The sequence below is a fragment of the Petaurus breviceps genome, unplaced genomic scaffold (assembly GCF_028583685.1).
Source record: "Petaurus breviceps papuanus isolate PSGF00001 unplaced genomic scaffold, PetGlider_PUasm1.0 90897, whole genome shotgun sequence".
Classification (NCBI taxonomy): Eukaryota; Metazoa; Chordata; class Mammalia; order Diprotodontia; family Petauridae; genus Petaurus; species Petaurus breviceps.
In genome coordinates, this window is record NW_027187374.1 from 13,735,137 (window position 1) to 13,807,225 (window position 72,089).

A 72,089-nucleotide genomic window follows, 5' to 3' on the forward strand; every position below is an offset into this window, starting at 1 on the left:
TTTTACCTTTTCTGAATCTCTCAGTCTCTTGTTGGATCATGAACTCTTCCCCTATCCATAGATCTGACTGGTAATTTATTCCATAAGCCTCTAATTTGCTTATGACACAACATGATTTATGTTTAAATCATGTACCTATTTTGAGCTTATCTTGATTTCCAGTCTGAGATGTTGGTTTATACCTAATGTCTACCGGACTATTTTGCAGTTTTCCTGACAGTTTTGGTCAAAGAGTGAGTTCTTACCTCAATAGCTAGTATCTTTGGGTTTATCTAACACTGTGCTCATTTTCTTCTGAATATTGTGTGGCTAATATATTTCACTGATCAGCCTCTCTATTTCTTTTCCATGTCAAATTCTTTCAACAATTATAGTTTTATGCTATAGTTTGAGATCATGAGTTGCTATGCTCCCTTCTTTCCCATTTTTTCCATTGATTCCCTTGATATCCCCTGACCTTTTAAAATTCCTCCAGATGAATTTTATTGCTTTTTTTTCTAGCTTTGTAAATTCATCCTTGGGTAGTTTGAAAATGCACTGAAAATTGAATTAATTTTGTTAGTATTGTCACTTTTATTATATTGGCTTAGCCTACTGTAATGTAATATCAAGCAAAGGTAACTTCCCAGGTTCAAAATACCAGCATAGGTGCTCTCTATTTTATTCAGTGACAAACCAAGAACAGAGAAGATCAAAACATGACATCATTCAAAATACAGCATTTACTAAGTGTGATTAAATAATCTCCAAGTACTACCCCACCCCAGGACCTTCCAATCATTCAATCAATTACAAAGTTCCAGTTCTAAATAATACTCCACCCCTAGGCTATACCTTCATTTAGTCCACCACAAAACCCCTCTTCTCAAATGGAGATTAGTTTCCAAACATAGGTAAAGTACCTTCATTTGTCAATCACAGAGCACAATAAGGTCAAAAGTTCCCCACCCCTGGATCACAATTGAATCTACCCCAGAGTTACATCAAGTTTAAACACAGCACTTAATACCCAAATGGAGGTCTTTTCTTCATCTTGACTCGAGGCAAGTTCTCAGCAATCTTAGTTCCTGGGGAGACAAGGCTTAGCAAGGCCATAAGATACATTGCCAGTCCCTTCATGAATTCATCCTCTGTCTGTAGAACAGTCCTAGAACCCCTGAACACATTAGCAAAGCCCTCTCCCAGGATTTCTGTAAACATACAACAAGAAAATCCTTCTTCAGGGCTTCTGAACCAACAGAAAGGCTCCCAGACCCCTGCAACAACAGCACTGTCCCTCACCAGTGGACAGTATTCACTCTGTCTGCAGGACAGTCTCCAGACCCCTGCAACAACAGTACTGTCCCTCACCAGTGGACAGTATTCACTCTCTGTCTGCAGGACAGTCGCAGGCCTTCTTAGCGAACAGCCAGGTTCCAGGACTTCTTCAACAAAAGGACTGTCTTTCACCAGTGGACAAATCTGGCAAAACAACATCAAAACAGACAGACAAAGTACCAGCAAAACAGCCATGTCTCCTCAGTCCTTGGCAGCTCAGGGGGCAGGTCTCAAAAGTCCAGGGCAATTCAAAGCGGCCACCAGCAATTCTCTTAGTCTCTCTCTCTCTCTCTCCACGAGGTGCTGCTTCCAAAAAGATCTTCCGCCTCTCTCTAGTGTCTCTCCAAATCTACATCACCAGCTCCTCCCAGTTCAGGACTTTCTTTTCACATCAACAAGCCCATCCCACAGGTGGGATTAACAAACTCTGGGTTTTAACACAATCAATTTGAAAACCAAGCCAATACAGGGGAATCTTTAATTGCCATTACTATCACACCTACACAGAAGAAATTAATATTTTTCTGATTATTTAGATCTGTCTTTATTTGTGTGAAAAGTGGAACACTATACCCTGCAAAGGAGATATCCCATCTAAGAAAGGGAGTGTCTTTATCGTTAAGAGAAGTTGGTGTGTACTTTGCAAAAGGAGAAAAAGATTCTCAAGGCCAGGAGCCATGAGATACCCCTCAGCCAAGCATTTTTCCTACCTGTGTATGTTAAAAATTTTAAGTTTGAACCCACCCTCCTAAAGTAAAATGTGTGGCCTTTGGGGGATGCTTTTTAACTTTTGTCCTTGATTTACTTTCCCAGTAAATATCCCTAATTGATAGCTAATGCTAATTGATATAAAATGATTTATCATTATTGGACAATAGATTGGGTGGGGGCTCATGAATGATATGTTAGAAATCCCAGCCCCAGGAGTTACTCCCTTATAACCTTGAAAGAAGTAGTTATTTCTCTCTGGCAACGCAATCTAATAACTCAATGTGAGTCGGAAGAGTGAATCCAAAGGGGCTGCTATGTTAGTATAGTAGTACATATATACAATTTGTAATTAAGCAAATATATACATACTAGAAGGGGAAGTGGGACAAAAAAATATGCTTGGAGATAACTATTCTAACTATTCAATGTCTATGTTTAAACATTGAGTCTATACACAAGAATAATCTAGATAAAATATACTTTAGCTCAAATTATCTGGACATATAAGACAAAAAATTTCTTCACTGCTAGTATCTAGGATTTTGAGGTTCAAGTATACATATTTTTTGGCTTTGGTTAACCAGTTATAGTATTTAAATAACACAGTACAAGAAAAGCCATTTCAAATATGGACAATATAATACAATAAAATAATCATGGAGTAAGAAGGATTGAGTATCAGTGTCATCATTAAATGCATATTTATTACTAACAGAATGCCAGGAGATGTTAAAGCATAGCTTTGAGGTGATGCTTTCTACATTCTAATCTGTAGTCTAAAGACAAAATCTGGCCAAATAAACCTTTTCAAACACTGGTAATGTAAGCCAAGGGGAGTTGGCAAGTTTATACCAATACTGAGCCAATGCTTATCTGCAAATCTCCCTGTACCTAGTGACAAGTGGTATAACCTCATTTTTGTAGTCTTCTTGTCTTGTCTTCTGCCTTAATGCATTACAGAATGACTGTACCAATTTCCATTCTCACCTGGCAAATGATCAGGCTGTAGCTGCCAAATAGTGAATATTTTATTTACCAAAAGATACTTCATTCAATTACCAATCATGTATTTTGGAATTATGAAATAAGAATCAATAGGCTTTTTGTTGTGAATATATTACTTTTCATTTATAATGTTTTATCTTTTTGTGAGAGTTGAAGAGGTAAACTGAGAAGGGAAGGTTAAATAGGATTTTAAATCTGATTAGCCTATAGTTTACTTCTGTTTCATTACATGCTACAATATACATATTGTAGCATTACATGCCACAATAAATCATTATTGTGTATTATAAGAGAAATAAAGGCAAAGAAAAGATTTAGAAGTGGTTAGAAATCAACATGACAAAAATGTGTTATATCTAGCATCCTTATATAAATTATATACAAAAAACTTAATCAAAAGAGATTGTCAAAAACTTAGAATCTCTACTATGCACTTAAATAAAAGCATTTAGCATTGAAATGCAAACAATGAATGCTAAAATATGATTTTAAATGACTAAAAGTTCAAAAGTATGGTAATTTCTATATAATTTATATCATTATTGAGAAAAAATTCTTTTTTATGCTAATGACTTTCTCAAAAGGTTGCTATGAAAAAGAATGCATGTATTACACTGGAAACATGAAAGCTGTTTTCATATTGAATGATTTTTCATTTACTCTTTTTTTTATTCCCTTCAATGCTGTACAGGTGTTTCATCCTTTAATGAGGGTGAATAGTCCATTATATCTTGCATTTGAAGAAGTAATCCCAATGAATTTATTTTTTAAATTTTAAAAGTTCATTTATATGGAGGAAGAACATAGTACTACTTTTTATGAAGGTTTTGATGAAGAATGTCACCCTTATTTTCCTGAAAACCCACATATGGGCTCCAACTTCTCTTTAAGCATTACAAAATGAAAATTTTCTAAAAAGTCCAAGTATGATAGCAGCATTCACCTTCTATTCTATTTGGCAGAAATGACTTTCAAGGCTGCTAGTCATTGTGTGCGTGTGTGTGTGTGTGTGTGTGTGTGTGTACTAAATGCTCAGATTTAGTAAACATAGCCCATAAGCTTGATCCAACAAGCATTCCTTCTTTTCCCATCATCAACAAGGAATAATCGAACCTTGAAAGTATTAAGGAAGTATGCTGTGAGTTTTGGTGAAATATCTTTTGCCCAGAAAAAAGTAACCTTAGAAATGAAAGAAATAGAGCTCCAGGCTTGTATGGAGACCTTCAGACTGACAAGGACAGGAAGAACCTTACTGATTTCTACCTTAGAGATTTCCTGCTCCATCAGGATATTCTGATGAGATTAGCTACAGAGAAAACATTCTCACTGGAACAAACTAATTTTTGGCAACTTCTGAGACCCCATGGTCTCATCCTTCCCCTATAGCACCTGGCATACTGTTTCTTTTGCTCAACTTCCCAAATAATGAAAGTGGTCGAGCAGTTTCACCTGATAGGCTCCTTTTTTTCATTTGTAATGTCAGCCCTAAGACTGTGTAAAACTTGATATATGAGGACCCAAGAAGTGCTCATTAATTTTGCCCTGCTCCTTATTTTGATCCCCACCCAGGCTCTTCTGACTTTTAGTCTCATATTCATGGGATAAATGCTTACATTAAAAAATGTCTCTATTCCACTCTCCCCTTCTGTTTCTTCTTCCCAATTCATGAAAGATAGGGCGTGTGGACAAAAGAAGAAGGCCTTCCTCTAGCCAATTTCTACATCAGTGCTTTTATAGATCCACCCATCCTGTTATTTATCTTTTATCATTTGTTTTGTTATTTTTTTGGGTAGGGGAAGGCAAGCAGTCCTTCTGCTGTTTCTCAGTCCTAGAAATATCAGTCAATGAAAGAGGCAGTGTAATGTTCTGGGAATCATTCTGCATTCTGAGTAATGAGGCGTGCTCTTACTTTCTGCTGTTATCTTCACCATTTACCTTCCCTAAAATTAGTAGGTTTTATCTCTGAAAATATGTTCTCTCTTCTACCCTGGACACTAGATATATCCTTCCTCTCCTGCAGTGAAATACAGTCTTGAGAAGGATGATCCGTGCTCAGAGAAGGTGGTTTTCTATGGTGTTCATTTTCCCCAAGTAGAATGTGTTATGAGGACCCTTTAAATTTCCTCCTGTCCCCATCCACCACAACTGTGGGAAATTCCTTGAGTGACACCCCTTGGTTTCTTCACCTGGGGTGAAACTAACTACTCAGCTTTTATCCCTACCCAAGTCTCTCTCCTGCTTTACTTTCATTTTACTCCCCTATACCTCTCATTGTTGTCAAGACACTGAAGAAATCATTATCTCTTCCAATCTAGATCAAGTGGTCACATCTCTCTGGCTCTACTCTCTTGTCTTCCGTTTCCCCTTTTCAGTGATTTCTCTCTGTTACTGCTCCCTACTACTAAGAATTGATTCACTTATGGGGAATATGGATTTTAGTCCATAAAATATTAATTTAATTCTTCTTCCTTTCTTCTCCTAATCCGTTAAATTTGCCTTAATATTTAACTTTTTAAAATATTTGGTGATTTCCCCTTTGTTCTAGCACTTTCCTGATTTTTGTTTAGATTATTTGCAAAGCGGAATGCTTTATTTGCATCTATTTTCTTTCTGAGAAATATGATTCAAATGCCTTGTAACTATACCTTCCAGACTAAAGAGCCTCCAGAGAACATGTCCTAAAAAAGATTTAAATCTAGAACTTTTGCCCTGGGGTAAACTGCCTTGACTGATGTGTCTAACCAAGTCCAGCCATGCTTCACATTCTGCCTTTTATTCTTCTTTGTGCCATGTATCTCACTTGCCACTACATGTATGCCAACCCCTTCTTTGCTCTACACCTCTAGCTTTCTAGCTCCAGAACTAGAAACAAATCAATACCAGCATTACTTTGAAAAGAGGCAAGGCAATCTTAGTTTCTTCAATTACAAAGTGAGAGACTGGGACTAAATGACCTCTTATCTCTCTCCAGCACTAAAACTGAAATGCACATATTTCTATTTAATAAAATAGTATCATCTATGGCTCATTTTCTCATTTATATGTGAGGGTAATAATTGCTGATAACATTCCAATGAATGGCACAGCTTTAGAAGGATTTTAGAGTCCTTAGAAAAAAACCTTGTCACACTGGTTGCAATTATAAAGATGTATCATGGGTAAAAATAGAAAATTCCATGTTAAGAATATGTCCTTTATAGCATCTTTTGTTTTTTTGGCTTTTTTTTTTTAATTTTTGGAGGGCAGTTGTGGTCAAATGACTTGCCCAAAGTCACATGGCTAGTTTTTGTGTTAAGTGTCTGAGAGTGGATTTGAACTCAGGTCCTCCTGACTCCAGGGCTGGTGCTCTATTCATTGTGCCACCTAGCCACCCCCTCTTTATAGCATCTTTCATAAAAGATTATAACATTAGGTTAAAAAAAGTAAAAGCAAAAAGAATACCAAGACATAATAAGTATTATTTATATATACATGATATATAAGAATAAATAAGTTTAAATAAATATTCAGTATAGGCAATATATTTAATTTTATCATTAAAATATACAGAGTAAATGATCCTTTTAAAAGCATGTCCCCTAAGTAGGGTAAGAAGTAGAGAGATAAATACATAAGGTAATAATCATTATGCAGTTGATTTTGTGGCCCACAGAAATGGCTCATGTTTTTATTAATGAATGTCTGATACTTATCTACATAGTTAAAGCTTGTTAAAAATTATTCTAATTAGCATTATTAAAGTGAAGAGTGCTGTTAAAAAAAAAAGACAAAGCAACCAAACAATAAATCAAATCAGAAATAGTAGCTACCTTGCTAGGTGCTTGGGATAAAAAAAAAATGCAATGAATGAAACAATCTTTGGTCTCAAGGTGCTCACATTCTATTAGGGAAAGCAGGTACATATATAAATATAAATAGAATAAATATAAAGATAAATGAAGAGAAATATAATATAGATAAGTAAAAGGTCATTAGGAAGGAAGGAAACTAGAGGTTGAGAGGATCAACAAAGACAATGTAGAAGATGGTATTTGACTTATACCTTGAAGCAAGAAATGGGTTTTTATTCACAGAGGTAAGAAAAGAGTCCATTCCAGGTGTGGATATGACCAGTGCAAAGTCATAGTATTGTATGAAGATATTTCTTGTTTTGAAACTGTCAGACTTTTCTTCTCAGATGAACATTTCTTATCAGATATTGCTTTCTGCAAGTGAGTTTTCAAGAGATGATCAGTAAACATATAAAATTGTCTTCTTTTCACATTTTTCCAATAAAGTCAGCAAATTTGTCTACATAACCAGATGTCTGAAGAACTGACTCTGGGTGAATATGGTATAATTAATATCTAGGATTTGTTTCTTTTGAGCTACTGTCAAAGCTGAATGATGTTATTCTCTACAGCACCTCAAACAAGTCCCAAGTCATATTAACCACTATTACCCCTGTCAGATATGTGATTATGAGTTGTTTAAATACACACGTGGTTCATGTGAGGAATAGGCAAATGTAATCTGAGGTCTAGCAGTCTGGCTCATCCCTTTTCTTTTATTATAACCTCTTTTTTTTTTTTTTCAATTATCAAGCATTTTTCTTTCCTTCCTTCCAATCCTCCTCTCTTATCCAAGAAATACAAAACTTTTGTAACAAGTAAGCATAGGCAAGGAAAAAAATTCTACATCATCCACATTAAAAAAATTTTGTCTTTTTTTTCCTGCATATTAGTCCGTGTCATGAAGTAGTCTTTTGAAATTATGATTGACAACTGCATTCTCTATTTCTGAAGTCTTTCAAAAATTAAAAAAACAGTATTGATGTTATAACTGTTTTCTTAGTTTTACAGACAGCTTGACTCAGTTTCCTCAAAGTCTTGAGGTTGGTTTTAATACTTTTTATATTTGTTTCAAAAGCTTTTAAGAAAAAACTAGCTCAGCATCAGGTAGGGCTTTAAGATATTGCTTCTATCACATATACCCTAAACTAGAAAAATAGTTTTTATTTTGTATAGTATTTTTTGTGTTTATAGTATTTGTTTTGTGTACTATTTTGTATATTTGCCCAAGTTGTCTCCTCTGTTAAAATGCAGTAGGTCTTTTAACCTACTCTTTAATATTTCATTGTTAATGATAAGGTAGACCCATTTGGGTCTGTACCTTTTGTTTGTGGTCTCTGAACCAATTTCTATTTTTATTGCATTACTGGCTGTAAAGGATATGTTTACTATTTCTGCCTATTTACACTTGTTTTTGGTTTTTGCAATATCTCTGTGTCCTAGTACATGATTAGTTTTTGTACAAGTTCCATATGATGCAGAGAAATATGCTGTCTTGTTTAGAAGTCTTAAGTCTTTTAACTCTAGTTTCTCCAGCAATTTGTTCAGTTCCATATTTTTCCCTTTATTTATCTTTCTGTTAGATTTATCTAAAACTGAGAGAGCGATATTGAAGTCTTCTGTCACTATTGTGTTACTTCCTATGTATTCTTGTGTTTCAGATAACATTTCCATTATGAATTTTAATGCTAAGGCATTTGGAGCATATAAGTTTATTACTTATACTGACTTGTTGTTTATGGTTCCTTTCAGCATGCTATAGTTTCCTTGTTTATTTCTTTTATTTATTCATATTTGTTTTTGTTTTGTCAGATAGTATGATTACAACTCAGGATTTTTCAGATTCACTTGATACATAGTAATTTTTCCTATCCTCTCAGTTTTATTTTGTGTATGTCTGTTTTTTAAATGTGCTTCTTGTAAGCAACAGATTGTAGGGGTTTGCTTTTTTAAAATCTAAAATTAAGGGGTGAGGAAGAGGAATTCATTGGGAAAAGGGGAAAGCAAGAGGTACAATAGGATAAATTATTTCACATAAAAGAGGCAAAAGAGAGCTTTTACATTGAAGGGGAAGATGGGGGAAGTAGAGGGGAACATTTGAACCTTACTCTCATTGGAATTGGCTCAAAGAAGAAATAACATACACATGCAGTCAGGTATAGAAATCTATCTTACCCTACAGGAAAGTAGGAAGGGAAAGGAGTAAGAGAAGGGAAGGCAGAAGGGTGGTAAAAATCAGAGGCAAAACACTTTTGAGAAAGGAAAGAGAGAATAGGATAAATAAGGGGAAAACTTATTAAAAACTAAATAAGGATGGAGGGAAATATATAGCAATCATAACTGCAAAAAAAATTACAGCAAGTTTCTCTGATAAAGACTACAGTTCTCAAATATACAAAGAGTGGAGTCAGATTTACAGAAATAAGAACCATTCTTTAATTGATAAATGGTCAAAGGATATGAACAGGCAGTTTTCAGACAAAGTAATCAAAGCTATATATAATCATATGAAAATATGCTCTAAATCACTATTGATTAGAGAAATAAAAATGAAAATAATTCTGAGCTACCACCCCATACCTATGAGATTGGCTCATATGAAAGAAAAGGAAAATGACAAATGTTGGAGGAGATGGGAGAAAATTGAGATACTGATGCACTGTTGGTGAAGTGGTGTATGGATTCAACCATTCTGTAGAGCAATTTGGAACTATGCACAAAGACTTTTAAGAACTCATGAAAAGTGAAATGGGCAGAATCAGGAGAACATTGTATACAGCAACAACGTTATTGTATCCACTGTGAATGACTTGGATATTCTCAGCAATACAATGATCCAAGACAATTCTGCTTGGATGACAAATGTTATCCATCCCCTGAAAAAGAACTGATGTAGTATGAATTCCGATCAAAGAATACTTTTTCTTTATTTTTCTTTTTTTAGTCTATGTTTTATTTTATAACATGACTAACATGGAAATCTGTTTTGAATGATTGTACATTCATAACCTATATCAAATTACTTACCTTCTCAATGGGGGGGAGATGGCAGGAAGGAAGGGAGAGAATTGGGAACTCAAAAACATTTTTTAAATGAATGTTAAAATTATTTTTACATGTAATTGGGGGGGGAAATAAAATATTAAAAAACAGCAACAACCAGAATCTAATCCTTACTCTGCATCATGCGTAAGTATTAGGGATGAAAAGAAAGACAAGAATATAGTCCTTCTCCTCAAGAAGTTCCCATCCTAATCAAGGAGACAAAATTAAAGCAATCCCTCATGACTGCTCCAAAGGATCTTTCCAGCCTCACTGAGTGATACTTTCCCTGTTGCACTCTTTGATCCAGCCAAATGAACCTTCCTTCCACCTGTTCCTCAAACACAATGTTTTGCACTGTGTCAATCCCTAATCCTGGAATGCATTCCCTTCCTCACCTGAACCTTATAGAATCACTCCCTTCTTTTCAGATGCAGCTCAAGCTTAATCTTTTACATAAAACAATCCCAAATTCTAGTGCCCTCCTTCCCAAACTACCTTGCATTTAATTATTGTTAAACATTTATTGTGTGTATACTTATTTATGTACTTGTTTTCCCAGCTAGAATATAAGCACTGTACAAATACATATTTTTAAAAACCAATTATATTTGTATCCCCAGAAATTGGCACAGAGCCTGTCATATAGTAGGCACTAAATTGATTGATGTGACAGTTATTATAACAACTTTGAAAAGAACTATGATGTTATTGCTGAGCTACCGAGTGAACTTGTTCATGCATATTTAATAGAAGGGCAAGTTTTGAAATTAAAAAGTCATTTGGATATTGACTAATAGACAATTGTGAACAAATATTTAAAGTCTTAGTCATTTAAAGCCTTGCACATGCAGGGTTAATACATGGAGATCTGAACAAGGCTTTTGTCCTATACACATATGCCATACTGAAAGATTTGGGGTCTATACTATCCCAAGAAAGTAACAATTTCCAAAGGCCAATTGAATTTTGCAATAGAAGTCTGACTAACACTGAGGCTCAATACCACATTCACAATCTGGCATTCTTAGATTTTAAGTGGATGGTCACTAAAAAGTTCAGACAGTACAAAACCAAATTTCAAGTATTCATTGACAATAATCCATTTACTTATACTTTGACTACTGCCATGTTTTATGTTTAATGCTAGATATGGGGAGAATTATTAGCCAACTATGACTTCAACATCCCATACAGGCCTGGGAAACTAATGTGGTTACAAATACCCTATTCTGAAATCCATGTTACAGTGAAGCTGTTCATTGGTCCTCTATTGCCTCCTTTCATTACCCCTGTTTTCTGTGGATGACTGGTATCGAAAGCAGATAGCTAATAAAGGGCTGAGAGAAATTATACAAACCAAGAAGAAAAGAAATGACTAGAAAGGACTAAAATTTTAGTCTTTAGAAATCACCATGAGAATGAGACAATGGCAAAAACATTGAAACAATGGCAGAAATTAGAGCTATTCAATGGAGTGCTGTACCAGACTATAACTAATCCCTGAATGACACCAGAAAGCAGTGGATGCCACAAAAACATAATACTTTATGACCATGAAAGCTCTAAATGATGTCTTTGGACATATGGATCAAGAGAAGATCCTGAAACTAGTAAGAAACTAAAGAGGAGAAGGGAAGAGAAACTAAAATGGTTTTAGAAATAGAAGGAAATAGTACAGATCAGCTCTATTCTACCATTAAACAAGCAAACTTATTACTAAAACTCTCAACCATTAGACAGGTAGTGAATATAATTCAAATCTTTTTAGGGAGGAAGTCAAAGGGTAAGTGGTAAGAAATCTCCTGCAGAAAGGAAAGAAAAAGGAAAAGGAAAAATGAGGAGGTGGAGCCAAGATGGTGGAGTGACAGGAAGCAGTAGATTGAACTCCCCCACTAAAACTCCTCAAAAGAAAACTACAAAATGTACCAGAACAAATATTGATGGGAAAATCCAAGAAACAGTAAGTAGATCATGTTTCTAGCCTAGGTTGGCACAGGGAGACAGACAGAAAAGACAAGTGACACTGGGGATGGGGGTGTGGACAAGGACACACCACTAAGAGCACTTTAGCATACAGGAAGAGGCTATGCACCAGGAGAAGAGGAGGTCCAAGACCCATATTGGGGCACTTTGATGAGGACAGGTGACACCTGGAAGGTTTGTCATTCATTATTGAGTTATAGGTCACAGATCCAGGGCGGACCTGTGACAGAGGGTGGCATTTGCAGTTATGGAGCAGTGGACAGGTCTAGGATGTATACTCAGAAAGGAGATAGTTCAGAAACAATCAGAGTGGTGTAGCTCAAATCTCAGGAGCAGAGCAAGGTTTCAGTTCCAGCTTCTAGCTAGCTGCCTGTCTTTCCACTAGTTTGAAGTCTACAGAAGAATAACCAGGGCAAAGAGCAGAAATTCAAGGCCAAAGAGACTTGCATTTCTGTCAATCTGAACTAGTAAAGTTTCCTAGCTGGCTGGTGGTGGCTAAATTCAGCAAAATTTTAATGTTGCTCAAACCAAATCCTACTTCAGGAGCTTGCAGAACTTGTGTCAGAGAGATAGCAATTAGGCCTTACTCTGGATCCGACCACTTTAGGAGAATTGAAAAGTCTCCAGCCTGAGCTAGAAATGGGGGATAGGAGAGAATAAGGAGTAGAGGATGATGTAGATGTCTGTGTGACTGGGGGAATGGTGGTAGTAGGGAAGTTTGGAAGAGAAGGAGGGTTTGGGGCAAAAAGTAATGAGTTCAGTTTTAAATATATTGGCTTTAATATTGTACAAACAGGTCAAAATGCACAACAGGCAATCAGAGAAGCAATATTAAGGTCAGCCGAGAGGTTAGGGCTGGATAAGTAGATTTGAAAATCATAAATGTAGAGATGATAATTGTAAAGATAATCAGCTCCATGGGAGCTGATAAGATCACCAAGTTAAATTGTATAAAAGGAAAAGAGAAGCAGGCCAAAGAGAGAGACTTGGGGATATCCACCTTTATAAGATATATATATATATATATATATATATATATATATGTATATATATATATATATATATATGTATATACATGTATGTATGTATCTTGATGAAGCTTCAGCAAAAATGACTGAGAAGAAGCAGTCAAATAATTAGGAGAACTAGGAAAGAGTACTGTCATAAAAACCCAGAGATAAGAAAGTATCAAAAATAGGGTGAATGACACTGTCAAAGCCTACAGAAAGATCAGGAATGATAAGAATTAGGAAAAGGCCATTAGAGATGAGAACTAAGAGATCTTTTAGTAGCTTTGGAGAGAGGAGTGTGAATTGAATGATGGAGTTGGAAGCCAAAGCTAAGAGATAATAAGAGAAAAGGAAGTGAAGGCCCCAAGTATAGATGGTCTTCTCAAGGAGTTTAGCTCCCAAAAGGAGGATAATTATGGGGTGACGGCTAATGGGGATGGACACATCAAGTACGGATTTTTTTAAGGATAAGGGAGACCTAGGCATATTTATAGGCAGTAGAGAAGCAGCCAGTAGACAGAGACAAATTCAACATAAGTGAGAAAGTGAGGATAATAGAAGATATTTGTTGGAGAAGATGGAATGGAATGGGATCACTTGTGTGTGTAAAGCGGTTTGTCTTGGCAAGGATAAAAGCCACTTCATTATGTGAAACAAGGATGAAGGAGAAGACATCTGGGTGATATAAGGGGGGCGGGGAAGAAGAGAGATCTCTCAGTGAAAGGCCTCATTTTATTTCAGTAAAATATGTATCAAGGTTTTCAGCTGAGAGAGTGGAAGGGGAGCCAAGGGACTGACAGACTTTGGTAGTAAGGTTAGGAGAAAAAAATCCCAACACACTAAGGAAAAGGGAAAAACATCACCATGAATGAAAGGAACTCTCCACTCGGGCTGATAGCTGATTTTTTAAAAAAGAGTCCTTCAATTGCCTTAGTAGGCAGATATATTCTGAGGGAGTAAAGTGAAACTGACAGACTGGCACTAAAAAAAATGTACTAAAAGGAAAAAAATTCCTCAGTTTGAGGGGAAACAACCTAAACCTTTACTCAAACTGACAGTTGATTTAATGTGTGTGTGTGTGTGTGTGTGTGTGTGTGTGTATACATATGTATATAAAAGAAGATTGTGGAAGAAAAGGACCTTGATCTCTCTTTTTCCCTCAAGGAAAAAGTCGCAACTAGGTCTCTCACATGAAAGGAGAACATTTACAGATCTAAATGAGGATTAAAGAAAAGGCCTATCCTTTTCTTCCTTTATCCAAAAGAAAGGGCCTCAACAAAGGCTGATCACATGAGAGGAGAACTCCAGTGTCCATGATGAAGTAAAAGGCCTAAAGAAAAGACCACCAGGGTAAAGGAAAAGTCACCAATTTAATTTGATCCCTAGAGTAAGGGAGAAAGACCTAACATTCTATTCCTGAGGCCTATTAACAAATGTGAATAAACAAAAAAAGGACTTTTTTGATCTCAGGGATGACCAAGACACAAACACAAAAGAGGATAATAATTTTTTAAAAAACCCGATAATCAGAACATCACGGAAAAAAAAAAAAAAACAGTTTGCCCACAAAAGCACTTGGAATTTTTCAGAGTCATGTAAGAATTAAAAAAACTATAAGAAACGAGAGCTATGGAGCAAAGAATTGGAAAAATGATCAGAACTTAACAGAAGATGTACATAAACTTAATGGAGAAACAAACTTCCTAAAAATGAGACTGAACCAAATGAAAATTAATGACTCCAGGAGACAGTAAGAATTGTTAAAACAAAGTTGAAAGAATGAGAAAATAGAGGAAAGTATAAGATATCTCCTACGAAAAACAACTGACTTGGAAAACAGATCAGGAAGAGATAGCTGAAGAATCACAGGATTATCTGGATGTTCTATTTAAAATAATATTGAAGAAGATTGCCAGGTCCTCTTCTGGGCTCTTCCCATCCTTCCCCGCCCCACCCTTTTTTCTTTTACCTTCTTTCCTCTCTGTAATCTCTCCCTTGGTGACTTCATCAACTCCTGTGGGTTCAATTGCTATATCTATGAAGATGACTCCCAGATCTATACATTCAGTTCATTTTTCTCTCCTGAATTAATATCATCAGCTACCTACTGGACACAACAAACACATCACATAGATATCTTAAACTCAATAGACAGCTGGGTGGTACAGTAGATAGCTCACTGGGCCTGGAGTCAGGAAAATGTAAGTTCAGATCTGGCCTCAGACTCTTACTGTGTGACTCTGACTCAACTAAAATGGGGATAATAATAGTACCTTCATTGCAGGGTTGTTGTAAGGATCAAATGAAATAATATTTATAAAAAATGCTTAGCACAGTGTCCTGGCACATAGTAGATGCCATATAAATGATTATTCCCTTCTCTCTCTTCCCCCCCCCCCATATGTACAATAGAGAACACATTATCCCTCCCCTCAAACCTATCCCTCCTCTTCTAAACTTTCCTATTTCTGTAAAGGACCATCACAATTTCAGATTTCATGGTATCATCTTTGACTTCTTACTTCACATACAAAATCACTTGCCAAACCTCACCGTTTCTATGGTATTATACCATTTTTACCTCCACAGTATCTCTCACATCTTTCTCCTTCTCATTACTCATACAGTACTACCTGACCTTAGATCCTAATCACCTATACTATTGCAATGGCCCCCCTTAATTGGTTCTCCCACCTTATTCCTTCTTATTCCAATATATTCCCCCCCACAGCTGCCGATAGTGATTTTCTTTTTTTTTAAAATCAGTTATTCGTTGTTTATTCAGTATTTCAGATTAGTATGACACTTGAGGAATTGGTTGCATTATTGTACATATACAGATTTTTTATATAACATGGAAATTTACAACTATATGTATGTGTATATTGTATGTACATGTATACATATACACACATACATACATACACAAAATCAGATCTTCTGGAAAGATGATACATGGTGTCATGCTGTAGAGCCCCAGCGGAGGAGAGCACAAAGGTAATCAATGCATCAGTACAGAATTCCTATTATATGGTGTTTTGTATCTAGGAGTGTTGTCTTCTGGATCTACTGGAAGCTGTAGCACCTACATACAAAGCAGGCAGTTTATATACCTGTGAGGTGCTGGCTCTGCTTGACACCAACTTCTGAGACTATACAAGTCATATCCAGCATCATATGCAAACAACAACAGGGTTTAACAAATAGTAGTCACACTGTACTAGAGTGTGTTCACAGGTTTTACATTTCTGGTGTTCAATCACTAATCGGAGGAAGGATTTGACCTATTTGAAAAGCACATCATACATAACCCCTTAACCACTGTCATGTTCTCTTAATGGCAGCACATTAAAAGGTTCTAAAATTGCAGCTCTTTCTGGATTCCTCAAAGAGTATCTGCTCTCTTCTTTAAACAGCTCTCCTCCTTCAGATTCAGGTTTACCTTCACCACATCTGAAATGCCATTCTGCCCCAAGATACATGGGACACTAAGGAAGATATCCGCATCCTCAGTGCCATATAGACCCTTAATCATGGTGGAAATTGGATGCACTCTCCTAAGATTCTTCATAATGCTTTCTACCAGATCTGCTGCAGACAATCCAATGGCCCAGGAAGTGTAGCCCTTCATCTTGATCACCTCATAAACACTTTCAACCACCTGTTTATGGATATCTTTCTAATTCTCTGAATCAGCATCAGTACCCAAAGGAGGATGAAGTTCTTCAGAAACACACCAGCAACATTCACACCACTCCACACAGGAACACTGGAGTCTTCATATTCCCTAAGCATCCATCAAGGACAACCTGAAGAATGAACACCACGTCTCTCCCCCATTAGGTAATGGAAATGGGAAGAATCCAGACTGCAACCACTTCCAACAACACAGTTTTTAGGAAAGCCACTTAACTTCCAGGCTGTATATGTCAAAATATTCCCTAGATTGGAAACAATAAGCAGCTTGCAATTAGGGCTGTATTTAACAGTATTGGGAATGATGAATTTAAAGATATTCACATTATGCTGGACCAAATTAAGATGATTTTTCTCCCTCCTGCTGATGTGCCCCAGCAGCAACAATGACCAGTTTTGCATTTTCAGTCACAGTTTTTGTTAGAAACATTCTTTGGTGTTTTGAGGAAAAGGCTGCCATGTTGTAGACCCATCATCTCTCCCTATAGTTTGTCTTCTAGTACATTAACTAGGGCAAGCTCATCAGTCACATCCTTTGTTAAGATACTGATGGCACGTGCCATGCCAACTACACCAACCCCAACAACAGTGATTTTGTTCAGTGATTTGTTCTGGGGAACTTGGTCTTCCTTTAGGACATTCACAATCAGATGATCCTTGACAGTAGATGCCATTTGGGGGGATATCTGAGCTCTAGGTTGCTGGTCAGGCTGTGAAAGTTCTGAGTTACATGTGGGACTGATGCTCCCTGACTCATGACCAATTAGTGATTTTCTTAAAGCAGAGGTTGGACTCTCTCGAGACAACAGTTTGAAAGTTCCCCTATTGGCTCTAGGATAACATATAAATTCCTCTGTCTTTTAAAATCGTTTTAACAAGGATACTCCAACCTATCTTTCAAGGTTTATTATATATTATTCCCTAAACTGAACTCCACTATGTAAAAAAAATTCCCTTTCTTGCTGTTCCACAAACATGATTATATCTCCTGTTGATGTGCTTTCACTTAAGTTTTTGTATGAAGCCTTTTCTGATCCCTTTCTCCCTATGCAACCCATAGTTATTTTGTATTTATTCTAAATAAAGACAATATGGATGGAGAATCTCCTAAATTGAAAAAAAACCATCAGAATTGCTGGTCCTGCTGTTTATTGATGATGTAAAAAAATAAAGACAAAATTATTTACAATACATCAGCTATAAGAAAGATCACAGATAAAACCTCCTTGAATCACCACCACAACTGCTGACTTTTCAATTTTGGAAATGCAATCCCATCATACAACTTCTAGGATAACAAATTATTTTCTCAAGAAACCTCTTTATGTTTCTTCACTAGACAAGAGTTAAGTTCCATTTTCTCAGGAAATAAGTTCTCTTAGACTTTTGCTTCTGTCTTCTCAGCAATCATAATATTATGTCCCTCCAGAAGAAAAATTAAAGTTTCAGTCTAATCTTCAGACTTTTTTTTTGGTCTTTTTTTTGTAGGGGGGAAGGCAGGGAAATTGGGGTTAAGTGACTTGCCCAAGGTCACACCTACTAAGTGTTAAGTGTCTGAGACCAGGAATTCAGGTCCTTCTAACTCCAGGGCTCTATTCACTGCACCACCTAGTTGCCCCTAATCTACAAACTTCTTATGGAATGTGTTTAAGGTGATATGGTAACAGTATGTATGGTCTTTGTGTAAAAGGCTATAGAAATCTGTGTTTCATTGGGTTTCCCATGAAATGTATGCTTCTTGAGAGCAGGAACTTCTCTTTTTCTCCTGGGTCATAGTAGATGCTTAGTAGGAACTTGTTGAATGATTAAAATGGTGTGCCTTATGACCCAAAGGTTTGGAAAAACAAATTTTATGAACCAATACAAGTGATAAATTGAAGTCTTATTGTATAAAACACTATTTTCAAGATTCACAATGAAGGAAAGTTCTAAATAGCTAAGGCTTACTCTAATAAATTCTTTTTTTTTTCAGTGTTACCTCTTTTTTTTCTTTATTAATTTGTTTGTTTCCTTTTAGTTTACAGGATTCAATTCCACAATTCCTTGAATTTCACATTTTGTCCCCCTCCCTCCCCTCCCCCCCCCCATGGCGGCTTATAGTCAAGTATAGGATCTGTAAATACTTTCACATTATACATTGGTCAGGTTATAAGGATGGATTGTACCAGCTGGAATGAAAAATGGTAAAGAGGACATAAAACCAAATAAGAGAACGAAAAAGATCAGGTATTTTGCTTCCACCTGGATATAAACTCAGTTCTTTCTAGTTCTTTCTCTGGATGCACATTTTTCTCTCCATCATGCATCTTTTGGGATTGACTTATATCACTGCATTGCTGAGAAGAGTCCAGTCTATCAAAGTTGGTCATCACACATATGTTGTGTCTGTAATTGTGTACAAATCTCTCCTGGTTCTACTCTTCTCACTCAGCATCAGTTCTTTTAAGACTCTCCAGGTAAATATGAAGACTGCCTGCTCCTCATTTCTTATAGCACAATATTATTCCATAACATGCATATACCACAACTTGTTCAGCCATTCCCCATTTATGGGCACCCCCTTAATTTCCAATTTTTGCCACCACAAAAAGAGCTGCTATAAACATTTTTGTACATATGGGTCTTTCTCCCATTTCTATGATCTCTTTGGGATATAACCCTAGGAGTGGTATTGCTGGATCAAAGGGTATGAAAGTATTTATAGCCCTTTGGGCATAATTCCAGATTGCTCTCCAGAAAGGCTGGATCAGTTCACAACTCCACCAACAATGCATTAGTGTTCCAGTTTGCCCACATCCTCTCCAGCATTTGTCATTTTCCTGTTTTGTCATCTTAGCCAATCTGACTGGTGAGATGTGGTTCCTCAGAGTTGTTTTGATTTGCATTTCTCTAATCAATAGTGAATTAGAGCATTTCTTCATGTGCTTATAGATAGCTTTAATTTCTTCCTCTGAAAACTGCCTGTTCATATCCTTTGACCATTTATCAATTGGGGAATGACTTGTATTCTTATAAATTTGACTCAATTCTCTGTATATTTTAGAAATGAGTCCTTTGTCAGAGACATAGGTTGTAAAAATTCTTTCCCAATTTCCCACCTCCCTCTTAATCTTGGTTACATTGGCTTTGTTTGTACAGAAACTTTTCAATTTCATGTAGTCAAAATTATTCATTTTACATTTTATAATGTTCTCTAATTCTTGTTTAGTCATAAAGTCTTTCCCTCTCCACAAATCTGATAGGTAAACTATTCCTTGTTTTAGGAGACTGCTTACAGTATCAACCTTTATACCTAAATCATGAACCCATTTAGACTTGATTTTGGTATATGGTGTTAGATAATGGTCTATGCCCAGTTTCTGCCATAATATATTCCAGTTTTCCCAGCAGTTTTTGTCAAATAGTGAGTTCTTATCCCAAAAACCAGGGTCTGGAGGTTTATCAAACAATACATTACTATAGTCATTGACTTCTGAATCTCTTGTGCCTAAACTCTAATAAATTCTTTCTGGTACTTCAGGTAACCAAGGCCCTTTTGAAAAGGACTGTTATTACAAAGTTAAGCTGTTGTTTCTATGGCATTTTACTTGTAATTTAAACTGAAGTTCACAGACTGATGAATGCATGGAAATAAATGGACATTGTATTGTGAAAATGCCTAAATAAAATATTTTATCTTAAGCTGTCTTTTATAGTATTATTGAAGTTAAAGACATGGAGAAGTAATATAAATTAAGGGCCTGAAATCACCCAGGAAAGATTCATAATCCAAATATTCTCTGCAATCTGCTTCTGTAGCAATTCAGTGCGACAAATTATTTGAAAGCTATCTATTTGCGGAGAGGGGGAAAAAACCCAAACCCTTGACACCACATATTCCATCAAGCATGTTTCTTCCTACCCTCCTTTAGTAGGGGTGGTATAATCGAGTAAAATATCTCATGTCCATGTAGGAAAAAAAAAAGTTCCCACAATTTAGCATCAGTGAACATTAATCTCTAGAAAATGCAAATTGACCCAACCTTTTGTCAAAATCTTGTAGCCAAGCTGTCACATTTTACATAAATAAATACAGAAGACCTCTTAGAGAAAAGAAAAGGAGGAGGGAAGGGTGTGCGGTGGGGTTGCTGATTCTACGGTTTTGGAAAAGGTTTCCCGGTTGGAGGAGGGGCCAAAAAAAAAAAATCAATAGCGCGGGGGGATGGATGTAAAAGGAGACACATCTAGTGAGCAGAAGCAACAGCTGACCTCCCAGACAGAAGCTCTAGCCCACCCTTTCCCACACAAAGACCGGGGCGTTGGGGCAAGAGATAAAGAGACAGACCCAAGACTGAAGCCCAGGCTTAATCCTCACTTTACGAACAGAAACGAGAGCCGTGTACTTATCTGCTCTATATACCTTCCTCCACTTACCCGCTCCCTCTTCCTTCTCCCCACACATTCACAGAGAAAAGGTGGGTAGATGAGTAAGTGAAGAGGGAGTTACAGTTCTTTGTCTAAGAAATGTGAAAGACTGCAGAAGGATCTTGGGGTTTGAGAAAGCAACTGTGACTTGAGTATAAAGGAAGACAAATTGCAAAGGAAAGGAGGACAGAAAGCTTGGAGATCAGGCTGGAAGCAGGAGAAAGAGCCAGAGGGACCGTGGAACCTCTTGCGCACAAGAGAAGAGACTTGTACCTGAGGCAGCAGCCTGCACCTGGTTTCACTGCTGAGGGTGCGCAGCGTATGTGGGTGTGTCGCTCAGATTGTTCCTGGACGGTACAGCCTCCCCAGACGCGATGAACCGGATGATCAGTATCCTTCTGGGTGCAGTGCTGCTCTGGGGCCAGGGCGGCTTCTCCCGGAGGGTCGTCAGCGGTGAGTAAGGAGAAACCAAGAAAGGAAAATGGTTGGAAGGAGAGTCACAGTAGTTTAAACTTCTTGCTGTCTCATACATTTCTAGGAGAGTGGGAGAGAGCAAAGGAGCCCTTGCTTGGGAACTTTGTTCCCCTAAGTAGTTTTTTTTTCTTTTTCTTTTTGGTTACAACCCAGCGATAAAATTTATACCTGTGGCATTGGAAGTGGAGCTTAGAATGACAAGAGTTGAACAGTTTGCGCCTCTTAGCCTCCCTTTCCCCTTCTCCATCTCAGACAGACACACACAACATTCAAGCATTGCATGTAAACCTAGAGGTCAGTTTTACATATCATTCACTTATCAGGAAAACGAATCTCAGGTAAATGAAGTGTCTAAGTTTGCAAAGATCAATCAGCTGTTTAACCAGCTCTAAAGTTAGGCCTTTATAAAAGGACAAACAGGGTGTTAACTCCTTTGCTACTAGTAACTGTCATAAAAATTTGCTGAATCTTCAAAATATACTTCTTAATAACCTAGTCACTCATCAAGTCAGCTGCCTCCAACTTTTTAGTCTTTTTGTAATATGAGACTGAAATATACTTTGAAAGAGAATTAAATTAATTTAGTTTTCTGTGTATCTTCTCACCTACATTTTTGGAAAAGAAATCATATTGTGCTATTTATGAAATGAGTATATACTACACAAGAGTGTTCCTTGAAGTTGTAATTTAGGAATCATCCTAAATACTCTTTTCTAATTGAAAACAGTTGAAATTTAGAATCCTTTCTGCATGTTTCTAGACTATTCCAATAGGAAAAAGGTAGAAAAATTGTGAAGATGGACAAATTATTCATTTCAGGGACAGGGCTTTAAAGGGGAAGGAGGGGTTAGAAAAGCAGAGGATGGGAATGTTACTGGAAAGAATAACACCTGATGATCTTTGATTCTTTATCCTAGACATTGAAAAACATCAATCAGACTTTCCCTCTTGTTTCTCTGTGGTCCCAAAGGACATAGATTTCATATGTGATAGCAAACAATGTCTTTTCATAAACGAGTCTCCACATCTCTAGGGCATGGCCAGTTATCTGTGACTTTTCAAGGTGTGCCCAGGAGTGCTTGTGACTCCATGAAGTGAAAATGAATCAGGCTCTTCAATGCTCAGCTATTTCCCTTGTCTCTTTCTTTCCTCTCCCCACATGGCTTTTCTATTTCTTGAGAGTGTAAACCTTGTTATTCTGAGAGCTGTGCTTCTTCTCCACCTTCTCTTTCCCCAACCCCCTCTCCCTTCCCCTCCCCCCCCCCCCCCCCCCACAGTAAGCCCAGCCACTTAGAACCTAGAAGGCTAGAATGCAGACTGCAATAATGATGCAGCTCTGACTCTGGGCCTTTGCAGATAGGAAGCTTCTTTATAAGAGGGAAAAACAAACAAACACAACATATAATGTAAAATGAGGGTTTTGAGGTGTTTTTATTTAGTACAAATTCTTGTTTCTTAAATAGAAAAAATAGTTTTGTTCCTTTCGGTATTCTGATAATTTCAGAAATTCCTACATACCATTCACCAAACCAGAGGAATTTCAAGTCTTCATTAGTGGGCAGAGCAATAGTAAATCACTAATAAAATTATGGGTTCTTGAAATAGGATCTTGAAATATTGAAGAGGTATTCGCTTAAATATTTAAATGTTAAACTTTACTTTTAAAATGTTATGATTGATTGAGACCCTATTTTATGTATCATTTGTTTTCCTTTCCCTTTCCTCTCTTCTCTCTTCCCCTCTCCTTCTTCTGTGAGAAATAAGACTTTTGAGAGAGAGAGAGAGAATTAACAGCTCATAGAATGACTGAAGGACAATAGGAAATATCTGTGGGAAGGTCTTTAGAAACTGGATAGATTCTCTTCTATTTCTGTAGTTTCTACCCAAAATCAGGGAATGAAGTAGTTATACTAAAGTCTCTCGAATCTTAAGACAGAGTACTAGTGTTTGGTACTTGATTTTGGGTGAATGTATTTTAAGGGTAATAATTTATTTTTTCGTCTGGTAAGCCAACAAGTATGAGTTCTTGTCTAATGAATCTTAAAAAGAAAAACTGCTTAATAGGCAAAAGTTGCAATCCGGCTCATATACAGGAGTACTATTTAGAATAGTTTAAATCAATTTATCAAATCAAATTATATAGAATAATTCAAATCAATTTAACAAATGCTTATTAAGATAATTTATTCTTTTATGCAGAAGACACATAAAATGTATGTATGTAGGGGGCAGGAAATTTCCAGGTAGGGTCCAGGTATCCCCAAATGGGGTAGTACTCTAGTGTCATTATGGTCACAGTTACAATTTTAGAGGCATAGAAAATACCACAAGAAACTAGTGGTTTAATCAGCTCTAAAGTAAGGCCTTTATAAAGGATGAACAGTGTTAACTCCCTTGCTACTAATAATAGTCATAAAAGTTTGCTGAATCTTCAAAACACACTGCTTTAAAACCTAGTTCCTAATCGGCTGCCTCCAACTCTTCAGACTTTTTGTAATATGAGATTGAAATACACTTTTAAAGATGATTAAATTAATTTAGTTTTCTGTGTATCCCCTGACCTAAACTTTTGTAAAAGAAATCATATGTGCTATTTATGAAATGAGTGTATCCTACACAAGAGTGTTCCTTGAGGTTGTAATTAGGAATTATCCTAAATACTTTTTGCTAATTGAAAACAATTGAAATTTAGAGTCCTTTCGGAATATATAGAGATTTAAAATTTAACAGCTTGGTGAAGTGATCTCCCAGTCAAAAAAATCTGTATTCAAATCTAGCCTCTTACATCCATTTCACTTCTCAGTCCTCCAGGCAACTCCCAAAGACCTAAAGTTACTGATATATATTGGTAGAGGAAATTATTCACTGGTTGTTCTTCATATTGAATTCACAGGTCCAGTTAAAAAAAACAACAACAAAACCAAAATGTTTAAAGAGAACTTGAACATAGATTTTTTTTTGTAAAATTTTTTTTTGTAAAAATGGAAATAATTGATTTTCATAGTACCCTTTTAGCAGTTTTTCTTTTGTTCTGTTGTGTGGTTTTAGAAATTCCAGAGGAGAAATGATTAAATTAAAAATAAACAATTATAAAGCAATATTGACAAAATTTTACTTTACATGATACATTAAAATTATTACTGAAGATCTTTTGCATTATTTCCTTGTGGAACATTTATAGGCATCTTATGGGTGACATCTGGAAATCTAATTAATTGAGCATGAGATATTTGATTTGGCATAAATGATGATGTTTACTTAATGTTAAAACAATGATTAAGTAATGCATTTCTCCCATACACTTTAATGGCCTCTGGCCATAAAATATTCAAATAGCATAACCATTTGTGATAGTAATGTATCTGTTATATCTATTTTGGGATATTACTTTTTCCTAAAATATAGATAGCATCTTTTGCCAAAAAAAGCATTCATGAATTTAAGCAGTCCTACATGATTTGGGAAAGTCAGGAGTAGGGGAAGCAGTATTTGATTCACTGGCTATATGGATAAGATGTTCTGCATGGATTGGGCAAGTAGGCAACCTTTTTCATGACACAAAGGTGCCATTTATTATTTTATTACTCCCTACCTTAGCTATCTGAAACAGACACTGTGGAGATATATTATTTTCACTTGTAGTCAGTTTATTTGGGGGAAAATATGAAACATGATGTAAGGTTGGAAACTCTTATGTTTCAACAAGGAAACTGATGATTACTAACAGGAAAAATCCAAATATTTACAAAATTAAGTGAAATGTTTTGAGATACTTTTAATAACTAAAATGAGCCATACAACAATTTGAAGTAATTACAGTCTGTTTTATTTATTTACTACATTACAAAAATTTTGTTACCTTAAAAGCATAATCACTTTTTTATTAGAAATTATTTTCTAATAATTTTATCATTTTAATGGAAAATAATCCTCTACCACTGATTTAGTAATTTGGCATTTGTACTATTTTAAGGTTAATATTATTTAATATCTCATATTTATTAATAAATCAATATTAACATTTAAACATTTGATAGTATTTAAGAGTTCAAATGGGAATGGGTGTGCTCAGGGTGCTATGGGCTCTCTAATATAGTGGATAGCAGTTTGGCCCTGGAGTTAGGATGTGCTGGGTGCAAGTTTTGCCTCTGATATATAGTAGCTGTGTGACCATAGACAAGTCACTTAAACTTTTAGTATCCTAGCAATTCTTTAAACTCTCAAAGACTATAAATAATGGATTAATAGAAAGGTTTTTACCCTGAGTTTTCCTCACACCAATGAAATAATAGATTTGGATAATATAGAGGAAATCAATTATGATTGATTTTAATGTGTGAATAACAAAGAAAAACAGATAAGCATTATTACTGCCAAAAAGTGTTTTATTACTTGTGTTGCTGAGCTTGGGACTATATAGGTCCTGGGACCACATAAATCTAGAATTTATTTCCAAAAGTTTGTAATCAATGACACACTGGTATAGATACATGTGCATTAATTATATAGGCAACAGTATGAAATTATTAAATTCATTAAGTGAATGTACTATAAAGTATTCATATCACACAAATATGAATTCAGGGAGAATCAAAATTCTGGTTTTCCCCTTTTTATGTTTTAAATACATGTAGCTGTGTTTTCCAACTTTAAAGAATTGAAGTACTCTATGTAAAGCCTCCATTCTGCCCAAAACATACTTTAGTATGTATATTTAGAAAAATAAGTGAATTGAAATTAATATTGGTATTAAAAATTTAGGACAACATATAGTGTAATTGAGGATACCCTAGGATCTTACAAAACCATTTTGCTAACCCCAACTCTGAGGACTGAAAAGCAGAACTGCTGACTATGCTAGTCTGTAATGTTATTCCATGACATCATCAAGAGCAAAAAGTGATGACAGTGCAGTTTTGAGAGATTCAATTTCTTTAAGTATGTCCCTGGCAAGAAAGGTCCAAATTTTATTAATGACTTACAGTCACTTAACAGACTACACATTAATCACAACCATTATTTCTTAAATACTCCCCCCTGCCGTTGCATGGTTTGCTTTTTAAAAATTTTTTTGCTTCTTTTGTATATTCTTATTTTAGAATTGCTCAAATTACTTGATTATTTCCAAAGTCTCACATTTTAAAATTCTACAATTTAAGACATTTATACATAAATTATAAAAGACTTTGCAAAACTGTAAGTTTTTCAGAATTTTAAAATCTATACAAAGTCAAAATAAACTATATTCTTGAGGAAAAAACTGATATAGATATTTCCTTCATTTTTGCTTCTGCAATTGTGTTTGCATGGCATCAATCACATATTTAAAATTTTGGCATCAGTGATAGAGGGGAAAACATTGGAGTGATAGGAGACATGAGTCCTAATCTTAGTTTGACACCATAGGTTATTATCTCCAGCCCTCAATTGTCTCATTTGTAAAATAAGACGTGTTACTATGGTTGGAAGAAGCCAGCCACTGAACTCCCTGAAACCGTGTACCTTCATCTTCAGTTTAGTCAATTTTGGTTCTAACGTCACATATATTCCCCATGCCATTTTTTTCAAATGCTTTATTAACTTCTGATTTATATCATTCGTTTCTGCCAGATTTTGAGTTACAATTTTTCTCCCTGTTTTTCCCCTACCCATCTCCCCAAAACAGTAGTCCCACAGGATATCCCCTCCTCCAGTCTGCTTTCTCCCATATTTTCTCCCATACCCCTTTCGACTTTTCCAGTGGATCTCTATGCCCCAGTGCCTGTATATCTTATTTCCCAATTACATGTAAAATAGTATTAATAATAGTGTATATATATATATATACACACACATATACATACATATATCTATATGTGCGTGTACATATATATATATATATTTGGATATTTGATTTTAAAACTTTGAATTCCAGATTCATTCCCTTCCTTCCTTGTTACCCACCCTTGCTGGGAAGATAAGCAGTTCAGTATAGGTTGTACATGTGTGGCTAATGCAAAACAATAACATAGTAGATATATTGTAAAAGACTGACTATATTTCCCTCCCTCCTATCCCACCTCCCACTTGTTCTATTCTCTACTTTGATCCCCTCCCTTTTCAAACATGGGTGCTTCCAACTTCCCTCCCCCCAGCCTGCCCTCCCTTCCATCATTCCCCCTCTCATCCCCTTCCCCCGCTACTTTCCTGGAGGGTGAGATACCCTATTTAGTGTGTATTTCATTCCTTCCTCAAGCCAAATTCAATGGGAATAAGGTTGACCCATTCCCTTTTACCTTCCTATTCTTCCCCTCCATTGTAACCATTTTCCCTTGCCTCTTCTGTATGAGATAGTTTACCCCAATCTGTCTTTCCCCATTTCCTCTCATTATATTCCTCTCTCACCTCTTAATTTCACCTTTTAAGTATCATCCCTTCCTGTTAAATTGGTCCTGTGTCCTCTATCTATGTATAAATGTAAACATACATACACACATTCACATATGTATTAATATGCCCATATACCCTCATATATAGACATACATATATATATATATATATATATATATATATATATATTTCGATTCCTTTCAACTACTGAGAAAAGTTTCATAAGTTACAATTATTGTTTTTTCCATGTAGGAATGTTAATAGTTCAACTTTGATAAGTTCCTTATGGTTTCTTTTCCTTGTTTACCTTCTCATTTCTCTGCTTCTTGTATCTAAATGTCAAATTTTCTATTTAACTTTGTTTTTTTTCAGCAAGAATGCTTGAAAGTCCTCTATTCCACTGAATGACCATATTTTCCCCTGAAACATGATACTCAGCTTTGCTGGGTAGGTGACTCTTGGTTTTCATCCCAGCTCCTTTGCCCTCCGGAATATCATATTCCAAGCTCTTTGATCCCTTAGTGTAGAAGCTGCCAGATCCTGGGTTATCCTGATTGTGTTTTCACAATATTAAAATTGTTTCTTCCTGGCTGCTTATAATATTCTCTCATTAATTTGGGAATTCCAGAACCTGGCTATAATATTCCTAGGAGTTTTCTTTTTGGGACCTTTTTCAGAGGTGATTGGTGGATTCTTTCAACCTCTATTTTGCCTTCTGGTACTAAAACATCAGGGCAGTTTTCTTTGAGAACTTCCTGGAGGATAATTTCTAGGTTCTTACTTTGATCATGGCTTTCAGATAGTCCAATAATTTTTAAATTATCTCTCCTGGATCTATTTTCCAGGTCAGTGGTTTTTCTCATGAGATATTTCACAATGCCTTCTATTCTTTCATTTGTTTGGATCTGTTTAACAGCATCTTGATTTCTCATAAAGTCATTAGCTCCCATTTGCTCCAATCTAATTCTGAAGCAATGATTATCCTCAGTGAGCTTTTGAGCTTCTTTTTCCATCTGGCAAATTTGGCTTTTTAAGGCATTCTTCTCCTCATTGCCTTTTTGAGCCTCTTCTGCCATTTGAGTCAGTCTGTTTTTTAAGGTATTATTTTCTTCAGTCAGGCTGTTGACTCTCATTTCATAATTTTCTTGCCATTGTTCTGTTTTCTATTCCCAATTTTTCCTCCACTTCTCTTATCTGCTTCTTAAGGTCTTCTATGGCCTGTAACCAGCTTGAATTTTCCTTTGAAACTTTTGGTGCAGGAGTTCTGACTTCACTGTTTTCCTCCTGTTCCATGCTTTGCTCCTTTTTGTCCCCATAATAGGAGTGTAATGTTGGAATCTTTTGTCTGCTTTGTTTCCTTTGCCTGGTCATGTCGCCCCTCAGTCACTTGAACCCTGGGCTTTTTGCTACAGTAGGACTCTGCCACCAGACAGGGGAGCTTTTGTCCCAAAGGCTGGGGTTTTCTCAGCTGCCAGAGATATTAAATAGGTGCCCTCTCTGAGGTCTCCACATGCTCTGGCAAGCTGGACACACACCCCAGGACTTCCATCCTAGACTGAAATCCAGATCCAAGAAGGTTAAAGCAAGAGCAATTACCCCTCAGACTGGTGCTTGGTCCCCCTACACTCTGCAGGCCAGGAGCTGAAGCTGCCACTTGGTGCTGGCTGGCTGTGCTGGGGTCTCAGTGGCTTCCCGCCCGGGGGGGCAAAAGCCACACACTCCCACCTACTGGGTCCCAAAGTCCAGACTGCACTGACCTCTCACTTTGTCCTTCGCATCTATATGTTGATAATTCTGGAAACGGCCACAGCTGCTGCTGATCTGGAGTCCCTCTGGCTGGTGGCTGGTCAGGCCTGCCCTGGGGCTAAAATCTCTGGTGGGGCTGGGCTCGGCTCCCACTGCACTATATTCCTGCAGGCCTGCTGGGCTGTCCTCAGTGGCAGGTTAGCTTCTCTGTGTCATTTTTTGGGTTCTTCAGCTCCAAAGTTTGTTTAGAGTCCCTTTTTTATATGGATTGGGGAAGGTGGAAGCTGGAGCCAGTGGGAGGTCGTGCTTCTACTCCTCCATCTTGTCTCTGCCCTTCCCCCCCATTCCATTTTTAAACCAAAGGTTGGCTAAACTAGCTGTCAAACCTTTGTTCTGTGCTACTTTCAGCATCCCTCTATGGTCCTAACCTTCCCTCCAATCCAGTATGTTTTGTGCAGACCTTTGTCACTTTGTTTGAATAGATGTGTAATCAGAATAGCTACTGAAGTCTTTTCACAGTTTAATTCTGCCACGGTTAGCACTGACAGCTACTCCTTTCTAGTTCTTTATTCCCTTCTTGGCTTCTCTTCCTCTGATCTCTCCTGATGTTCCTCTCCCCCAGATGATTGATTTTGTTGGGGCTCGTTAGCTGATAAGTGTTGGGGATACAAGGAGAGGTAAAAGCAGTTCCTGCTCTCGAGGGAGTTACAGTTCAGTAGCGAGTGACAGCAAGTAAACAATAATGTACACACTGTACACTCAAACACACACACCCAGTTAGAGGATGTATTGGAGAAAATCTCAGTCAGAAAGTCCTAGCATCAATAGGAAAAGCTTCTTTCATAAGAAGGGATTTTAGCTGATATTGGAAGGAAACCAGGGAAGGGGCTGGGATAGAGATGAGGAGGCAGCAATTCCAGGTGTGGGGAACAGCCAGAAAAAATTCAGAGCCAGGAGATGGAGCCTCTTGTTTGTGGAACAGCAAAGAGCTATATTTATATTATCATAATCAGATATTTGCAGTATAGGACCATAATATTTTTTAGGGGGTCCGTGATAAAAGCTACTTTCTGTTTTAAAAATTTTTTGATCTTTATTAATTTGTTTGTTAGTTTACAAGATTTAAGTTTACAAAATTTAGTTTACAAGATTCAGTTCCACGATCCCTTGAGTTTCAAATTTTCTCCCCCTCCCTCTTCTCCACTCCTCCTCCTCCATGGTGGCAATCAGGTATAGGACCTGTAAATACTTTCATATTAGACATTAGTCAGGTTATAAAGAAGGATTGTAATGGATGGAATGAACAATAAAAGCTCCTTTCTCTGGTCACTCAAGATGGGAAGCAGTCATTTCCCCAGGGACATGAGACAGAAACAGAGAGAGAACCAAAGAGACAGACAGACACAGAGAAAGATCAGTTTGGGTGGGCAGTCCCTATTGAATTCCCATTCAATTCTGGTTCAGAGACCAATACAGAATACTGTCACAGAATACCTGTGTCATTCTGAATCGGAGAAAGGCCTCTTCCTTTCACATCATTAAGCATTTCTAGAAACAGGTTCCTTAAACATTCATGTAGGGTTGATACCAGTCAGAGGTCTCTGCACATACTCCCAGGTTTGGGCTCTCATTGACCTAAATATAACTGTTCTATCAGCTTTCTCCAGAGACCAAAGAGAATACTAGGACCAAAGGCTAAAGAGAGCCAGAACTCTTGGTTGAAACTTCTCATTCTTGCGTAGCTTGAGAAAGGAAAAGATTTTTTTATAAAAGCTTCTGTGGTTTCACTGTGTGGGACTATTTTTTATGAGTGAGTGGAATGGCAGTTTGTCATGAGCAGATATCATCAATATTATGTGTATGGGCCCATCACAGAATCAGAGGTGGACATGACCCTTTCCTGAACATCTAGATCAACTTTTGCCTGAACAAGAAGACTCTCTATGACACCCCAAACAAGCGGTCAACTAGGCTTCACTTAGAAGTCCATGAGCTCTCAAAGCAACCCATCTGAGAGTTGTGCTAGTTTAGCTATATTGAGCTTAGATTTGTCTGTCTTCAATCGCCATTGTTTGTACTTGTTTTGTCTTCTAGAACCAAGCAGAACAAATCTAGCCCCTCATCCATATGACAGCCTTTTAATTAACTAAAGACAATTTTAATTCACCTCCTCTAATCCCTGCCCCCCAAAGCCTAAAATAAGTTTTTATGATAAATTATTTTGCATGATCTTGAACAAATCCTTTAGAGAATATACTTCCCACTTTCTTTCATTTCCCCCTCTCTCTGGCCCAGAATGACTACTACTTTCCAGCTTCTTACTTTTGTTAAATAAATAAGCCTGCTGGGGGCAGCTAGGGGGTACAGTGAATAGAGCACCGGCCAAGGAGTCAGGAGGACCTGAGTTCGAATCTGACCTCAGACACTTAACACTTATTAGCCATGTGACCTTGGGCAAGTCACTTAACCCCAATTGCCCTCCAAAAAGCAAAAAAAAAAAGAAAAGCAAAATTTATTTTTCTGACATTCAAAGCCAACCATAACCTAGGTCCTCTATACTTATCCAAATTCATCTCCTCCTGCTTTCTCTTAAACATGACTTTGTTCATACTCTTTCTAAACATACTTTTGTTGTACTCTTTTTCCAAACTGGAATGCCCTTTTTTTCTGGTCTATTCGAATTCTACCTAATCTTCTAAAATCAAGTCTCACCTTAATTAAATTTAATGTAACTAAATTAAATTAATATTCATTAAGTGTCTCCTATGTGTAGGGCACTGTGCTAGGTGAAGGTAGGAAAAAGATTTTTTTAATTTTTAAAAAATCTAACTTTTTAAATTTTGTTTCCTTTACTCTAAAGAATCTTACAATCTAACTAGGGATATGGCATATGCACACACACACACAAAACATTGAAAAAGAACACCTTAGACAGTGCCTGGCACATAGTGGATGCTTAATGTTATTGACCATTGATTGATGCAATAAATGCAAAGGTGTCTGGATATAATGTTTTGTGAAATTTGAGCTAGTTACATATGGGAGGGTTTCATAAAGTCAGTGGCGCCTGAGCTGGACCTTGAAGGAAGAGAATTTCAACAGCATAAAATGTGGAAGAACATTCCAGATATGAGGTATAATAGAGAGATAGGAGAGGGTAACAAAAAAAAGAAACAGAGAAAGAAAGAAGGAAAAAAGAAAAATTATTGACAACTTCAGTTAATAATTATCCCTTTCCTTTCTAATCTTCAATTAGATCCCTGTCATATTTTGCATTTGATTGTATTCTATTTTGTGTTTATATATGCTTTGAAAGCATAAACTATATCACATGTTACGTTTGCATTTCTCTTGTGCTAACTGGTCTTTTCAGAATTTTTATTAAATTTATATGTTGAATCATCTCACAAATACAGAATATCCCAACATATGAATCATCACAGTAATTTGTGTAATTTGATCTACAAGAATCTAAATTCTCAGTAATAAAAAGAGCTTGAGATTTGCATTAAAGACATTTTCAGACCTAGTAGATCTGTTCTCAAAATTTCTTTCCCTTATGTTACAGACTTGTTTTTGCCTCATTTTTTGTATTAAATTTGCAATTATTTAAGAAAATTAATTTGAGAGGGTGACAGTTCTCTAAGATAATCAGCTAAGGGATTGTGATGGACTCTTCTTCCTTTCTAAGAAAATCACTAAGCAGCAACTGTTTTCTGTTTGGAAATATCAGAAGATTTTTATTTATTAATAAAGCACCCACAGAAAAGGTCTGTGTTCTCATCCTCGACCCAGGCAAGTAATGTCCTTTCACAGATTGTTGTCCACACAGCTATATTTGTCTTCTGATGCTATGAATGTTTTAGATCCTGGAAGCAGGACAAACTAATAGGAACCTCATAGCCTATATGAGGAAGCATGACTTTTTTTCAAATGTTGGATAGTTGAAGACCAAAGCTCTCCATATTAAGAGAAGAAAAAGGGTGGTGGGAAGGGGAAGGGAATAAACTAGAAGGCACAGTGGATAGAACACTAGGTTTAGAACCAGAAAAATTTATTTTCATAAGTTCAAATCTGGCTTCAGACACTTACTGTGGCCCTGGGTGAGTCACTTAACCCTGTTTGCCTCAGTTTCATTATCTGTAAAATGAGCTGGCAAGCAACTCCAGTATCTAGGCTGAGAAAACCCCAAATGGGCTCACAGAAAGTCAGATATGATTGAAAACACATTATGTCCCGTAAAAGACTATAAAAATAGTGAATATTAAATATGACCATTTAAGCAAAATAATAAACAGAAATTGTATAAATTGTAATATTAGAATGAATATTGTTAGCCAGAAATCATGACTTAGGAGACATGTGTTGAAACTGGATTTATTACAAGAGAAATAAACATGTATGTGGAACTCCTATATACAGTTCAAGGTGTTCACAATCCAAGCAGAAACTTACATATTTATGAATTGCAACAAAGGGAGAGGGGGAGTGGAAAGCAATCCCTCCCAAATGGCATTGGAGGAGAAAGGGAGCAGTAGGGGTGGGGAAAGGATTAATTCCTTCCTAAAGGGGACTAAAAACATGAAAGAAAGGAAGGGGGAACATAAGAAAGTAGGATGGCAAAAGCAGCATTCTTTTGCTTTGGGAACTGCTAGACCAGGGGTGGGGAATGTATGATCTCGAAGTCACATGTGACCCTCTAGGTCCTCAAGTGTGGCCTTTTGACTGAATCCAAACTTCACAGAACAAATTCCATTAATAAAAGGATAAATGTATAAAATAATAATAAAAAGAAAAAATAAGTCTATGCTCGACCATGAAGATATGATACATGTTTATTTGCAAGAGTGTCCACTATGGTCTGGTGCAAACTGGCTCCTGTTTTGACTCCCAAGGACACGCAGGCATTCCAGCCTGGGGTGTGTAAATAACAAATTATGTCAGCTCAGGGAGAGACTTCATCCTTGACATGTTCAGGGCCTCCTGTGTATTCTAGATCCAGTGTTTCTGGAAAATATTGCAACTCAAGAAGTCAAGCTAAGTTGGATTTAGGGTAACAGCACACACACACATACATATATACACACAGATTTGTGTATATATGTGCATATGTATATATATATATATACATTTATGTGTATATACACAAACATATAAATACACATACTATCTATCTTTCTATCTAAGTTTATTTAAGAGTAAATGAGCCCTTCATCTCAGGGTGCGGTAGGATATCAGCTTAAACAAAGAGAGAACAATCTTATTCAGGGGTCCTCTCTTGTCAGTCTCGAGTTGGATGGAAGTCAAGAAATGTGATGGAGTCAGCTCCTATACGTGTCCATATCTTATAGGACTTGACTCTATAGGCAGAGTCTCTCTCTCTCAACCACCTTGTTGGAGGTCCCTCATCCATGTATATCCCCAACCAACTAAATTAAGTCCCCTAAACAGATGCACAACATCATGCTTAGCATCCTTTCAAACAATCAGGAGTCATGTTCCTTTTTACATATATAACACCCAGCACAGGGCTGTCTTTCAGGGCATTGCTCAAGAAGGTGTTATAATTATATTTTAATAATATATTATTCATTCCCTTATTTGGTAGATGTTTATGTTCTATGAAATCCTCATGTAATCTCCATATGGCATTTTAAATCAGTAATTTATGAAGTTGGAACAAAATACTGCAGCCTATGAAATCATATTCAAAGAGAAAGAACATTGGGTATAGATATTAGGAAAGCAAAGCTGTGCTCTTAATATTGAAAGTTGCTAAATTTTCACAATTACCTTCAATTAAATATAGACAATATACTTCCAGCTTGTACCAAGGAATATGTTTAGATACTTTGGAAATACATTTTAACTTTCATGAGTTAATTGGGTAGTACTTGTTTTGTAAGGTAACATTAAATTAATATGGTAAGTTAACACATTCATACTAGAGTATATTAAAAATTGTAAGTAGCTTACCAGTTCAGATAACTCTACAGATGTAATTCTTCCTCTGCTCATGGAACTCTTAATTAAATTTGAACATTTTATACAGAATGGGCACTTATTAGATAAATGATTTTTGAATGAATGCATCACTGAATTTTCTACTTGGCTTTAGCTGGATTTCATAATCCTCTCCTCCAATATCTCTAGAATTGTTTTAATTTTAATGTTCATTATGTACATTATTTGTTGTTATTAAATTATTATAGTTAATAACTATTCATTTTCTGCCTTGATCCAATACATTTTACTGTTAGAAGTCTTTATTTCTAGACTTTATTCCTGATGGTAGCTTTCACAAGGTGATTCACTTCTTAGAGCACCATTAATTAAAAAAAATTCAATGACATTTTCTTTCAAGTAAATGTTAGAAGATGAATAAGATATTAATAGTAAGACACTAAGTGCTGCATGGACTAAAATGCTAATTATTTTGAGATTTCAAATATTGTAGATGGAAATACGTGAAGTTTCCTGTTTGATTTGAACTATTCTACATTTGGCATGTTTCCTATTAGCAACAACTTTTGAAGTATTTGCCTATCTTTTTACCAAATTTTGTGTTTCACTAAAAGATTTTTAGAAATACTTTGAGTTCAGTTTGTGATTTAGGTGCTACCTTTGAACTAAATGATAGTTAATATCAAATGAGTATGCTTTAAAAAGTTTTTTTTTTTTTATTTTCAAGCAATTGGGGTTAAGTAACTTGCTCAAGGTTACACGGCCAGTTATCTCTGGGTGTGGCGCTGGGTGTCTGAGCCAGGGATTCGATCTCCAGGTCGTCCCAACACTGGAGCCGGTACTCTTACTCGCTGAGCCACCTGGCTGCCCCTAAGCAATTGGGGTTAAGTAACTTGCTCAAGGTTACACGGCCAGGTGTTTCTGGGTGGGTGCTAAGTGTCTGAGCCCGGATTCGATCTCCAGGTCTCTCTCAACACTGGAGCCGGTGCTCTTACTTGCTGTGCTACCTGGCCTCCCCTAAAAAATTTTCTTGAGATTTAATATTGGTTAGAAGTTTCAGAGATATATAATTGCATTTAATAAGGTCTCTGATTCAGATGATAATTAAAAATGATTTAAGAAAATTTACCATTAAGACTTCTCAATATTCATTTACAAATATATTACTTAAACTATTAATTTACAGCCTGCCTTAGTTCCATGTGTAGCATTTGTGTATAACTTTCTACATATTTGGTTACATTCCCCATTCCTGTTGAAATATAAAGTAAAGCTCAATAATTCACCTTAGTTCCATGAAAGTCCTATTTGAAACAATGAAAACAATAAATTGAAGATTTTTTAAAAAGCATTTCTACTGTTTTCAATACATTAAGTAAAAAAGCATGCTGATAGTAATTTCTAGATGAAGATAGAAGAAATAATTTGACAGCATAATACTATTTATTGAGAAATGTATGTTTTCAAAGCATTTGTAGGTACTCAGGTAGTTTATTCTAATTTATGCTAAATATCATATTTATTCTCTTCATTCAACTCTATTTAAAATAGTTTGCTAAGTCAAGGTGTAGTTGACCCTACTTCCTTTCTGAAGAATCAAATCTCTCGTTGATGGGATTTGCTAAATAAGGTGTTTTAGGCACTATTCTTTCAAACTTTATTACTTAGCAATCATCCAAGGTAGATACATCTACTCCCTTCCTCCCCCACAAAATTATAGATTTTCTGTGAAAAACACTTGACCCTAAGTTCTTCAAGTTCAACTTTAGAGTTTCTATTTTAGAGTATATGATTGATCACAATTTGTCCAAGGAAAAATGAAGTAGTCATTTGTAGGAAAATGACTACTTTATATAGAGAGAAAATCTGTATCAGAGTCTATAGATTTTCTGTAAATGCTAATGACATATTTTCCATACTGATTTGACTATCCAGGATTCTCTCTTCTGTCTTCTATTCCAATGCTTTATTGTCTAATAGCTCCAAGATTTTAATTCATGTCTCCTTCCATTAGATAGATGTTTAGCTACATTCACTGCTCTGATGATAATAGTAATTGAATGAATTGTATCATGACATCTTTAAAAAATGGTGCAGTTTTTAAGTGCACATATTGGATGGCACCAACATGAGTATTCAAATGAACCTTGCTGGAGGAAAAACAATTAAATAAAACCAGAAAATAGATTTTAAAAAAACTATTAAGCTTTAGAGAGTGTTTATATTTGGTTCAGTGATATTTTGTAGTTTTTGACATGTTTTGTCTATGTAATTGATATTGTGTCATTAATCACCTTGCCTACATGTCTTTCAGGTCAGAAGGTATGTTTTGCAGACTTCAAGCATCCCTGTTACAAAATAGCCTATTTTCAGGACTTGTCAAGTCGAGTGGGCTTCCAAGAGGCACGCCAAGCTTGTGAAAGTGATGGTGGAGCCCTTCTCAGTCTTGAAAGTGAAACAGAACAGAAGTTAATAGAAAGCATGTTACAAAACCTCACTAAGCCAGACACAGGCATTTCTGATGGTGACTTCTGGATTGGACTTTGGAGAAATGGAGAGGGACAGATGTCAGGTGCTTGTCCAAACCTCTACAAGTGGTCTGATGGAAGCAGTTCCCAGTATCGGTAGGTGTGGGTACTGAAGGCATGAGTTATAATTTTAGTGCTTAGTCTTTAAGGGGAAAGCAGATTACCTGTAAAGGTGGTAAAAGTTATCATAATTTCTGTGGGTAATATTGCTTTAAAATACTTGCATTGGTGTATATTTTTAGAAACTGGTATACTGATGAACCTTCCTGTGGAAGTGAAGCTTGTGTTGTGATGTATCATCAACCAACTGCCAATCCTGGGCTTGGGGGTCCCTACCTTTACCAATGGAATGATGACAGGTGCAACATGAAGCACAATTTTATCTGCAAGTATGAACCAGGTGAGAAACATCAAGGTTTTCATAAAAATGACACTCTTGACTATTCTGTGGAAAAACTTTGCAATTCTTTATAGCTTTTCAGGTCACTGAAGAAAACTGTATTTTTAACATTCCAATGCATGTATTGTATTTTTCACTATAATCATGTTGTATTAATGAATAAATGTAGCAATTGTTCAACATCAGGAAGACAACAAATTCTTACAAAATACAATTCTTGTTCATGTCAAAAATTCCCCACTAAAACCATGGGAATAAATGAACCTTTTCTTAATATGATAAATATTATTTAAATCAGGAAGACTGAAGGAAGAAAATGAGCATTTATTAAATGCTTAATAAATGCCAGGCATTATTCTAAGTTCTGGAATTACAAATGAAAAAGTAAAAAGAATGCTAGCTTCCTATAATTACATTATAATTGAGGAAGACAGCATAACCACAGGGCATCAAAAAAACAAAAGGGTGAGATGGGGTATAAGGGTAGGCCAACATTGGCCCCTCCACAAAATAGAGACTCTAGAAGTAAGTCATCAATGAGAAAAGTGGGGTGGGCCCTGCAGGTGAATGGACCATGGGGATGGGAAGCTATTCCAAGAAGAGGGGACCCTAGGCACTGATAGAAGTTCCAAGATGAGGTAGCAGGAGGAATGGTTTTGAAGCCCAGGGGAAGTTAGGAGCAAGACTGGGAGGAGAGTGAGCTAATGTTATTTGTAATGGAGATACACTAGAAATGTTTCCAATAACATCAAGAATGAAACATAGATATCCATTGTTGCTATTATTTGCTATAATTCTAGAAATGCTACCTATAAAATTAAGAAAAATGTTGAGAGAATAGAAATAGGTAAAAACAAAGTAAAAGTTATCTCTGCAAATGGTATGAAGCAAAAGGTGAATAGCCTCAAGAGAAAAAAATGTAAAAAGTTGGATAGAAGGGGGAATAGCATTATACTATCTTATACTATAAAAGCAATAATTGTGAGTTGTAAAAATCTTGAGTAAAATATGGAAAATTTGATCAGACAAAGGAATCAAGATCCAGAACAAATCCAACTTTTTTTTTCTAAGTGTAAGTAAACCCAAGAAAAGCAAGTACTCATGATTTGAGGGGGAAGGAGAAACTTACTATATGTTCTTTTAATAGCATTTCCTTTTGTTTTTACTCTACCATTCTGGTATTCACTTTCTTCTACTTTAGTAATTTTTTATTCTAAATATGTAAATCCCTCTTTTGCTTATTTTATTCACTCCTTCAGTTTTCTTTTTTACATTCAGTTATTTTATTTTTAATCAATTGCATGTAAATACAAATTTTAATATTCATTAAAAAAATTTCGACTTTTAAATTATTTCCCTCCCATCCTTCCCCCCTCCTTGAGAAGTTAAGCAGGTTGACATAGATTATATAACTGTGCAGTCATGTAAAACATTTCCATATTGTCCATGTTGCAAAAGAAATCACAGACAAAAAACCCAAGAATAATTAAGTTTTTTTTTTAAAAAAGTATGCTTCTATCTGTATTCAGACTCCATCAGTTATTTCTCTGGAGGTAGATAGCATTTTTCATCATAAGTCCTTCAGAATAGTTTTGGAGCATTGTACAGCTGAGAATAGCTAAGTCATTCACAGCTGATCATCTCATAGTATTGATGTTACTGTGTACAATGTTCTCCTGATTCTGCTCATTTTACTGTTCATCAGTTCATGTTTGCTCTCCAGAATGGATTAGTTTACAACTCTACCTAAAATGCATTAGTGTCCCTATTTTCCCATATCTCTGCCAAAATTTGTCATTTTCCTTTTCTGTCATATTAACCAATCTGATAGGTGTGAGTTGGTGCCTGAGAGTTGTTTTAATTTGCATTTTTTAAATCAATAGTGATTTAGAGCATTTTTTCATATTACTACAGATAGCTTTTTGGGGAACAGTGGATAGAGTGCTGGGCTCAGAGCCAGGAAGACCTTAGTTTGAACCTCAGACACTTGCTAGCTGTGTGACCCTGGGAAAGTCACTTAACCCTGTATGGCTCAGTTTCCTCCTCTATAAAATGAACTGGAGTAGGGAACTAGCAAACCACTCTAGTATCTTTGCCAAGAAAATCCCAAATTGGGTCACAAGGAGTTGGACATGACTGAAAAACAACTAAACAATAGATAGATAACTTTGATTTCCTCTTCTGATAACTACTTATTGATCAACTTTGACCATTTTAAAATTGAGGAATGACTCATATTATTACAAATTTGATTCAATTCTCAACATTTTAAAGAAATGAGATCTTTGTCATAGAAACTTGCTGTAATTTTTTTCCCACCAGTTTTCTGCTTCCTTTATAATCTTGGCTGAATTGGTTTTGTTTGTGCAAACCCTTTTTAATTTGATGTATCCATCTCACATCCCCCTAATGCTCTCAATCTCTCATATAGTCTTAAATTTTTTCTTTTGCTTCTTTAGAAAAACTCTGTCATATATTCAACTTTTCTAATCATATAATTGAATTTTATTTTTGAAATTTTGAATTGGAAGCTTTAAATTCTGACCTATATTCACTCCTAATTTCTTCTATTATGGATTTAATTTCTGTTTTGAATGTTTCTGAAATCTCTTGTTGCTTCATCCTTTCTTGATATTCCACAGGATTCTATATTTCATCAGTCACTGGTTTACCTTTTTTGGTTGTTATAACTGAAATGAGATTTGTAATTTTTTGTGGATTTAGTTCTCATGCTTTCTTTATAACTTTAGGATCTTCTCTGTTGATTTATATCCTTGACCTCAGTCTTTAAAATTATATTTTTCTCTAGAAATATTTATTTTAGCTTCTTTTGTTTTATTTATTCATTTTTTATACTTCCCTGTTCTCTTTGAACCTCTTCCTTCTTTACTTGTTACTACCCTCTTCCTCACCAAGATTTTCTCTTACTTCTAGGTCTTTGTAATCTGGCTTCTAATGAGACTTCAACTGAAAATGCTCTCTCTAATTTACAACTAATTTACTTTTAATTATAATTTCTAATGGCCTTTTCTCAGTTCTCATCCTTCTTGATCTTTCTGTGGATTTTGACATCAAGGATCTCCCTTTTATCCTTGATACTCTTTTGTTTATAGGTTTTCATGACATGGCTTTCTCCTATTTCTCCTCTGCATGTTTGATTATTCTTTCTCAATCTCTTTAGGTAGGTAGTGTCTGCTAACCATGGTTGTCTTTTGAGGTTGTGTACTGGACCCTCTTCTCTTTTCCTCCTATACTGTTTCGCTTGGTGATCTCATCTCCTATGAATTTAGTTACCATCCCTGAGTAGATGAATCTCAAATATACTTATCCATCCCTAACTTCTCTTCTGACTTGCAGTCTTATATCTCCTGCTACAGATTAGCACCTCCAATTCAATGTCTCATAGACATAATGAAGATATATCATGTTCAAAACTGAACTCATTATTTCTCTCCCAAGTCCTCTCCTCTTCTGAACTTTCCTATTGCTGTCAAGTTTACCACCATCCTTCCCATCACTCAGGCTTTCAGCCTGGGCACCACCTTCATCTCCTCACTTTCCCCCATTAAATTGCGAGCTTCTTGAGGTCAAGGACCATCTTTGCTTTTCTTCATATCCTCAGTACTTAACAGTGTCATATATGTGTGTGTGTATATGCACATATAAGTGCTTAATAAATGTTTGCTAACTAGGTGCCACAAATTCAAATTGATTTTCAGAATTTTTGGACCAATTTATTCACAGCTCTACCGGTACAATGTCAGTATATCAGTGTGCTTGTCTTTCCACAATCTCCTCAATACAGGCTATCCCCATTTTATCTTATCTAATATTTGGTGATTTATTGAGTATAAGGTGATTCCTCAAAGTTGCTTTGATTTGCATGTCTCTTATGATTCACTCATATTTTAGTTAATAGTTTGCGATTATTCTTTTGAAGAATTTTTGTTCTTACCTTGTTTGTTTTTATTCTTCAATCCTTAGCCATTGAATGTATATGTTTTTTATTTTATTTTCTAAGCAATTGGGGTTAAGTAACTTGCCCAAGGTTACACAGCCAGTTATTTTGTGTGGGTGTTAAGTATCTGAGGCTGGAACTGATCCCGGGTCCTCCCGACTCCAGGGCAGCACTCTTACTCACTGTACCACCTAACCGCCCCGAATGTATATGTTTTGCTGACCTGGATTCCCTACCCTGAATAAATTATGAGGGTGAGTATTGGCCCAAACTGGATTTCAATCCCCTTTCTTTCAGGGTAACACCCACATTGGCATCTTGCCTGATTCTTCTCTCCACTGTACTTCTTTACTTTATGTTACTGGAATAATTAGTGCCTCCCACTCCTTGTAATATGTGGAGAAGGAAGGGTAGTTTGGGCATAGTCTTTGCAATTCCTGAGGACCCTTACTCTAGAAGTGGACCCCAGTCAGAAATCACACACTTTTAAACTATCTAATTCCTTCTTTGTTTCCTCTTTTGCTTTATATGGTTGAGTAGAATCACTGTCTGTTTCTTCTTGTAAGGTGGTAAGTGCCACATAGACCTAAGTCCAAATCTTGCTTCAGACATTTATTAGATGAATGACCCAGGGTAAGTTACTTAACCACTCTCTGTGTCAGTTTCTTCCTTTGTAAAATTGGGATAATAAAAGCAGCTACCTCCAAGGATTGTTATGGAGATAAGATGAGATAATGTGTATTAAGTGCTTTGCAAACTTTAAAACTCTTTAAACATGCTCACTATAATTATGGAGACTGTGACACAGTCACAGTAGCAGTAGGGGATGCCAAGATGAGCCTCACACAAGCTATACCTATAGGCTTGCTTTTGTTTGTGCTGCTGCAGGTGCCTAGAGGCTGGTGGGAGAGGGACACTGAAGAACTGCCCTAAATACTAGAGTTCTCCAGTGCTAATTTATAAAGACTTTATCTTGTCAAGGATTCTATTTTCTTTGGATTTAGCTGTAATTAACCTGTGAGCCATTTTCCCACTTAAATACAATTTCAGGATTTTTTTTTGGTTCTAATTACATTAAGAATGTTAAGAATGATGTGATTAATTTCCTAGAGGATGTTCATTTATTGGTGCCTAGGCAAATATCTCCTATTTAGAGTATTAGCCACCAAAATAATGTTTGAGGTGGTCTAAAAACTGCCAGAGTCTCATGACCTTCTGACTGCTTTTCTGACATAATGTAAATATTGTTGCAGAAATGGGAGAGCTTTTGCATATTTGAAGAACATTTTGTGGTTTTTGTTTATTTACTTTGTAGGTTGCTAAATCCAAAGAATTCATATGTGCGCAGCTAGCGATGAGTTTCTCTATGTTTAGTACTTGTCTGCACTTTAGAAGGTAGACAAATATTTTGTTGCCAGGATCATATTTGAAGCCTTTTCAGCTTTATATCTATCAGAGCTTGTACACTACTGGCCTAGCCCTTGAAAACAATGATTACCTCCATGTCACAATGGTGCATTGGAGTAGGACTTTGTCAATTATCTACTTAAAAATAGTTATTGCTACCTAGCAATAATTATTTTAATTAGTATTAAGCACTTGGAGATTAGTGATAAGACATGTCATATTTATTCATTTAATAGATATTTATTAAATGTTTAATACATAAATAGAACTTTGTTGGGTTCAGTAAGGGATAAAAGGATGTTAAAAATAGTCTCTGTCCTATAGACATGGACATTTCAATGTAAAAATGCAAATACCAATACAGGGCAATGGATGATTAGATGTCAGAAAAGTAGCATTAACTGTAAGTGCTTCAGGACTGCAAAAGAAAGATTGATTACTGTGAGCAGGAGTGATGATTTATATCAGTATAAATTAAATTTTAAAATGCTTTGAGGTAGATACAGGAAGGGGTATACAAATATGGGTTTTTTAACTTATAACTTTGAAAAGCTTACATAAGTAAACTAAGGGTCATAATTGAGAAGGAATGCAAAGAAATACTGCTTTACCAATTTAATTTATTCTTTTCTGAGCTATTGATTTAATAGATAGTACCATAGAAAAAAGAATTAGGAGGCAGAGTAGTACAAGATTGTGGTAAGAAACTTAAAATTTTTTTTCTAGTGAAATAAAAACCCCAGAGACCTAATAATTATGAAATAATTTTATTATATGTGATATTATATACTATATAATAATAATTTTAAAAAAGATTAAGAAAGAACTCAGGAATCACCTGGAGATAGTACAGAAATGTGCTTCAGACCATTGTTGCTTGAAATACTACTTCCTGGTGCAATACAAATAAAATAAATTGCTGATTATCTTGACTTATAGAATGGCAAATAATACAAAATGATTTTTTAAAACCACTTGGAAAATTCATATCTCTATCTTCTTGGCTCTGACCAAGGGCTGATAGCATCCTTCCATCTAGCTGAATAATTACCAGTAATTATTAAGAAGCAGGAGGTAATTCTAGATTTGTAGTTCTACAAATAGATGGTAAAATAAAAGTCTGTTTAGTTATAAAATGTTATGAAAAATTGCAATTTAAATATATATCTAAATTAAATTTGGTTATAGATACAATTAATATTTATTAAAACAGATATTTGAAGTACTTTTCATTATCTAGCCTTATACCTTTCACATTCACCACTAGATATACATATATGTATGTATAAAGTATTTGTGATCATTTTCAGAGAGTTTTCCAACCATTGCAGCAGAAAAGCCCTTTGATGCAAGCAAACCAGAAGATCCCTATCACATAGTTGTTACTGAAACAGGTAATTAGTTTACATTGATTTAATTGTTCTAACAAAAACAGAAATTATGCTGTGCAGTACATTTTGCCCCAAATGTAAATCTGCCATAGGACTTCTAAATGCTAAATAAGCTAATTTCATTAGCAGCTTTGTGATACTTCAATTGATCAGAACAAATGATCATAATAATTTTCAGGGCAGAGAAATGAATTGAAAATATATAGCCACTGAATGTAAACATCTCTCATAACTGAGTTTATATGTATACTTACATATGTATGTTTGTGTGTGCATATGTATGCGCATACACATGTGCATATATATTGAATGTGTGTATATCAGTATAAGCGTGTGTAAGTATATATGTATGTATATATGTATGGATGTGTGTATATATACATGTATGTATATATAAAAAACTGATATACACACATTCACCTTTATGCCGATATTTTCATTTAGCTAAAAAGCTAAGGAAAAACCTAAGTCTATATGGGACTCTTTTGTCTGTATGATGCAAATTTGAGTTTTCAGTGACCTGCGAACCATGTGATATCAACTCTCAATGAAAACTGTATGTTAGCAAGGAATTGCTTTATATGAGTTGCTACTTATATCAGTGTGATCCCAGCGTAATGATTCAATTTGACTAGATAAACTAAGAATTTCTTGTTCCTTAGACTTACCCTAACTGGGAAAGTAATTTTAAAAACATCTGAATTATTGCTATAAAGTAAGAAAAGTATATTCCCTTTTCCTTGGATTGAGAAGTTGAATGAAAAAGGAAATCATTGTAATTGATTAGTTGGAAGACTTACTGAAGTTAGAGATGTACAGAACTCTTTATATAATGAAGTGAAATAATGGAAACTTTAATCAAACTACTCCATCTTTATATGTTAATTTGGAACGATTCTCTTGTTCATTTATTCTAACTAAATTTAGCATTATGTCTGCTTTTTTCTTCTCTAGATAGTCAAATAGAGTTTTGGGCAGTTATATGAATATTTAGTAATAAGATCTTTTTGATCTTATGATCCTTATGACTTGAATGATCTAGTATGATTATGCTGATGATCCTGAATTTATCAGACATTTACTTTATAAAGAGGCATGAATTGAAATTACCATTTTGATTTTGCAAAAGACATATTTTACAGTACTCTAAAACACTCTGATCTGAGAAATTTTTTCCTCTTATGGCCAAGAAGAAGAGTTATGTTGTAATTATAGGCATCACAGTAATGAAGTGACTGTAGCAGGTTATCTTCTTAGAAAGATATAGAGTCCCCATGAGTGATGAGACAGAATTAAAGAATAAACTAATTAACCTTAGAATTTCATTATGATTGATTCTTTGCTCCCCAGACTCTATCAGTATTTATATTTTTATCACAGCATAAAAATAATGAGTGTTTTTCCTCTTTAATTAATGGAAGTGAAAAAAAGGGAAGAAAACACTAAAATCTATAAAAAAAAAAAAACTAGTCTCATTCCGAATGTTAGACTTACAAACATTAAAGAAGATGTCTATTAGCTGCTGTGGTTTAATTTGAGTTTGTTGTCTGACTAAAACATGCTCATGTGCATAATATATGTGTGTATATAGATATAGATATATATATATAGCTAATCTCTAGTTATGCTTATTTCAATAACTAGAGGAAGGGTTATATTATGTCATGTCAAATGCACAAGAAGTTTCAAGATGAATGGGGAAAATATCATATAACATACTCTAAGTTTTTTTATAGGTATAATTCCCAACCTAATTTATGTTGTTATACCAACAATACCTCTGCTGTTGTTGATACTGGTGGCTTTTGGAACTTGCTGTTTTCAGATGCTACATAAGAGGTAAATACTAAATACATGAGCTATTTTAATTTTTGTAATTATATTTCCATAAATGAAGTGATCTAATTTTTAGTAGAAAATGAATTTATTTTCTTAGCTATATTGGACATGAACTATATATTGGCAGATTTCCATACCTGAATATTCACTTTTTTAACTTGTTATGATTTTATATTAGTAAAAACTGGTAAAATGTCAAAATATGCTAGTATCTGGCTCTGGAAGTCTATAGATTATATAGTAATGCAGTAATTATGGGGATTGTGAAAGACTGAAATCCATGTAATGATTCTATTATCTAAAGTCAAAATCATCCATGGCAATCTCATGAGAAAACTAATGGTGCACAATGTGATTAGGTGGAACACAAATACAGACATTGTACACATCACTGGTGTGAGATAATACTCAAATTTCTTCTTTAATTTTTTTTAATCAGGGCATGATTATTTTGATCTTTTTAAACCAAGTAATTCATAACTTTTTTGGGGGATCATTGAACATGTTGCTTTTATTCTTTTTTGTGTTATAGAAAGATAATGACTTTACACACACACACACACACACACACAGTTTCTAAGTTTGTTGATTGTTATTTATCATGTATTATATGTTTGGAAGAAAATTTCTGATTGAAATCATTTGATGTGATAACAGTTGGGTATTCATTTTGAAAATATTAATTGATTATGTTCAAAATATTTGATCCGAGAGTCTTAGACTATAACAGTATGGATTAAAATTGGGAATTATATTCATTAATGCTATTTTTATTTTGTCTTCAAAATAGCAACTCCCATTAATCTTGAAAGGATCACAAGTAGAGGAGAAAAATAAAAATAGGAAAAAATTAGCTTAGCTACATAGGAACATAATTGGAAAATTTCACTAATATTAATTAAATCTATTATAGAAGGGAAGCAGTTTGGTGTAATGGACACAGAGTCTGCTTTCTAGTAAGAAAACTCAGGTTCTAGTACCATTTCTAATACATACTTGTGTGATCTGGTAAGCCATGTAACTTCTTGGTGTCCCACAGATAACTGTCTGATGCTCTAACCTGCAGAATAGTTGCCAATATACAATGGAAAGAAGCTGAAGAAGTTTCCCAGGACCAATGAAATTATAACTACAGTTCAAAAATAAATGTTATGAAAGAAAAAAATGACCATAGAAATGAATGTTTTCATTAGGAAAGTATTTTTTTGTTACTCTTATTGTCAAAAGTTTTTTTTCCCTACATTTGTTTTCCTACAAATTAACAATATCCCTTGAATGAGATTAAAAATTTCAGGTGAGGTTTTTTTTTTTTTAAAGCAATCGGGGTTAAGTAACTTGCTCAAGGTTACACGGACAGTTATTTCTGGGTGTGGTGTTAAGTATCTGAGCCCGTCAGGTGAGTTTTTGAAAGGAGTTAAAACTAAAGTTAGGTTTTTTAAGGGAAAATAAAGAGGATCCCAAATTTTTATTTTTTGCTTGTTTTCTTTAAAGTGGAGAATGACCTTTGGACTCAAAATGACCAAATAAAATATTAGATAAGGAGATCAAATTCAAGATAGGTAGAATGATACTTGGAGAGAAACTGGCTGCCCTGGATGTTTTCCCCTTCATTAGGATAACATCATTTAAATTTTCTGGATTGAGAGTAACTCCAGTTTTCTTTCCCTAATTATGTTGTTAGCCAACTGGGAAAGCATGAGTTTCAAAATCTTAAGAAAAAAGGGGATACAATAAGTAATAACAGCATCAAAATACTTGGTATTATTTCAGGATGATTTCTATTCCTATTCCTATTTTGACTTGACAGGTCTAACTGAGAGAAATCCCTTTTCCATCATTCAAATTTTCTCTTGATCATTTTGAATCAAAATATGCAAACATACAATTAAATTAGAGTATTTGTTTTATATATATATATATATATATATTTAGAGAGAGAGAGAGAGAGAGAGAGTATTGTTTTATAAATGGAAAAAGAAATGATTTTATAAAAGTAGTGACCAATGGGCTGTGGGAGTCTGAGGTCACACTATTCAGACCACCTCATACCTGAATTAGCTAGGAAGTAAGTATACTAAAAAAAATGTATCTCTTTATTTTTTCAGTAAAGGAAGAAAAAAAACTAGCCCAAATCAATCTACACTATGGATTTCAAAGAGTAGCAAAAAGGAAGGTATCATGGAGATATAACAACTCAGCGATTTGTCTTCTAAGGAAAAAAATCATGCTTTAACTTTCTGGATGTGCATAATCAATGACATCAGAACATTAGCTTGGAATGGCTTTGAAATCTCAATCAGCAAGATGAACTGTATGCTCCACCTTCAGGCAAATATTAAGATAATTTTATATGTTTGTTTTTTCATTAACAAAATATGCCATGCTAAATAAAGAAGTGAAACCTGTTTATTTTGCAAAGGGAAGCTCCTGAACTTCATCTAAACAATAAAATGGACAGCAAAATTAAGAATGACCCATGTACATATCAGGAACATGTGTTTCAAATGGTAATAGAAAGCTATTTTTCTTTTATCTTTCATGTTGTAGTGTAATTGAAATACTAAAACTTATACTGAAATTTACACTGTATAAAATATTTTATCTTTGTTTAGCTATTTGATAAAATAGATTGCTCTACTATGTATTTTTATGGCTTCTTATTTTTTAAAAAGACTGTTCCTTATTCTAATCAAGCAAATGTGTCAATGTCAGCACATTTTACAGGAGTTTCTTTTTATTTTCAGTGCTGAAGTGCTTGAATCCAAGTGTAATACTCATAAAAACCACTTAAGATAAAACAGTCATTTGGTCATCTGCTTAGTGTCTTGCAACCACACGATTCAGAAGTTGCCATGCAAACCTAACAATTCAAATATTTTGTGTTAGTGTAAAGATCAGTAGGTATCTCTTTTATCAAATATGTAAGGCACAGTTAAGCCTTAAAATTATTTTGGAGCTTAAAAATCAAGAAAATTTTCAAAAGAAATTTAATTCATTTTATTCACAATAGTGTTTTATAATGTCGAAATAACAAAGAGAAATGAAGTATTAAGTGGTGATCCAAACTACATTACATATACTCACTCTTTTTCTACTACATTTATCTCATCATATGTCTAAGACAAAGAATACTTCATGAGGTCACTGGGTATCACAACAGAGGCTATTACGAAGATTACTTATCAACTTTGGGTAGCCTATATGAATTCATGTTATAGTCTTAGAATAAGTTTGAGAAGAATTGAGGTAACAGAACTGAAGAGCTGTCATGTGACATAAGGATTAAAAAATGAGTGTGGTTCAAGAACAATTAGGGAGTGCCACAAATTTGAAGAAGAACTATCATGTTTCCCAGGGTTGTCTTTTCTCCAGGATAAATCTCCCCAGATATTTCAAACTGTTCTCATGTGGAATGGAGACATTATTTTTATAGTACCATTCTTTTGTAGGTCACTTTTGTTACCCTTTGCTGTCATCATTTGTACATATATTTTTAAAAGTTTCATTATTATTATTAGTTTGGGGCTTGAAATCAAAATAATTGTCAACAGACTTACTATATTTGATTCACAATAATGTATCATGATGTAGAAAATAACAAAGAGAAGTAAAGCATCTATTGTGGTCCAAATAAACAGCTTGTGAGTAAGGTTTGCTACCCATATACTCTTCACATTCTACATTTCTTGTGTCATATATACATATAAACCCGACAAATTAAACAAATAAGAATTTCTCCATATAAATAAGAACAGAAAAAGAGGACTGTACATGAAATCATTACTTTCTACTATATGTAGTTTGCTTTTAAAAAAATATTTCGAATTTAGCATGGCTTGTCTATGTCTCCTGAAATTTCTTTTGATGACTCCCGCATATTTCTTTTAAGGATTTTTGATGCTTTCCTTTTTTTTTGCCTCCTTTTAAAAGCATCACATCACTTGTAATATTATAGTTATTTTATAAATTGTTCTATTGGTTCTGTTCACTTCAATTTGTCTTGGTTCATACAAATCCTCCTACATATTTCTGAATCTGTCTCTTTTATTATTTCTTATGGAGTAACAGTATTCCATTACTTTTTTTAATACCATGATTTTTCATCAAACACTCGGTTATTGACTTTCTTTATTTTTTATTCTTCTTTAGCCTATTCCATTGATCCACTTCTTTATTTTTTTAAACAATACCAGATGGTTTAGATAACTTTGCTTTAGAGTATATTTTTGAGGTCTGGAAGTGCTATTCCCCCTTTGTCTTTACTTCTGTTCATTATTCTTTTGATATTCTAGATCTCTTGTTTTGTTAAATGTATTTTATTATTTTATCAAATTTTATAAAATATTCCTCTGATAATTTTATTGATTTAGCTTTAAAAGTACAAGTTAATTTTTGTGGTATTGTTATTTTTATTATATTGGCACAATCCAACCATCAGCTCCAAATATCCCTCCAGCTATATAAATTATCCTCTATTTTTCTTAAAGAGCACTTTGTAGTTGAATCTATTTTTTTTAGTCTAGTTTAGTCATTTGTGTATTTTGGTACATTAATCCCTAGATACTTTATGGATTCTGTGATTATCTCGAATAGGATTTCTCTTTATATTACTGCCTCTTGGATTTTGTCATTATTATATAAAAATGAAGTTGATTATTGAGGGTTTATTTTGTAATTTTGCAACAATGCTGAAGCGATTTTCCTGATTCCCTTGGATTTTTCACATACACCATTACATTATTAATAGATAAAGATAGTTTAATCTCCTCCTTACTTATATTTATAACTTTCATTTCTTTTGTTTGTCTTAACTGCTATTGCTAACATTTCCACAGCTATATTGTGTAATAGTGAGGGAAGTTTGAATCTCAACTCAAGGCCACATGTAGCCTTCTAAGTCCTTGGGTGTGGCCTTTTGTCTGAGTCCAAATTTTACAGAACAAATTCTTTTACTAAGGGAATTTGTTCTGTGAAGTTTGGATTCAGTCAAAGAGCCATACTTGAGGACCCAGAGGGTCACATGTGGCCTCAAGGCCCCAGTTCTTCACCCCTGATATAGTGTATTCTGGTTGCATATGATACTGGCTTTTGATTTTAGCTAGATTTAAAAAAAAATGATATTAAAAAAAGATCCCCCTCTCCCCCCAAAAGACCCCAATATGCCTACACTTTGTAGGTTTTTTTTCATTTTTCAAATGCTTTATTAACTTCTGATTTACATCATTCATTTCTGCCAGATTTTGAGTTATAAATTTTCTCCCTGTTTTTCCCCTACCCACTGCCCCAAAATTGCAATCCCACAGGATATCCCCTCCTCCAATCTGCTCTCTCCCATATTTTCTCCCATACCACCTTCGACTTTTCCAGTAGGGCATGGTGGATCTCTGTGCCCCAGTACCTGTATATATTATTTCCAAATTACATGCAAAATAATATTAATAATAGTATATATATATATATACACACACACATACATATATATAAACATTTGATTTTAAAACTTTGAATTCCAGATTCATTCCCTTCCTTGTCACCCACCCTTACTGGGAAGATAAGCAGTTCAGTGAAGGTTGTACATGTGTAGCTAATGCAAAACATTAACATAGTAGTTATATTGTAAAAGACTGACTATATTTCCCCCCTCCTATCCCACCTCCCACTTGTTCTATTCTCTATTTTGATCCCGTACCTTTTCAAAAGTGGGTGCTTCCAACTTCCCTCCCCTCTAACCTGCCCTCCCTTCCATCACATCCCTCCTTTCTTATCCCATTCCCCCCTACTCTCCAATAGGGTGAGATACCCTATTTAGTATGTATTTCATTCCCTCCCCAAGACAAATTCAAAGAGAATAAGGTTGACCCATTCCCTTTTGACTTTTTATAGTTCCCCTACATTGTAACCATTTTCCCTTGCCTCTTCTCTATGAGGTAGTTTACCCCATTCTGTCTCTCCCCATCTCCTCTCATTATATTCCTCTCACCTCTTAATTTCACCTTTTAAGTATCATCCCTTCCTATTAACTTGGTCCTGTGCCCTCTATCTATGTATACTTGTAAACATATACACACACATTCACATATGTATTCATACACCCCTATACCCTCCGATATATACACATACATATTTCTATTCCCTTCAACTATTTTCATACTGAGAAAAGTTTCATCAGTTACAATTATCATTTTTCCATGTAGTAATGTTAATAATTCAACTTTGATAAGTTCCTCATGATTTCTTTCCCCTGTTTACCCTCTCATGCTTCTTTTGCTTCTTGTATCTGAATGTCAAATTTTCTATTCAACTCTGGTTGTTTCATCAAGAATGCTTGAAAGTCCTCTATTCCACTGAATGACCATAATTTCCCCTGAAACATGATACTCAGTTTTGCTGGGTAGGTGATTCTTGGTTTTAATCCCAGCTCCTTTGCCCTTCTGAATATCATATTCCAAGCCCTTTGATCCTTCAGTGTAGAAGCTGCCAGATCCTGTGTTATCCTGATTGTGTTTCCACAATATTCAAATTGTTTCTTCCTGGCTGCTTGTAATATTCTCTCCTTGATCTGGGAATTCTGGAACCTGGCTATAATATTCCTAGGAGTTTTCTTTTTGGAATCTTTTTCAGGAGGTGATCGGTGGATTCTTTCAACCTCTATTTTGTCTTCTGGTTCTAAAACATCAGGGCAGTTTTCCTTTTTTTTTTTTAATAAGAAATTGGGGTTAAGTAACTTGCTCAAGGTTACATGGCCAGTTATTTTGTGTGGGTGCCAAATATCTGAGGCCAGAACTGTTTCTGGGTCTCCCGTAGCCAGGGCCGGCGCTCTTACTCACTGTGCTACCTGGCCGCCCCTAGGGCAGTTTTCCTTGAGAATTTCTTGGAGGATAATTTCTAGGTTCTTTCTTTGATCATGTCTTTCAGGTAGTCCAATAATTTTTAAATTATCTCTCCTGGATCTATTTTCAAGGTCAGTGGTTTTTCCAATGAGATATTTCATATTGCCTTCTATTCTTTCATTTGTTTGGATATGTTTAACAGAATCTTGATTTCTCATAATGTCATTAGCTTCCATTTGCTCCAATATAATTCTGAAGGAATGATTCTTCTCAGTGAGCTTTTGAGATTTTTTTTTTCCATCTGGAAAATTTGGCTTTTTAAGGCATCCTTCTCCTCATTGCCTTTTTGAGCCTCTTTTGCCATTTGAGTTAGTCTATTTTTTTTTAAAGCAATCGGGGTTAAGTAACTTGCTCAAGGTTACATGGCCAGTCATTTCTGGGTGTGGTGCTGAGTATCTGAGCCCAGATTTGATCCAGGTCATCCCGACACTGGAGCCAGTGCTCTTACTCACTGAGCCACTTGGCTGCCCCTAAGCAATTGGGGTTAAGTAACTTGCTCAAGGTTACACAGCCAGGTGTTTCTGGATGGGTGCTAAGTGTCTGAGCCCGGGATTCAATCTCCAGGTCATCCAAACACTGGAGCCAGTGCTCTTACTCGCTGTGCTACCTGGCCACCCCTAGTCCATTTTTAAGGTGTTATTTTCCTCAGGCTGCTGACTCTCATTTTGTAATTTTCTTGCATCATTCTCATTTCTCTTCCCAATTTTTCCTCCACTTCTCTTATCTGCTTCTTAAAGTCCTCTATGGCCTGTAATGAGCTTGTATTTTCCTTTGAAGGTTTTGGTGCAGGAGTTCTGACTTCACTGTCTTCCTCCTGTTCCATCCTTTTGGTCTCCAAAATAGGAGTCTAATGTTGGATTCTTCTGTTTGCTTTGCTTCCTTTGCCTGGCCATGTTGCCACTCAATTACTTGACTTTTAGGCTTATACCCACAGTAGGGCTCCGCTACCAAACAGGGGAGCTTTGTACCAAATGCTGGGGTTTTCTCAGCTGCTGGAGTTGGGTGCCCTTCCTGAAGCCTCCACATGCTCTGGCAAGCTAGTCACACACCCCAGGTCCTCCAGCCTAGACCAGAATCCAGATCCAAGCAGGTTAAAGCAAGAGCGATTACCCCTCAGACTTGTCCCTTGGTCCCCCTACACTCTGCAGGCCAGGAGCTGAAGCTGCCACTGTGGGGGTGGCTGCACAGCCAGGGCTCTTCAGCAGCTTCTCACCCTGGGCGCAAAAGCTGACACACTCCCAACTACTTGGTCCCAAAGTCCACAGTGCTCTGACCTCTCACTTTGTCCTTAGCATCTATGTCTTGATAATTCTGGATCGCCACAGCTGCTGGTGATCTGGGGTCCCTCCAGCTGGTGGCTGGTCAGGCCTGCCCTGGGGCTAAAACCTCGTTGTGGGTCTGTGCTCAGGTCCCAGAAGGCTGCGCTGGCTGCTTGCTGCCAGGGTGCCTGGCTGTCCTTCAGTGGGAGGTTAGCTTTTCTGTGTCATTTTGTGGGTTCTGTCTGTCGTTTTTTTTTTAAAATGTAAATGTGTGTTGCATTTTGCCAAAGACTTTTTTTCTGCATCAGTTGAGATAATCATGTGGTTTTGGATGTTTTTGTTTTTTAATATGGTTATGTTATTTTCCTAATGACAAACCATCATTCAATCCCTGGTTTAAATCTAACTTGGTAATAATGAATAATTTCTTGGATAAATCACTGTAATCTGTTTGATAGGAGTTTATTTAAACTTTTGGAATGAATATTTTCATTAATGATAATGGTCCAGAGTTCTCTTTAGTTTTAACTTTCCCTGTGTAGGTATTAGAATTATGTTTGTCTTATAAAAGAATTCAGTTAGAATGTCTTCTTTCTCAATTTTAGAGAGTGATTTCTGTAGCATGGGTACTAATTATTCTTTAAAAGTTAGATAGAAAAAAATTCTCCTTTGAATCCATCTTGGTCTTTATAGCTAGATCAAGTTCTTTTTCAGAGAGCAGATTATTTAAGATATTTATTTGATGTTCTATTAGTTTGAGTATTTTATACTCTGAAGTTACTCATTTATTTCTTTTATGTTTTCAGTTTTTTAGCATACAACTGCATAAAATTCGTTTTGATTTCTCTTTCATTTCTTCTGGGTTTGTCTTTTATCATTGCTCATTTCCTGTTTTGTTGATTTGATTTTCTGTGTTCTTATTTTTGATGAGATTGGGGAAGGTGAAGGGAATACACTAAATTTATATATTACCTATTTTGTGTGAGGCATTATACTGAGCTCTTTTTCACATATATCATTTGATTCTTATAACAACCCTGGGAGATAAGTATTGTTATTATTATCTTAATTTTATACTTGAGGAAACTGAAGCCATCGAGATTAAGTGGTTTGCTCATATCTATAGTAAGTGTCTGGGGTCATATTTGAACTTGGATCTTCCTGATGCAAGACCAAGCACTATATCTACTGTGTCACCAGTTGCCTCTGATTAATGTTTTTTTTTCCAAAGAATCAGCTTTCAGTTTTATTTAGAATTTCTATAGATTTTCTTCTGTATAGTTTATATATTTTACCTTTACTTTTTAATATTTCCTCTTGGGCTTATTTTAGTTTGTTTATTTGTTGATTTTCCAAATTAAAAAAATTCTTATTCAGTTCATTAATTCTTTTTTAAATTTGTTAACATATACTTGTGGGTATATGATTTCCCCCCTGAGGTTTATTTTGACTGTACCCCCAAATTTTTTATGTGTTATTTCAGCATTATAATCTTCTTTCACACAATTATTGTTTCTGTGGTTTGCTCTTTGACCCACTCATTATTTGAGATTTTGTTGCTGTTTTCGCTTAGATCAATGTTTTATGTTTGTGGTCCCTGAACCAATGACTATTTTTATGGTATTATGGTCTATAAAGGCTATGCCAATTTTTCTGTTCTTTTTTACTTCTTTGAATTATCTCTGTGCCCGAATACATGTTCAGTTTTTGTAAACTTTTCATGTAGTGCTGAGAAATACATATATTCTCTTGCAGTTCCCTTTAGAAGATGCTATAAGTGTTTTAGCTCTAGTTTCTCTAGCCATTTGCTCAGTTCTATATTTTTCTTTTTGCTTATCTTTCATTAGGTTTATCCTCAAAAGAACAACATCACAATGTCTTGTCACTGTTGTGTTATTGTCCACGTATTCTTGTAGTTCAGTTAATGTTTCCTTTATGAATTTAGATGCTAAGGAATTTGGATCAGTAAAGTTTGATATTGATATTGGTTTATTGTCTATGGTTCCTTTCAGTAGTTTCCTTGTGTATCTATTTTTATGTTTAATATTTGTTTTGTTAGATCTTCACATATTACAACTCCTGTGTCTCTTTATTCATTTGATACATAGTACATTTTTTCCTAGCTCCTTACTTTTATTCTGTGTATGTCTTCAGTTTGTGGGCCTTTATTTCCTTACCCAATCTGATCCTTTGGTGAATCTGTTCACTTCTATACCCTTTATCCTATTGTTGATCTTGTCCATTACTATTCTCTGTCTTTGCTCCTATTTAAGGAAGCTGGGGAAAATCATGAAATCCAGTCTTTGATGGGGTCCACAACAAATTTATGTTACTTAAGCTCAACTGGGCCTTCACTACAGCAAGGCAATCCCTTTAGACCTACCTAATCAATTTACTTTCCTACTCACCAGAGTACCTTTTCCAAACCTTTTTTATCCCTCCTCAAACCTGCCATGATGCCTCTACCCCTTACCCTCTCAGCTGAGAACTTTATTTCATATTTTGCTAAAAAATTTTTCATTTGCCAAGAGCTTCCTCTTACCCCCTCTTTCTCATCTCATTACTCAGATGCCTTCCCCCACTATCTCCTCCTTCACTTCTATCTCACATGAAGAGATGACCTCCTCTACATACATAGGAAATACCATTCCATTGGATACTCCAGCAAATTGCCCCCACTGTCATCCCTACTCTCTCAGCAATCTTCAGTCTCTTCCTGTCTACTGGTTCTTCCCTGCTTCCTATAAATATTCTTATGTCCCTTGTCTCTTAAGTCCTCAAACCCTTACTTGATCTATCCAGCCCTGCTAGCTATCCTCCTATAGCTAGCTCTCTTTTGTGGCTGAAGTAGAGAAGGCCATCTATTATTGGTAGCTCTATTTCTGTTCCTCTCAATTCTCTTCTTAATTCTGCAACCTGGCTTCCAACGTTTTTAACTGAAATTGCTCTCTCCAAAGTTACTAATGACCTCATAATCATCAAATCCAATGACTTTTTTTCCCCTCAGTTCTTATACTTCTCAATATCTCTGAAGGCTTTGGCATTGTCATTCTTCTCTTATTAATACTGCTTTCTCTCTCGGTTTTTCTAATGCTATTCTCTTCTGGTTCTTCTCCTACCTGTGTGACCACACCTCAATCTCCTTTGCTGGATCTTTGTCTAAGTATGTCTTCCAAAGCTCTGTTCTGGGCCCACTTTCCTTATTCTTCTATACTATTTCATTTACTAATCTCATCAGCTCTCATTAGTGTAATTATCATCTCTATGCTAATGACTTTTGGATCTACCTATTCAACTTTAGCCTCTCTCCTACCCTCTAATTTTCCATCTTCAGTCCTTATTGAACATCTTGAACTGAATGTCCTTTAGACATCTGAAACTTGACTTCTATATACAATCTGTTCCCTTGAAACAAATCTCATATAAATCCTGTTCTTTCCTCTGGCACTGTTACCATCTTGGTGTAAACCTTCATCACTTCACACCTGGCCTATTACAATAGGCTTCTGAATATAAAATCTATATCAAGTCTCCTCTCACTCCTGTCTATCTCCCATTCAGATGTCAAACTGAACTTGCTAAAGTAAGTCCAACCATATCACCCTCCCTAGCTCCTATTCAATAAACCCCAGTGACTATTTCCTACAGGATCAAACATTAAATTTTCTATTTGGCATTCAAAGCCACGATTACTTGACTTCCTCCTAGTTTTCCAATACTTTTATTCTTTACACTAACCTTCTTGCTCTTGTTTAAAAAAGACTTTCCATTTCCCAAAACTAGACACTTTCAAAGGCTATCTACCATTCTTGGAATTTTTTTTTCATTCCTCATCTTTGTCTCCTGGCTTCCCTGGCTTAATTCGGGTTCCAGTTAAAATCCCACATTCTTCAAGAAACCTTTACTGATTTCCCTATTTTGATTATCTCCAATTTATCCTGTTTATATATTGTTTTTACATAATCATTTTATATATTATCTGCCCCATTAGACTTTGAGCTCCTTGAAAACAGGGATTTTCCCCATCTTTGTTTTTATTTCCCTATAGTTGAAGTTCTTAGGCTTACTGTTGAGTTTGATTACTTTCGGATCTTATCCAAAATCTATCCTATTGTGGAGTAAGTAGATCTATTCCACTAAATAACTTTTCTATTAATCAGTACCAGACAGTTTTTTTTTGAGTAATTATTTGTTGTGTAGTTTAAGAGCTGGCACTATTAAGCCCCCTTCTTTCCTAATTTAAAAAAAAATTGTCATTTCCCTTGCTATTCTTGACCTTTTGTTTCTCTAGAAGAATTTTCTTATTTTTTTCTCTAGTTATAAAAATTAACCAGCAATTTTAGTGGCATGGCATTGAATGTGTAAATTAAGTAGTACTGTCATTTCTATTACATTGCTGTAAATGAAGCATGACGATTTAATATCTATCCAATTATATATGTCTTTATTTGGATAAAGAGTGCTTTTAATTTTTTGATAGTTACATTCATATAATTTCTGTGCCTGTCTTGGTAGGTAGATTCTCTCATATTTAGAACATTTTTTAGTTATTCTGGATGAAATTTTTTTCGTGTTTGTTTTGGTTTCTATTTTTGATGCATGAGATAAACTACAGAGAGACAGTATTAAAAGTCATAATTTGAGGGAAGCTGAACATACCATTTTTTCTGTAAGAACTTGGGAGAAGCTGAAAAAGGCAATGCAAATAGAGATAGAGAAATAGTTTTCTTTGTGAAGCTATCTTCCCCTTTATCTTGCAAAGAGACTTAAAAAATAACTTTGATATCTTGAGGAAAAACTGAATACTGCAGGAATTAATTTGCACAAGTATTCACAAAACAGTCACATATACATGTACTGTTTGTGTGTGTGACTGAATATGGAGGAACATCTCATAGCCATTTTCTGTTATTTCAAAACTGTCAGAATGATTTTTTTCCAACATCTTACTTGGGCTCTTAATGATATGATATCTAGAGTTACTTTGAGAAATATTAGAAACAAAGTCTACATCTTCTTTATGTGTGATTTAACTTGAAACAATCTCTAGTTTTTCTCCAACAAAGATAATTAATGCTAGGTCTTGGTTTTAGATAGATACTATTTACCATATTAAGGAATGGTCCAGTTATTAAATATTATTAATATATTTATACATGTCTTTTTATTGAAATATGATGTACTTTTTTGGGTCATGGTTTTTAGGGAATTCGATTGTTCTTTACTGATTTTCTACTTGTTTTCTAGATCAGTTTTTTTTTGTGGTAGATAACACTTTTGTCCTATGTTTTCAATTGATTGACTTAATATTTCTGGTTGTATTTGGGTCCTACTTACTCCATTTTATTTTTCACGGAGGATGATGCTTAGGTAAGCTTTTCCATCTTCTATTCTAAGCCATTTATATTCTTTCCATTTTTTTGTTCAGAACTTTAATTTCATCTATAATTACATTTTTTATTTATTGCTTCTTTTCTTCCAGCTCCTCTTTGTACTTTTGTCTTTGTGGCAAAGCTATTTCATTCTCTAAGCCTCTGCTTATAATTGTCATGAGGTTACTTTTTTTTTTTTAAAGCAATTGGGGTTAAGTAACTTGCTCAAGGTTACCCGGCCAGTTATTTCTGGGTGTGGTGCTAAGTATCTGAGCCTGGATTTGATCCCCAGGTCATCCTGGTGCTCTTACTTGCTGTGCTACCTGGCCGCCCCAGAGGTTACTCTTTTCTACATTTATCACTTGGCTTCTCTTAACCCATAGATTTTCTGTGTTTTTTTTTTTTTTTACTGTTTACTCATTTTTTAGCCTGATTCTTAAATTGGGACTTTGTGCTCAGGCTAGACCCCTTCAGCACCCTTGAATGGATTGAGTTGGGCCTATTTGGCCTGATGCAGATGCTATTGGTATGCTGAATAGGTTGTCTGATACTAAGGTACACCCTCTGCCTCAATTTCAGGCTGATATCTCAGTCTCATGGTAGATCATTGTATATTCTAGACTCAGAAGATCTCTGTCTCCACCTTGCACAATCCTTAATCAGGAGTTGATTTCATCACTGCTGCACTTAACAGCCTCTCTTGGATGTCAGAGATTATCTTGGTATCAAGGGTCCTTTATTGCTTCTTATGGTCCTGATGCCCAGTCACTGAGTTGATTCTGTGTCTTGCTGTGGCTTCTAGTGCTCCTGGTAGGTAGGCTCTGTCTTCTTCATGGATTATATGGCTGATTTCTTTCTTAAATTTAGTCACCTATGTATTTCTATATATCTTCTTCCTATGTTTTAGCTACTCTTTATAGTTTGCTGGACATATGTATTGAATTCCCTTCCTCCCCTTTCCTTTCAGTTTAGAGCTTTTTGATTCAGTTTGCAAGAGTAGAGGCATATATATATATAATATACATATATATACATATATTTTATATATTTTTAAACCTTTTTTCTTATTTAGTATTTTATTATTCCCCAATTACATGTAAAAACAATTTTCAACATTGGTTTTTAAAATTGAGTTCCAAATTTTCTCCCTCCTTCCCCATCCCTTTCATTAAAAAGAAAAACAATTTGATATATGTTATGTATGTATAGTCATGCAAAACATATTTCCATATTAGTATATTATGAAAGAAAACATAGACCAAAATAAAAACCCAAGAAAAATAAAGTTAAAAAGTCTTCTTCAATCTATATTCAGGCTCCATCAGTTCTTTCTCTGGGGATAGATAGCATTTTTCATCTTAAGTCCTTCAGAGTTGTCTTGTATTATTGTATTGCTGAGAATAGCTAAGTCATTCACATTTGATCATCTTACAATATTATTGTTACTGTGTGCAATGTTCTACTGGTCTTACTCATTTCACTAGCTGCCCCTCAATTCATATTTTTCTTTGAGGCTTTGGATTGTATAAGTTTTGACTTTGTTGTCTTCTGTGTGTGTTTTGATCTTCCTTGTCACCACAGTAACTTTCTAGAGTCAGAATTTTTTCTCTTGTCTGCTTATTTTCCCAGCCTATTTCTTGACTTTTACCTCTTTGCTAAAATGGGGCTCTGCTTCCAATGTGGAAGGTGCACTGTCCCAAGCTTTAGGGGTTTTGTGCAGCTACTTTCAGAGATACTTCTAGGGACCTGTAAGTTTTCAGTTCTTCCAGGATGGTATGATCTAAGGTGAGGTGTATTTACTACTCTCCTGGCCTGTGCTCTGGTATGTGAGTGACCACAAGCACTCTTTTCTGCCCTGGAACTGTGAAGAGGGTCCCTGTTCCACTGTAGCAGCAAGCTATGATATACTACTGCTCTTCTTCACTTTGGGACTGCCACCTAGGACTGTGACCCAGATCCAAGTATGGGAAAGCAACAGTTCTGCCCCTAGTGCCAGCAGAGATCCCTATAATCTCCTCCTTTTGACTAGTTGTTTGATCCCGTTACCATCTGTGGGCTGAGAGCTCTGGAAACAGCCTCTGTCATTACTGATTCAGTCACTTCCAAGGTCACCTCCTGGTTTGCTGGATTCTGGTCTGCTTTGGCATGGCCTGCACTGAACTAGGCTCCACTCCCACTCTGGAGTGATAGACCTTTCCTGGTGACCTTCTAAGTTGTCTTAGGCTGGAAAATTATTTTGTGAGTTCTGCTGCTTCAGAATTTGTCTTAGGGCATTATTTAAAAGTGTGTGGAGGGGTTTGGGAGAGAGCTCAAGCAAGTCCTTGCCTTTTCTCTGGGTCTGCCCCCAGATATATTCTTAGTAGGCTTTTAAGTACAATTCATGTTAGCTTTGTTCTGGAACTTCAAATCTCGTTCTTAGATACCATCTTAATAAGCTGGATAAACAGCTGTTAACTTCTCAAATATGATTTTTCCTTCATAATCTTTTGCTTTCAGTTGGTAGCAATTCTAAAAATATTTCTTGTTTTCAGTTTCTCCAAAGACTTTATAATATCCAGAATTGTTTTCTAGATTCCTTCTGTCATTTTCATTTATAAATCTACCAAACTCAGTTTTAGTTATAAAATTTGCCAAGTTTTAGGAATTCCTCTGTCATGTCCTGGATATATGTCCCAGGAAGATAGTAAATCTCTGTATTGCTATTATGCCAAAAAAGAGTTGTCTTCATACCCCTCAATCAGTAGTACCTTACTGTTCTTCCTCTGACTCAATAATTTTCTTTTACTAGATAGCTCCTGTGAATCTATATAGTTATTTCTTGGAGAAAAAAACTGCTTCCTTTTCAAATGACTCATACGCTGCTTCTTCAGGTAGACATCAGTATGCATTTATTGGTACTTCTCTTTTTTTCTCTGCATCAATTTTTTAAAACAACCTCTAACCTCCTGATACACACATCATGATCCCTCTCTCCTTATTTATATCTTTTTGTTTTCTTTGCTTTCAAGTTGAAGTTCCCTAATCTTCTAGTGATTAGAAAGATATTTTTGAATCCCCTAACCTTCTCTTCTATGGGTGAGGTTAGTGTGTAATTGGAACATAGGACTGTGGCAGAATTGTGCTAGCACTCTATGCCAGCAGATTTTAAACCATGGCCAAATCTATAATACTATAATAAGCTAGTAGCTGTTGTAACAGATAGAATGCTATACTTGAAGTCAGGAAGACAGACCTGAGTTCAAATTTGGCCCCCTACACTTAATGGCTGTGTGACCCTAGGTATGTCACTCTCTGTGTCTTAGTTTCCTCATGTATAAGATAAGCATATTGGATTCTAAGACCAACTTTAAATCTATAACTCCATGATCTAGCTAAATGCAGAGTTAATTTCCAGTAGCTTGGCCACTACTTTATAAAATGAGGTTTACTTATTCAATAAGGATGCAGTACTGGTTTAGGTAGATGTGCTGTTTGCTATCCCTTCTCCCACTTCTATATAGAAACATGTCTGGTCACCACAGCAAGGTATGATAACTTGAGTTACCTTAGGACATCCACCAAGTCTGAAGGAAACTGACTCAAGTCATTTAGAGGATTATGAAGACATGACAATGGGACATGACTTGAGTTTTAGTTCTCTGGGCTAATCAAGTTTCAGGGACAGTGCTTTGTCTTTTAAATAAAGAACTAGCCTAGTCTATATAAAGAGAGACTTTGATAGATATTTTTCATATCACACAGGGAAAAAAATTGAACAAAGAAATTATAAATTGCCCTTAGCTCACTTCCCACATTTTAAATAGCAGAGCACTGGAAAAAGGGAAAGAGAATCATTTTTGAACATTAATTTAATTGTTGGTATTCCAAAGGTATAGAGAGACCAATTAATAAGCTATCATATCAGAAGACTTGGGTTCCAATGCTAACTTTGACACTGATGATGTGTGTGTGGCCTGGGATGCTACCTCTCTAAGGACTTACAGAGGGTGAAAGATGAAATGACTAAGGAAACAAAGGTTTCACACATATTGATTTATTAAGCAATGCATACTAATTGCCCAACAAATTGGGACCAGTAGCCTTCCTCAGCTTTGGTATTGGACACCAAATACAGAGGGAGACAGACTTTTATGCATTAAAAATAATTAAGACCCATTAATTAAAAGAAAACAATTAATCAGTATACAAAATAAGGTAATTTGATTTCTAATTGGAAGAAAGACCAGGGACTTCCAAAGTTGAGAGAGGAAGAATGAACAGGTGTAATTCCCTGAAATCAGGAAAAGCGGTGTCCACTCCCCCTAAATTTCTGTAAACAGTCAGAGGGACAATGGAAGCAATAACTAATTGATCAGTATGGGGCTGGTTTTCAGATAAGACACATACGTTGCTTAAGTTTTATAATTCTAAGAAAACTCCTTGCATCAGTCTTTATATCTGACTGGGTTTCTGGTCAACATAACTTTCTTACTAACTTGCAGGGCAGCTATGTGGCACAGTGGATACCACACAAGGCCTTGAGTCAGGAAAACCTGAGTTCAAATCCAGACTCAGACTTACTTGCTGAGTGACCCAGGATAAGTCACATAACCCTGTTTTCCTCAGGTCTCATATGTAAAATGAGTTGGAGAAGGAAACAGCATACCACTTCAGTATCTTTGCCAAGAAAACCCCAAATGAAGTTACAAATAGTAAGACATGACAGAAAAATGACTGAGTGACAAAAACAACAATAACAACTTGGATAATGAAGGTCTTTTGCTTACCATATTCACAACCTGGCTTGGTTGGGATAGTTCCACTGCATGCCATAATCTCTTAAGAAATACTTGTTGAGGGGCGGCCAGGTAGTACAGTGAGTAAGAGCACTGGCCCCAGATTTGGGATAACTTGGGATCCAATCTGGGCTCAGACACTTAGCACCAACCCAGAAACACCTGGCCGTGTAACCTTGAGCAAGTTACTTAACCTCAATTGCTTTTAAAAAAAAAAGAAATACTTGTTGAAGGGGTGGCTAGGTGGCACAGTGGCACACTGACTCTGGAGTCAGGAGGACCTGAGTTCAAATGTAGCCTCAGACATTTAACACTTACTAGCCGTGTGACCTTGGGCAAGTCACTTAGCCCCAATTGACCTGCTTTCTCCCCCTCCAAAAAGAAAGAAAAAAGTTTCATTTCTCATAAGCCCTTTTCCCTCCGGAGCCAGCCTGGGTCGCGTTTGGACCAAGACCATGAAGAAGGTGGCGCAAGTCATCATCGAAAAGTACTACACTCGCCTGGGCAATGACTTCCACACCAATAAATGCCTGTGCAAGGAGATCGCCATCATCCCCAGCAAGAAGCTCCGCAGCAAGATCCCCAGAATATGTTACTCATCTAATGAAGTGGATCCAGAGAGGCCCTGTGAGAGGCATCTCCATCGAACTGCAGGAAGAAGAAAGAGAAAGGAGGGATAACTACATCTCTGAGGTCTCTGCTGTGGATCAGGAAATCACTGAAGTGGACCCTGATGACAAAGAAATGTTGAAACTCCTGGACTTTGGCAGTTTGTTCCTGTAACAACCTGTAAGTTACCCAGCTAACAGTTGGGATGAACTTCAAAACATCAAGAGGAACTTTTTAATATTTACTTTTGCCTTCTTTCCAATACACTTGGGAACTCCTCCCCCTCTCCCCCAAAGAAATACTTGCTGAATTGAATTTGTAAAACTAATAAGAACCAATTTCCAAAGTAAATCATTGAGCACTGGCTCTTTTACTTTTCAGCTTTTTGACTGGGATGGAAACTAATAGATTATGTAGGTTTAGTCCATTCTTTTTTTAAAATTTTTAATATATATTTTTTTATTTTTTAGTTTACATCATTCATTTCCAAAAGATTTTGAGTTACAGATTTTCTCCACATTTTCCCCCTACCCACCACTTCAAAATAGCTCATTGAATATCCTCTCCTCCAATCAGCTCTCTTCTATATCTTCCCCAATCCCCCCTCCGACTTTCCAGTAGGGCATGGTGGATCTCTATGCCCCAGTGCCTGTATATCTTATTTTCCAGTTGCATGCAAAGTAATAGTAATAATAATAATAAAAATTATATGTGTGTGTATTTTTTTTTAAGCAATCAGGGTTAAGTAACTTGCTCAAGGTTACATGACCAGGTGTTTCTGGATGGGTGCTAAGTGTCTGAGCCTGGGATTCGATCTCCAGGTCATCCTGACACTGGAACCGGTGCTCTTACTTGCTGTGCTACCTGGCCTCCCCATGTGTATTTTTTTTTAAACATTTGATTTTAAAACTTTGAATTCCAGATTCTTTCCCTTCCTCCTTTGTCACCCACCCTTACTGGGAAGATAAGCAATTCAATATAGGTTGTACATGTGTAGCTAAGCAAAACATTTCCATAGTGGATATATTGTGAAAGACTATTTTTTCCCTCTATCTGCTCCCCTTCCCCCCCACTGTTCTATTGTCTACTTTGATCCTGTCCCTTTTCAAAAGTGGGTGCTTCCAACTTCCCTCCTCCCCAGCCTGCCCTCCCTTCCATTATTCCCTCTCTTATCCCCTTCCCCCCCTCCTCTCCTGTAGGGTGAGATACCGTATTGTGTGTGTGTGTGATTCCCTCCCTAAGCCAAATTCAATAAGAATAAGGTCGACTCATTCCCTTTTGCCTTCCTGTTCTTCCCTTCCATCGTAACAGTTTTCCCTTGCCTCTTCGATATGAGATAATTTACCCCATTTTGTCTCTCCCCATCTTCTCTCATTATATTCCTCTCTCACCTCTTAATTTCACCTTATAAGTATCATCCCTTCTATTCAATTGGTCCTGTGCCCTCTGTGTATACCTGTACACATATATACACGCTCACATATGTATTCATATGTCTATATACCCTCCTATACAGACACATATATATGTATATATACATATATATATATATATATATATTTCTATTCCCTTTAACTATTATACTGAGAAAAGTTTCATCAGTTACAATTATTATTTTTCCATGTAGAAATATAAATAGTTCAACCTTGGTAAGTTCCTTATGATTTCTTTTCCCTGTTTACCTTCTCATGCTTCTCTTGCTTCTTGTATCTGAATGTCAAATTTTGTATTCAACTCTGTTTTTTTCATCAAGAATGCTTGAAAATCCTCTATATCATTCAATGATTATATTTTCCCCAGAAACATGATACCCAGTTTTGCTGGGTAGGTGATTCTTGGTTTTAATCCCAGCTCCTTTGACCTCTGGAATATCATATTCCAAGCCCTTCGATCCCTCATTGTGGAAGCTGCCAGATCCTGGGTTATCCTGATTGTGGTTCCACAATATTGAAATTGTTTCTTCTTGGCTGCTTGTAATATTTTCTCCTTGATCTGGGAATTCCAGAACCTAGCTATTATATTCCTAGGAGTTTTCTTTTGGGGATCTTTTACAGGAGGTGATTGGTGGATTCTTTCAACCTCTATTTTGCCCTCTGGTTCTAAAACATCAGGGCAATTTTCCTTGAGAATTTCTTGAAGGATGATTTCTAGGTTCTTTTTTTGATCATGACTTTCAGGTAGTCCAATAATTTTAAAATTACCTCTCCTGGATCCATTTTCCAGGTCAGTGTTTTTTTCAGTGAGATATTTCACATTGCCTTCTATTTTTTATTTGTTTGGATCTGTTTAATAGTATCTTGATTTATCATAAAGCCACTAGCTTCCATTTGCTCCAATCTAATTCTGTAGGAATGATTCTATTCAGTGAGCTTTTAAAATTCTTTTTCCATCTGGCAAATTCAGCTTTTTAAGGCATTCTTCTCCTCATTGCCTTTTTGAGTCCCTTTTGCTATCTGAGTTAGTCTATTTTTTAAGGTGTTATTTTCTTTAGTTTTGCTGTTGACTCTCATTTCATAATTTTCTTGCATCATTCTAATTTCTCTTCCCAATTTTTCCTCTGCTTCCCTCATTTGGTTTTCAAAATCCTTCTTAAGGTCCTCTGTGGATTGTAACCAGCTCCTATTTTTCTTGGAAGCTTTTGGTGCAGGAGTTCTGACTTCATTGTCTTCCTCCTGTTCCATGCTTTGATCCTTTTTGACCCCAAAATAGGAGTCTAATGTCAAATTGCTGTGTTTGCTTTGCTTCCTTTTGCTTGCTCATGTTGCCTCTCAGTTGCTTGACTTTTGAGCCTTTTGCCACAGTAGAACTCTGCTACCAGAAAGGGCAGTTTTATCCCAAACGCTGGGGTTTTCTCAGCTGCTGGAGCTGTTAGTTGGGTGGCCTCTCTGAAGCCTCAACACACTCTGGCAACTGTACACACACCCCACGACCTCTATCCTAGACTGCAATCTGGATCCAAGCAGCTTAAAGCAAGAGAGATTACCCCTCAGACTGGTGCTTGGACCCCCTACAATCTTCAGGCCAGGAGCTCTGAAACAGCATGGCCATGGAGCCTCAGCCGCTTTTCGCCCCAGGGGCAAAGGCTTGACCACACTTCCTAACTGCCTGTTCCTGCAAAGTCTACAATGACCTCTCACTTTGTCTTTGGCATCTATGGGTTGATAATTCTGCAAACCACTACAGCTTCTGGTGATTTGAAGTCCCTCCAACCACAGCTGGTCAGGCCACCCTGAGGCTAAAAACCTCCGGCTCACAAGGGATTGGGCTCAGCTCCCAGAGCACTGCACTGGCCCAGTCCTACTGGCCTGCTGGTCTGTCTTCAGCGGGAGGTTGGCTTTTCTCAGTCATTTTGTAGGTTCTGTAGCTTCAAAGTTTGTCTAGATTCATTTTTTACATGAATTGGAGGAGGATGAAGCCAGAGCCCCAAGGAAGTCCTGTTTCTACTCCGCCATCTTGACTCTGCCCACTTTAGTCTATTCTTGAACCCATTTGTGTTCAGTTTTATACCTTCTTTTGCTGGCTTTGTATCCTTTTGAGCATAGAAGAAGACCAGCTGCCTGTATCTCAGGATTTCTTCCTCCATTCATGACTTTGACTGAAGGGAATGTAGGCTTTATTCCTTGACAGAGACAGCTCCTAACTGGAAGAACCTCAAAGCTAGGGGGTGTTTTTTTTTCTCCAATTATTATTCACCAAGACACATTCTCTTCAGGTAGTGCTTACTATGTGCAATCCGGATTTGTAGAATTGCATAAGCTCTACAAAACTTATTTGATGAACTTTATTTACCAAAATGGTCTCAGTGACTTTGGAAAGTATTGAATAAAACACATCACAGAACAAAGGTAAGGAGGTATTTTGTGTTTTAAATGAGATTTTAGTGAATTATAATCTTTTCCTTAAGGATTGATTTAGAAATAAATACTATAAAATAGAAATTTTGGAATGAATCAATATGGTGTAGTAGAAAACAAACTGTGTCAAATTAGAATGACTTATTTTAAAAGGATAGAGAAGTAGGTTATCAGCCTCCACTGATCAGCTTCCATCATCTAGTAGCAGTTGCTTCCTTCCTTCCTTCCTTCCTTCCTTCCTTCCTTCTTTCCTTCCTTCCTTCCTTCCTTCCTTCCTTTCTTCCTCCCTCCCTCCCTTCCTTCCTTTCTCCCTTCCTTCCTCCCTCCCTCCCTCCCTTCCCCCCCTCTTCCTTCCTTCAATTACTTGTCAAGACAATTTTTAGCATTCGCTTTTACAAGATTTTGAGTTCCAAATTTTTCTCTTTTCCTTCCATCCCCTCTTCTGAAAATGGTAGGCAATTTGATATAGGTTATGCATATACTATCATGTAAAATTAGTCTCAGCTGTCAAAGAAAAAAAAACCAGTTCAAAAAGAAAGAAAAAAAGAATGAAGTGAAAAAAAGTATGCTTCAATATGCATTCAGAGTCCACCAGTTCTTTATCTGGATGTGGACAGCATTTTCCTTTGTGAGTCCTTTGTACTTGTCTTGGATCACTGTGTTGCTGAGAAGAGCTGAGTCATTCATCACTCAGTGTTGCTGATACTGTGTATACTGTTTTTCTGGCTCTGCTCATTTCACTTTGCATCAGTTTGCACAAGTCTTTTCAGGTTTTTCTGAAATCTGCCTGTTCATCATTTCTTATTGCACAATAGTATTCATTACATTCATATACCATAGCTTGTTTGTCCTTTCCATAAATAATAGGTATCCCCTCAATTTTTAATATTTTGCCACCATGAAAAGGGCTGTTATTAATATTTTTGCACATATAGTTCCTTCTCCCTTTTTATGATCTCTTTGGAATGCAGACTAGTAGTGATATTGCCAGATCAAGGGGTATACACAGTTTGGTTGCTCTTTGGGCATAGTTCTACATTCTTCTATGGAATTGTTGGATCACTTCACAACTCCACCAACAGTTCATAAGTGTCCCAATTTTCCCACATCCTCTCCAACATTTACAATTTTCCTTTTTTCGTAATATTAGCCAATCTGATAAGTGTGAGGTGGTACCTTAGAGTTGTTTTAAGTTTCCATTTCTCTAATCAAAAGAGATTTAGAACACTTCCTCATATGCCTATAGATAGCTTTAATTTCTTTATCTGAAAACTGCCCGTTCATATCTTTTGACCATTTATCAGTTGGGGAATGGCTTGTATTCTTATAAATTCTTCTGAGGTTGTGTTCTGAGTGTGTTAACGTAATAAATTTCTATGGTCAGAGTCTTTTTGTTGTTGTTGTTTTTTGCTAATCTTTTTTTGGGAGCCTTTTCCCTTTCTTTTAAATTTGAGCTCTACACCCAGAGTGGAAGGGTTACTGTCTCAAGTTTCTTGTGCCAGAGCCTGCAGGCCCTGGCTGTTTACCTAGTACTGAACTCATGTTGCCCTGAGGCCCACTGGGGCCCCTCATGTTTGGTTCTGCACTGAGGGGGTATGTGGGGATGACTAGCACTGCTGGAGGCTGTGGGATTGTATCAGCAAGCACTCCAGTGTCCCCAGGGTGGCTGCCAACACAGGTTCTTGGATCTGCTTTGATAAAAGAAAGCAACTCAAAATGGGTTAACAAGCTTACTTTAATCAGTCAAACATATATCCTTTACCTAGTTCAGGGGAAAAAAGGTCAGCACCCCAAACTTCAGAGTATACAGACAGAATTATCAAGACAGAGAAACAGATCAAGTAGACAGGTTTCCAAACTGTCCAACTATCCATACCAAATCAACATCTGGGTTTTTCAAAGCCGGGGGGCTCTCAACAACGGCTTCCCAGAGTCTCATCTGATCAAATCACATTACACTTCTCAAAGTGAGCCCCAAAGCAAAGCCTCACATCAGGGATTATATAGCCTTCTCCTGGGTCAGAGAATGTAACCACCCTCTTGACCCACTGCCCAATCCCACAGCATCAAGGTGTGGGCATTCTTGAAAACCAAGCCTCCTGACACAGGCTCCATGTGACCACATTCAGCCTATTAGGAGGCAGAGTATATTTTCAAATCAAGGAAGGTTCTCAGAGTCTCTTAAGCCTATCAAAGGGCCTAGGGGCAGGGAAGATCTTTAAATTTGCATTTCCATTACAGGGATCTGGCAGC

At 36.0% G+C, this 72,089-nt stretch overlaps 1 protein-coding gene across 1 annotated transcript; it reads left to right on the plus strand.

Moving 5' to 3' along the window:
- The first annotated feature begins 20,790 nt into the window (after window positions 1–20,790).
- CHODL (chondrolectin) lies at window positions 20,791–50,712 on the plus strand. The gene is made up of 6 exons (XM_069075044.1): window positions 20,791–21,454; window positions 37,869–38,178; window positions 38,325–38,482; window positions 45,158–45,241; window positions 46,975–47,077; window positions 49,183–50,712. Exons 1-6 carry the CDS (start codon window positions 21,376–21,378, stop codon window positions 49,265–49,267), a joined length of 819 nt encoding a protein of 272 aa, XP_068931145.1. The 5' UTR covers window positions 20,791–21,375; the 3' UTR covers window positions 49,268–50,712.
- The last annotated feature ends 21,377 nt before the right edge of the window (window positions 50,713–72,089 follow it).

Excerpts from the sequence above, each read along its gene's own strand:
- CHODL (XM_069075044.1), top strand. The coding sequence starts at position 21,376 with ATGAACCGGATGATCAGTATCCTTCTGGGTGCAGTGCTGCTCTGGGGC. Across the intron at positions 38,483-45,157 it reads TATCTGCAAGTATGAACCAG|AGAGTTTTCCAACCATTGCA; the intron begins GTGAGAAACATC and ends GATCATTTTCAG. Across the intron at positions 47,078-49,182 it reads TTTCAGATGCTACATAAGAG|TAAAGGAAGAAAAAAAACTA; the intron begins GTAAATACTAAA and ends TTATTTTTTCAG.